Genomic DNA, 72,089 nt, shown 5'->3' with positions numbered 1-72,089 from the left:
TCAAAAGAAATTGCGCTAACTTATGTGAAACACCAATCTAGCATTTTGCGTTATAGTTTAGCAAAACATGTGCTCTTGAATGAATTATTGGTCCCACAACACATTTTGCAGAAAAAAACACAGCAAAATCCCACATGACAAGAAAAACATCCCTTCATGTTCTGTTAGTTGGCATTTTTCCTGTGTTCCTGCTGTGGGATTTTTACCTGAATCTAAGATACGTTAGGCAACATGAAATAATTTCGGGTGTAACGTGGCATAATGGCATAATTTCGGGTGTAATGTGAAATACTGAAAACTTGTTTACTCCTGTTTGTGCCTGAAAAGTACTGGTACTCTCCATTAGATGTACTGCAATGGTCTGAGAAGTGCAGGTACTCTCCCTTTCGAATTAAAGGAGTGCAGGTACTCAGTACCTGATGGTACCTGCCGATTTAAAGCACCGAGCATAACCAAAATGTAATGCAGACCTACCCTCTTCTCAGTTTCCCCCTTATTTTTGTAGAATATTTCCTCTGAGTCTCATGTTCTAAACTTCTTTGCCACCTGATATTACAACTGCACTAAAATGTGATTCTTCTAAACATTATCATCTACATGATGGTCTGACTGGTACATTATCCTGGGTTTTGTAGGGTTGTTGGTGTACCAGTAGGAAGGAGAATGCTACCTTCTGAGAAGTGAGAGATCTTTTGTGTGTTCAAACTAAGATGAGTATTAATATTAGGTGCTCTTGCTCTATACTTTTGTCTATTCGTGTATACTGACATAGTTATCATGATTGAAATAAAACCATTAAGAACTGTTTAGGTGAAGCTGTTGCTACATTTTTAAAGGTTCTTCCTGCTTGCACATTGTATTGCATTAATTCATAATGGTTCTCTGTTGTTTTTGCAAATAGTTTTTTTCTAACATCTCTGGATGACATTAGGTCAAAAGGGGGCATCAATATTCATGTAATGGATTAATGCTAAGGTGATAGGGCTATGTGACATTTTAAAATGAGAAAATTTGATCTGATTTTGCAGTTCACTAATTTCTCTTCAAGGAAACTGGATCTAAGCCCTTGAATTTAGCAGTGAACCGTGATTCTTTTGACCTTTTAATAGGAAAGTTGCCCGATTTCTTACTGAATTTGATGAGCATCTGGGACTTCAACTATTTGCTGATTTTGTCTTTATGTCTGTATTATTTTGTGTTTGAAAGCCTTCACAACAAATATCTTCTATGCATTTCAATGAGATTACCCCTGCATCTGCAATTTACCAATTCTGTACTGTACCTTGAACTTTGTAATAAACATACATTTTCTTTTAATTCTTACTTCAAACGTTCCTTTTGAGCTTGTCTTTTCATGTTGCCTGTAGGTTGAAATGCTGTTTTGAATGTTATCTCTGAGGACTGTTTGCCTCCTAGACTTTGAGGTTAACACCAACTCTGATCCACCCTGTGTTTTGGTCTTGCCACTGTATGCAGATGCATAGGGCCATGCACGGCCACAAAAGTAAACAGAATTTCTGCTAATATTAACTTCTAGAGACACAAGTCACAGCAAAGATAAAAGTGTATACTTTAAAACAGAACAATACATCGGTGGGCAGATTACACAGTTATTACTTTATGACTCAAATAAATTAAGTAGATTTATAAGGGTATTTTACCCTCTACCATGCACTCATATGCAAGTATTGAAATATTATTAAAACTGTTGTGTGCTCCGCATCAGGTATTGCTGTCTAACTGAAGAGACATCAAGGGGCAGATTTAAGAGTCCCTAGTGCCTCCTTGCACCACATTAGTGTCATTTTTTTAATGCTAATGTGGCCCAACGAGGCCAAAATCGCAGTGCCAAATTTTAAAAAGTGGCGCAATGCATGCATTACACCACTTTGTAACTGTTTGCGCTACATTATGCCTGCGCCAGACATTGGGGGTCATTCCGACCCCGGCAGGCGGCGGGCGGCGCCCGCCGGGCGGAAACCGCCCAAACACCGCCCGCGGTCAGATGACCGCGGGGCCCATTCTAACTTTCCCGCTGGGCCGGCGGGCGATCTTCAAAAGATCGCCCGCCGGCCCAGCGGGAAAGCCCCAGCAAAGATGAAGCCGGCTCCGAATGGAGCCGGCGGATTTGCTGGGGTGCGACGGGTGCAGTTGCACCCGTCGCGATTTTCAGTGTCTGCCAAGCAGACACTGAAAATCTTAATGGGGCCCTGTTAGGGGGCCCCTGCACTGCCCATGCCAGTGGCATGGGCAGTGCAGGGGCCCCCAGGGGCCCCACAACACCCGTTCCCGCCAGCCTCTTCCTGGCCGCCATGGAGGATTCCCCCAGCCGGGGGAAATCCGGCGGGAAACCATAATGTATGCAAAGGGGGTGTTCCTCCATTGGGGGGGTGAAAGGGACAACTAATTCGAAAAGATTTCTTTGCATCATTTTTTCAGCACTTTTAACATCTGCTCAGAGCAGGCATTGAAAGGAGGCACACCATTGTTTACAAAGGACCTTAATGAGTTTTGCAGGATTAGCGTCAATATTTTTTACGCTAATCCTGCAAAGCACCAAACCGGTTTTACAGCCACTTGCTGAATATGTTGATTTTTTCATCAAACCGTTCGTACCTCTAACTAAGTCATACACAAGAGATAGTCTGTCAGTGATCACTCAAATAGAAGGGGGTCCCTTTAATCCTGAGGTTGACATCTAGGTTATGATGGATATTGAAAACTTGTACACCAATAATCCACAGGGTGAGGCACTTGAGGCAATTACCTCCATTCTTGACTCTAGACCAAGACCTCATAGGGTCCCCACTGATTACGTCACCAGTTTTGCTCAGATTGCACTGGAGCGCTATGTACTTCTTATTCAATGATGAGTTCTTTGCACAAATAATGGGAGTAGTGATGGGAGCTATTTTTGCTCCTGATATTGCGAATCTATATGTGGCCACTTTTGAAAAGTATACCAACTACAAGGAGGGCAATCTTTATGGCAGTTACACCACGGTCCAATAAGTGACTTACTACAGGTTCACAAATGGATTAATAATCAAAATACAAACTTAAAATGTAGCCTGGAGTATGATACCATTACATTATTTTTTTAGATTTAAAAAATTAAGTTGATGAGGATGAACTTTACATAGGCCTATATACTAAACCCACTGTCAGAAATACTCTACTGAGATATAATAGCCATCATCCCAGGATTTTAAGGGACAATTTACAGTTTGGGCAATTCTTAAGGATTTAACGTAATTGCACCAAGAAAGACGACTATTTTATGGAAACCAAGACTCTAATGTTCAAATTGATTAAAAGAGGCTATCTATATAGACTGGTTAAAAGATCCCTGAAATGAGCCTGGTATTGCGATTGACAAGCCTTACTCCAGATCAAAGAGAAAGCTGTTCACTCTTGTATGACTTGTGTTACAACTTTTGGTTCAGAGTCAAATGGAACTAAAAAGATTATTTAAAAAAAAAATGCATTTATTAGCCTCTCTTGATATTCCACTGGAGAAAACATTATTTGCCTACAAAAGGGGAAACAATCAGAGAGACAGTATAGTGAGGGCCTACATTGAACCAGAACCTCACACACAGAGTAACATCTGGGGGCTAACACCAAGGATTGGACATTACCTGTGTGGGAACTGCAGTGCATGTGCTTCCACTAGAACTGTAAAACATGTTGTCTAAATGAGAGAACTTGGCAGCTGAAACATTTTTCTAATTGTGGTTCTAAAAATGTTATTTATTGTATTCAATGCCCATGTTCTTTGTTTTACATTGGAAACACAACTCAGGTGGTCAGAAAACTGATTTTTCAACATCAATCATGAATACGGTGTAATGTTGTGAATGCTCCTATGGTTGAACATTACAATCTTATGAAACATGCCCCCAACGATATGCACTGGTTTGTATCGAAAAAATGTGTAAATGTGGACTGCCTGTTGGCCATTAAAGAGAACCAATGGATTTGGCTTGCAGATACCGTTAAAAAGGGTCTGAATCAACAGGTGGAATACTGGCAACGTCGTAGATGGACTATCTTCAATGGAACAGTTAATGTGATGTATCCACATGGAGTGTTATGGATCTTAGCTTCCTTTCATGGTTCTGTGCCTGTAATTGCGGACATTGAATCAATTTCTAGCAGTTCTACTAGAGAGGGTATGGTCCCTTTCAGTGTTTTCTATTTTGTCCTTTTATTTCTTATGGTTGGTATGAGGGCCTTGAGTTCCTTTATCTGTACTTCATTTCTGACAGTTAGTTGTATCGGTTGTTGTGGTTGCTGGCTAATAATGCTCTGAGAATAACTGGGTGGGTCAACCTTTTCTTTCTGTTCTATGGATAAGCTACACTCTGGAGCTACCTACAGCAGGGTTGTGAAAGTAGATTTAGTGTCGGAGAACATTTAGATAGGCCATTATTACATTTAAAGACAGCTGCCACAGTTATTGCATTGGTCATGTGACATGTTACTACCTGCATGCTGAATAATAGGGAGACAGACAGCTTGTGTGTTAGAAATGGGGTTTCTGGTTGGCTAGGGTATGCACCTAAGCCAGGCAGAACCCACCCACTCTAGTCAAGGCAAGGGAGTTACACGTCCAAGATAACCCCTGCTCACCCCCCTTGGTAGCTTGGCACAAGCAGTCAGGCCCATCCCAGAGGCAATGTGTAAAGCGTTTGCATAACACACACAACACATATAACACACTATCCCCACCACAAAGGAAACACAACATCAAGTTATATGAAAATATACTGTATTGTACACAACGCGATTATTAGACCAAACATCACATATAAGAAGTATCCTGCTACCTTAGCAGTTGTCAGAACATTACACATTAGTTACTCTGCAGAACTATCAGGAGTCACATATAACACACAGGTTACTTAGTATTTTGCAACATAAGCAGTAGCCAGGAAACACGTTATTACACCAAGCACTTGTCATAAGAATATCATAAACACCCATATTAGGAACATTATAAAACGTGTGGCAAGTCAGAAAAACATATTAGCATGTTATGCCCATAAAAGGAACATTTGCATACACATATGAAACATCATAAAACAGGTAGGCAACATATAAATCATTGAAGTCTCTAAAAATAAATTATGCCATATGTAGATCCTGCAGAAAGTACCTGTTTAAGATGAAGTCACTTCCAGTGCCTATAGAACGAAAAATGCCCCCCCCGGAGCCCCTCTGAGCCAAATGGGGGCCTCTCAGTAGTTCTGGGGTTGAGGGGGGTGGCACGCACCCCCTCTGTATTAATGATGGCCCCTCCTTGGGCTCACCCCAGGCCTCACCTGGCCCTCATGAGGGAGGGCCAACACCCAGTAAGCAATTAGGGAGAAGGGGGCGTCACGCACCCCCTCCGATTTGTAACGTGCCCCTCCTGGGGCCTGCGATCGCTAGGGCCCCCCCCCGGGCCTCCACTGGCCCTTCCACATGGGGGGGGCACCACAAAGTACCCAGAGCACCAATAAGAGGCCCGGCGGTGCGGGGGCCTCCAATGAGGCTTCCGCCCCGCCCACCCTTCCAATTATCCCGACATGGCCCCTCCTGGGGCTCACGATCATTCTGGGGCTGACACAATGGCTCGGGTGGGGTGGGGGCCTCAGACGCAGCTTCTCTCCCCTCCCAATGTCTCTTTTACTTGGCTCGGTCTGCCCGGGCTGCGGCAGTGTGCAGGCACCTTAGAGCATACCTTGCCCCAGGGGCACACTAGGAGAGTGCTCGCTCTGATCCTCCTCTTGAAGGTGCCCTGGGTGCACAGGTAGCAGCGTGTCTCCGACACGCTCGGAATTTTAGTGAAGCCCGGGTTGCGGTGGTGAATCCTCACATGACAATGCGCCAGGCCACACACAGACCCCGGGTCGCGGCAGTGATGTTCCTACAGCTGTAGAGTGCCTTTCATAGCACAGGGCACACAAGGGAAAGCATTTCAAGGCGCTTACAGTTAGGACAGCAAGGCGCTCTCTAGGCGCTCTGACGATTGTTGCAGGCGCCTAGGGCCACAGCACCCAGCCCCTGGGGGACAAGGAATAATGGAGCACAGGGGGGCAGAGCCCACCAGCACAAGGTGGATGCAGGCCAGTGGCAGTTCCTCTTAGGTGCCCACAGCAGCAGCAGTAGATGGCGATTCCTGGTGAGTTCCTCCTGCACTCTGTGTCCATGATCAAGTAAGTTCCAAAATGTCTCCAAATTGTGGGATGAAAATTCCCCTGTACTTATACTCAGTCATTACAGTGTTTTACAATGATGAGGAAGAGGAGGTTCCAACCAGTTACAACTGGTTCTGGGAGTGCCCCCTCTCTCCTCCAGTACAGGCTCCAAACATCAGTTGGGGGTAAACGACACGATTATGTGAGGCCAGGGCACAGCCTTTACAAATGTAGGTGTGCCCCGCCTCTCCCTTCTCTCAGCCCAGGAAGTCTATTCAGTATGCAGTTGCACCTCTGTGACACCTTCACCCTCCCTGTGTACAGGCTGTCTGAAAAGTATGCACAAAGCTCCAACTGTCACTCTGCCCAAACGTAGATTGGAGTCAAGCTACAAAACACAAGAGTCATAATCACAGAGAAACGCGCACTTTCTAGAAGTGGCATTTCTGTAATAGTAATAAAAAATACACCTACACCAGTAAGCAGCATTTATTATCACCATCACAACCATACCAAACATGCCTACGCTACCCCTCATAAATCAGACAATACCCCTTACACATAAGGCACGGCATTTCTAATGCAATCCTATGAGAAGGCAGCACTCACAGCAGTGAGACACCAAGTTAGGCTGTTTGTCACTTCCAGGACAGGCATCGCAACCTGGCACATGTCCTGCCTTCTACATACATGGCATCCTGCCTGTAGGGCTAGCTAGGGCATACCTTAGAAGTGACTTACGTGGAGTAAAGGGGGAGTTTTGGGCCTGCAAGTCAATTTAGATGCCAGGTCCCTGTGGCAGAAAACTGTGCACACAGGCCCTGTGCTAGCAGGCTTGAGACAGGTTTGAAAGTCTACCTCAGTGGGTGGCGCAAGCAGGGCTGCAGGCCCACTAGTAGCATTTAATTTACAGGCCCTGGGTATAGAGATACCACTGTACAAGGGACTTACAGGTAAGTTAAATATTCCAATTAGGTATAAGCCAATCATACCAGCTTTAGATGGGAGAGCACCTGCACTTTAGCACTGGTCAGTAATAAAGTGCTCAGAGTTTTAGAGCCAACAGCGACAGGTCAGAAACAATAGGAGGCAGGAGACAAAAAGACTGGGGATGACCCTGCACAAGGAAAAAAGTCCAACAGTGAGTATCTTACTAACACTGACTGAGCTGCTGGCCTAGATGGATATTTTATTTATTAAGTTACTGAGGTCCACAACAGTATACTTATGGTAATTACATCTGTCTCTAAACTCAGGGTATTAGTTAGGCATTTTTACCAGTTTAAGATGGCCGCCATAGTAATTGGAATGGTCACATGACCTATCACTTCCTTATTTAAACTCGCCGGAAAGGCCAGAAATGTTTGATTCTGACTCGCATGGGTTGAGCGGATGGGGAGGGAGACAGACAATAGCGGTCCCATATTTTGAAGGTTTGAGTACGCTGCAATGGAGGCAGCATTTTTCTACAGTCTATGTTGTATGAGGGTTAAGCAATTTTACTGTTTTAATATTTGTGGATTTGTTTAATTGGGCTTGTAGGGTGAAGTCCCCTTGTGTGTTGCTACATAGTCTATTTTTGCCACCTGTTGTAAGTAGCAGAATGTAGCTATTCTGGTTGGGATCCTGCCACAGTGTAGTTTATGGTGCATGTTTGCTATGTTTTTAAAATATTTTTACAACTTTTTTTGTCCTGTAGGTGGTGGCTTATACTAGTATCCACACCTGTGCGTTGTGGTGTTTTCTTTGGTTTAACAGGCTGTACACGTGGTGTGATTTGGCAGATTGCACATACTGTTTTATAATTAATTTTCCTTATGTGTAGGTATTATTTTACAACACTGAGTCCTGATCATGGTCTGATGGACCTCTGACTGCCACCACAGGCCGAAACCTCAACATTACCTTCTCATTTGACAAGCTGAATTGAAAGTCCATGGTATTGCTTGAATTGGGGCTGAAAACCAGGCAATTATTGTGCAGGACTGAGTCAAGAGGAGGGTTAGAACCCCTTCCTGGATCTTCTGTTGGGATTAAATCTTGTGATCTAGAGGGGTTATATACAATGTCGGTGTTTATGAGAAGGACATTCGTTGGATTTGTTGTTCATTTTTTGAACTTCCTGAATCCTATTAAGTAATATATTGGATTTTAAAAGTACGGAGTTGTCTTATTCATTAATTGAAGGCTGTATCATATGTACACAAACTATATCCAAATAATTCCTCTGGGAGCATTTTTAAGTGAGACAGTATCTTAGATACGGCGCACACATCATGGCATTAGGGGGGCACTAAGAGGTGTAAGAAAAGTGGCCCTGCGCTGGGTGCAGTGTAATTTTTCTTAAATCTGGCCCTAACAGCCAACCAGTTAAAATGACCAAACGGGTGCTAATATAGCGATGTTGAGTTATTCACATGGCACTCACAAAGGTGCACCTTTTAATTGACCTATGCCATTTCAGCGACTGGGATATGTACTGTGCTCTTATTATGTACTGCCGTATAGGCCTGTACACTTCATTAGTAACAATTCTAAGGTATTTAAAGGGCTGTTATAGTGCATTTATATTATGACCTGTAGCAGGTTCAGCTATCCTATTTTTGAGGTGGCCCAACAATATCCTGATAACCAAATTACTCCTGTAAATCAGTGCACATAATGGGGACAATTGAGCCATTTATAAGCGAGATGTCTTTGTGTAAACAGATTGTTGAAACGTTTTATCCTAGTTGGAGTTTCCAATGGTATGGCTTGCTTCGCGTATAATTTGACTGCCTGCAGAATTGATTTCTCTTTTCTTTCCTTTTTGAGTAAACAAATAATACATTTATTCATGGCATTGATAACTTTTTGTTGATTTGGACGGTAGGGCTGAAAGACCTTACACATTTAAAATGTTAAATGAAACTGCCTCATAGCCCTCCAGGCTCCAAAAATAGGAAATGGTTCCTTTCAGCCTTCAGCTTTTGCCTGTCATGTTGGAGCCACAGTCCAAAGTTGTCAACAGGAACACTTGAAAATTTCAGGAGGAGATGCCAGAGTGCAGCGACTACCAAACACAGGTACTGCCACACCAGTCCCTGGATTAAACCACTTTTTTAACTGTATTTCTTTGATGTAAATTGTGTACCCACGCAGCAAGACTTTAGGTCAACACAACATATCTTCAATCTTAAATGTAATCGTTCCCTCAAAAAGTGAATGGAATTTCTTTCCTTATGCATCAATCAGTGCCTCAGCAAAGCTATCACCATCGACCAACCTCTCCCCTCATAAACCATCCTCCCCGCTTCCATACACATATCCCTGCCTGGTAGCGATTTCTGTTAAGTTTGGGTTGTTGTTTGCCCCAGTCTTTAGCAATGTCTCTCCTCGTGACTATGAACCCCATCATGCAGATCATCAGATGTGCTCTTGGCAAGTCGACATCACTAGAGACTCCCAGAAGGATAAAATAGCAGGTACCTGGTGTATCCTGACCCAGGATAGCAGCCAGCTCTGATATTTGTTCATCTTAGCATGCCTTTATTTTAGGACAACCTCAAAGCATGTGCAAGAACGTGCCTTCTTCTTAGTTGCATTTTATACATGTAGTAGTTTGGGTTCTTCCCATTTTGTAGAGTGTACATCTGTTGTAGCATATAATATGCAGAATTCCAATCTTGATAAAACATAGGGGGTCATTCTGACCCTGGCGGTCAGTGTTAAAGCGGCGGCCAACCCGCCAACAGGCTGGCGGCCTAAAAATATGAATTCTGACCCTGGCGGGAACCGCCAACACAGGCCGCCGCTTTAACACTCCGACCGCCACGGCGGTACAAACAAACAGCGCGGCGGTCACCGCCAACAGGCAGGCGGCAGACAATGTACCGCCCACCCTATCACGACCCACCAATCCGCCACCTTTTCCGGGGCGGGAGCCCCGCCGATAAAAACACGGCGGAAACAGACATCTCCAATGGAAAACGCTTACCTCGACACACTCCACGCGGAATCGGAACAGCATGGAACCCGAACTCCACATCCTCCCAGCCATTGCCTTCCTGCTCTTCTTCCAGGATCACGAACCTCGCCGCAGACGACAACGGTGAGTACTGCACCTACGACACAGAGGAGGGGGGAGGAGGAAAGGTTACGGGCACACACATACGCCACACACCCACCCTCACCCCCACCGAAATACCTACACACCTATGCAGATAAAAAAGTCAGAGTGACACCCCCAACCCCCCCCACCCCCCCAAAAAACAAAGACAAAAGCCAATGAATGTAAAAGTGGAACCATATAATTGCAACAATAAAGTATAGCGACCTTAGCAATATATGAAGAATGAATACACATCTAGAACTCTATCCATACAAGCAGCAAAAGTCCGGCCCAGTCAATCAAAGTCCAAAGGTCCGTGGGCCAATGTGCAGCAACACATGGGCAAAGCCCACACACGAGATCCAGTCCATTGGAGAGAACACTGCTGGGGCATCACTAAAATAAAAAGACAGGCACCTCAGGGGGAAGGGAAGGGGGGGCACCTCAGCCACATGAGTCCACGACGCCAGATCCACGAAGGGCCTCCATGCCCACTGTGCCATCCTGGGGAGTGCAAAGCCACAGTCTCACAAGTCTCTACAGTGGGTGGATTGCCCACTGTGCCATCCTGGGGAGTGCAAAGCCACAGTCTCACAAGTCACTACAGTGGGTGGATTGCCCACTGTGCCATCCTGGGGAGTGCAAAGCCACAGTCTCACAAGTCTCTACAGTGGGTGGGTTGCACACTGTGCCATCCTGGGGAGTGCAAAGCCACAGTCCATCAGGTGGATTACAGAGACCACTGGTCATGGAGGAGGCATGGTGGGCAGAGTGCGTCGTGAAGGCCTGCCCGACACAGAACCGGGACTGCCAATGGGCCAGCGGTGCTTGAGATGAAGGGCCCAGCGGAGCGGTGCTTGACAGGAAGGGCCCAGCGGAGCGGTGCTTGAGATGAAGGGCCCAGCGGAGCGGTGCTTGAGATGAAGGGCTCAGCGGAGCGGTGCTTGACAGGAAGGGCCCAGCGGAGCGGTGCTTGAGATGAAGGGCCCAGCGGAGCGGTGCTTGACAGGAAGGGCCCAGCGGAGTGTTGCTTGAGATGAAGGGCCCAGCGGAGCGGTGCTTGAGATGAAGGGCCCAGCGGAGCGGTGCTTGACAGGAAGGGCCCAGCGGAGCGGTGCTTGAGATGAAGGGCCCAGCGGAGCGGTGCTTGACAGGAAGGGCCCAGCGGAGCGGTGCTTGAGATGAAGGGCCCAGCGGAGCGGTGCTTGAGATGAAGGGCCCAGCGGAGCGGTGCTTGACAGGAAGGGCCCAGCGGAGCGGTGCTTGAGATGAAGGGCCCAGCGGAGCGGTGCTTGACAGGAAGGGCCCTGTTCAGCGGTTCTGGTCACGGCGGGGCCCTGTTCAGCAGTGCTTCTCACGGCGGGGCCCTGTTCAGCGGTTCTGATCACGGCGGGGCCCTGTTCAGCGGTTCTGGTCACGGCGGGGCCCTGTTCAGCGGTGCTTCTCACGGCAGGGCCCTGTTCAGCGGTTCTGGTCACGGCGGGGCCCTGTTCAGCGGTTCTGGTCACGGCGGGGCCCTGTTAAGCGGTGCTTCTCACGGCGGGGCCCTGTTCAGCGGTGCTCCTCACGGCGGGGCCCTGTTCAGCGGTGCCTGTCTTGTGTTTCCAGTGAACCACACCAGGCCAATACTTGCCGCTCACTCTGCATCGGACCTTTCCGTTGCGGGGCCCTCCTGTGATGGAGTCCTGGGGCCCTGGCTCTCCTTCGATACCCCCGGAATGGGGCTGGTGGGGCCCTCATGGCCAGGTCGGCTGCTCCCTGCCTTTTGCTCCTTGCTGCCCTTGCCCTCCTTGGCAGACTGTCCGTGGCCCTTGGCTCCCTTACCCGATGTGGCAGGTGACGGTGCAAGGCTACCCTCCTTGGGGGCAGGCGTATCAGGCCTGTCGCGCCTGCCCTTCAGTTTTTTGGTCCTCTTCCCAGGGGGGGGCTGGCTGTGCCTTTGCTGCTGGACGATGTCCCAGCCCAAGGAAAGGGCGGACTCCAAAAACCAGGCACGACGTTCTTTGGAGTTGCTGGGCTGGTGGTGGCTGAGGTGTTTGTGGAACTCTTACGGGATGGAGGGGGTGGGTCAGGTGGGGAAAAGAGGTCCACTTTAGAGAGGAAAATTTTCTTTGGAGCCATGGGAAGGGTGGCTGGAGTGGGTATGGGAGTGGAGGAAGAGGATGTGGTTGTAGGAGAGTCAAGTGTGCTGTCTTTGGGTGCAGGTGCTTGGGCAGGAGGCTGACGTGAGGTGGATGGCTCTTGTTTGGGTGCCTGCCTGCGCTTGTGTGGTTGGGAAGTGGGGGTGACAGACACACTGGGAGAGGACACAGGGGACGTGTACATGGCAGTGGGGGTGGTAACTGCACGTGTGCGGACTGGTGTGGAGGGTGTGCTGGTGATGGGTGCAATGGCTGATGGTGGTGTGCTTGCAGGTGTGTGTGGAGACGTCACAGGGAGGGAGGAGGGAGACGAGGAGGTGGGGGACACAGAGGAGGTAGTGGCTGTTGGCATGTCTGCATCTGGATGTTGCTTGGGTGAATGCTTGTGTGTCCTGTGGTGCTTATGTCTGGATGACCTGCCCTTGGGTGTTGAGGTGTGTGCAGGCTGGTCTGTAGGTGTGGATGGGATAGGCAGAGGAACAGGGGAGTGGGACTGGGTGGAGGGAGTCAGAAGAGGGAGGCTGGAGACAGGGACAATCGCTGCCGTCAGTGCTGAGGCCAGAGCGTTGAACGATCGTTGATGGGCAGCCTGACCCGAATGAAGGCCCTCCAGGTATGCATTGCTTTGATGCACCTCCCTCTCCACACCCTGGATGGCATTCAAAAGGGTAGACTGCCCAACAATGATGGTCCTCAGGAGGTCAATGCCCTCCTCACTGAGGGCAGCAGGGGTGACTGGGGCAGGGCCTGAGGTGCCTGGGGTGAAGGAGATGGCCGCCTTCCTGGCCTTGCGGGCACGGGCCGAAGGCCGAGGGGCTGCTGGGAGGGCGGAGCTGGTGCGCTGGGTGGCGGCTGTACCTGTAGGATTGGTGGGCACGGATGTTGCCGCCACCGCAAGGGAGCTCCCTTCCGAGGACGTGTCGGTGTCGCTGCCGTCTCCACGGGTCCCCGTGGTGGAGCCCCCCTCGCCCTCCGTCTCACTGGTCATGTCGGAGTCCGTTGCATGGCCCTCCGGGACCATGTGAGATGCAGCTCCCTCTTGCGCCGATGCCACTTCTCCTCCGCCTGATGATGCTAATGCACACATTCACAGAAAAACAAAGAAAATGGGGGGGTGGTGGAAAACATAAAGACAAGTTGAGTGCATGCATTGGGGACACCGTTGGCGGAGAGGACAGACACAGAAGCCCCCTGCACTACGCTGCGCACTTGGGGTACACTACTCATTCAATGGGACGTGCCCTACAAGCCTATGGGCGACAACTGCCCACACAGTATACACTGGTACATGAATCGCGTTACTAGGCACCCTACAGAGGTGGGGGCGGGGGCACAGGACCATACTTCACGGACAGGCCTATCCTACAGAAATCGCCTTGGCCTAGGGATACCCACAGCCCTCCTCCCCCACCCAGGCACCTCCACTACGCGCAAAATAGCTGAATGTGCTGGTACTCACCCACTTGTGTCTGCTGTGATGTCCTCAAGCGCCCATCTAAATCGGGGTAGGCCACCGCCAGGATCCGGGACATCAGGGGGGTCAAGGTACGACTGGCACCCCTCCTAGGTTGGGAGGCCATCCCCAGCAGAGCCTCCGCGGTCTTCCTGCTCCCGCGGCGGATGTCCTCCCACCTCTTGCGGCAGTGGGTGCCCCTTCTGGTGTGGACTCCCAGGGCCCGGACGTCCTTGGCGATGGCACGCCACATGTCAATCTTCTGATGGGCGCTAACCTATGTGACATGTACAGGGGGGGAAGAGAAACATCATCACTTTTCTGCATGCTCGATGTGAGTGGCCCCCCCTCCCCAACCTTGCCATGTGGCACATGCTCTCATCTGTCGTGCCATGCATTCATCATTCGCTGCCCTCCCCTCCATCGTACATCCTCCCCACTCAGCCCAGGCATTGGGCACTATGCATTGCCCCCGTGTACTCACCTGTTGGTCTGGAGGCCCGTAGAGTAGCGCATACTGGGGGAGGACCCCGTCCACGAGCTTCTCCAACTCCTCGGAACTGAAGGCGGGGGCCCTTTCCCCAGTCGCAGCAGCCATTGTCACTTCCAGACCGAGGTCACAGCAGCACTTGCAGTATAGGTCCTCTCCTGTGGATGCTCAGGTCTCGTGTGATCAAGCAGAGAGAAAATGGCAGTTACGGCCGCGGCGGTGCGTGCCGCGGTGGTGCGTACCGCGACCGCCGGCGCTCACCGCCATTGGCTCCTGAAACCCATAGGGTTCAATGTTGTCCAATGCGGCTTTGCGCCGCGGACTGCGACCGCCTACCGCCACGGTGTGCCACGCTTGCGCAATGACCTCACTTCACATTGACATACTTCACAGGTCAGGCAGCCGCCATTTCAAGGGCCCACATGGCTTCATTCCTACTGCGTCACACATGGCTAGGCCTTACACCGACAATCATACTAGCCATTCAATCCCGAGAGATTCGTGTACTGGGCATGCTGTGGGCACTTACCTGTGGGTTGCTTGACTCTGTGCTCCATGTTGTCCTTCCTAGGCATCGTCCGCTGGGACTTGCGAGGAGACGGAGGAATCTTCCCGTGTACAGACCGCTTGTGGACCTGTTGACAATGGAAGAAAGACACGTCATACTCACCTACAGACTCAACCTTGCCACTATACAGGAACTGTGTGCCCAGCTGGAGCCAGACCTGATGTCACCCATCCGGCAACCCACAGGGATTCCGCCTCTAGTGCAGGTGCTGTCAGTACTGCATTTTTTGGCAAGTGGATAATTTCAAACTACCGTGGCCATTTCATCTGGGATGTCTCAGCCTATGTTTTCAAAGGTGTTGTCCAGAGTGTTGTCTGCCCTGATGAAATACATGCGGAGCTACATCATTTTCCCTGAGGTGGGTGACTTGCCTACAGTGAAGGGTGATTTCTATGCCCTTGGACACATTCCCAATATCATTGGTGCCATTGATGGTACCCATGTGGCTTTGGTTCCCCCAAAAGACGATGAGCAGGTGTACAGGAACCGTAAAAATTATCATTCGATGAATGTCCAGATGGTCTGTTTGGCTGACCAGTACATCTCCCATTTAAATGCCAAGTTCCCAGGGTCAGTGCATGACGCGTACATCATGCGAAATAGCAGCATCCCTTATGTGATGGAACAGCTACAGAGACACCGTGTGTGGCTAATTGGTGACTCTGGCTACCCAAACCTGCCTTGGCTATTGACACCAGTGAGGAATCCCAGGACCAGGGCAGAGGAACGATACAATGAGGCCCATGGGCGGACTAGGAGGGTCATTGAGCGGACCTTCAGCCTCCTGAAGGCCAGGTTTAGGTGCCTGCATATGACTGGTGGATCCCTAATGTACTCACCAAGGAAGGTGTGTCATATCATCGTGGCCTGCTGCATGCTTCAAAACCTGGCTTTGCGACGCCAGGTACCTTTCCTGCAGGAGGATGGTCCAGATGGTGGTGTTGTGGCCGCTGTGGAGCCTGCGGAGAGTGAAGAGGAGGACGACGAAGAGGACGACACAGACAACAGGGACAGAGTGATACTGCAGTATTTCCAGTAACACACAGGTAATAATCTACTCCAGCATTGTATTATATCTGTAACTGTAGTGGCTCTCTACTGTCTGACCTTTCACCCCAATGTATGGTAACTTAGTTGTGTATATCACTTCCTATTTCAGTGATCTGATCCCCACGGAGTGCCCTCTGGTTTTTTTCCCCATGGACTACCGCTGTGTGACACTGGTATGTTGTCATCACAATGTAACTAGAAATGTTTTGTTGGTTATATCGAATACATTTGGTATAAATAAATAGATAGCAGAATCCAGTTGGTTAATGTGCAATAATTGTGTTTATTGAAGTGTTAAAATAGGTGTATAGTTCAAACAGGGTGATGGTGGAGGCATGTCCATGGCAGTGTCCAGACTGTCGTTCCTACAGGTCCATTGTCCATATGCCTGTGGAAGGTGGAGCAGGGGCAGTTTAAAGTTGGACAGGGCAAACAAGTGGGACAGTGGGATGACATCCGGGGGTTTCCGTGCATGGCGGGGGTCTTGACATCCTACTCTGTCTTCTTCCTCAATCTCAGGCCTTTCTTGCGGGGTGGTTCTTGTTCTGCAGGGGGTGGGGTCTGGGAGGGCCGTTGCTGTTGTGTCGGGGCCTCCTGACCACTAGCGCCGGCGGAGGTGGTGGGCTGTTCTTCCTCCAGGCTAGTGGCAGGGGCCCTTTGGGGGGCCACATGGTCCCGCAATCTGGTGACAATCTGGTTGAGTGCCACCACGATTGTACCCATTGCGGAACTGATGCTGCGCAGTTCTTCCCGGAACCCCATGTACTGGCCCTCCTGCATGGCCTGGATCTCCTGGAACCTGGCCAGGACCGTCGCCATCGTCTCTTGGGAGTGGTGGTACGCTCCCATGATGGTGGTGAGGGCCTCTTGGACAGTGGGTTCCCTAGGCCTGTCCTCCCTCTGTCGCACAGCAGCCCTCCCAGTGCCTCTTTGTTCCTGGGCCTCTGTCCCCTGGACGGTGTGCCCACTACCAGTGCCCCCAGGTCCCTGTTGTTGTTGGGGTTGTGGGTTACCCTGGGTGCCCTGTACTGGTAGACACACCGCTGCTTGACCTATCCTGGAGACAGAAGCATGGGCCCGCTGGGTGGGTGCTGTGCTGGTGTTTCCTGAGGGGGGTAGGTCTGCTGTGGCCTGGGGCTGACTGAGGGTAACCGACTGTCCAGAGGTCCCCGATGGTCCGGGCTGGTCATCAGGTTCTAGGTCGACAGAGCTGCTGTCATCACTGGGGTTCTGGGGGTGGGATGGACAAATCTGGACCCTCCTGGCCGGTGTGTTGGCGTTCGGGCCCTGCAGGGGTAAAAGAATATGGTTATTGATTTTGTGAGTGCCGTGGCGTGCGATTTGTGGGTGCCCTTGTCCCCCAGTGCTGGCAGTCCCATGTGGGAGGAGTTGTGAGGGTGGTTTGGGGGGGGATGGGTATGTGCAGTGGTCATGCTTAGGTGATGGGTGTCCATGGTTTGTGTTGGCATTCAGGGGTTTGGGTTGGGTTGGGTGGGTTGTGCTGGTGAGACATTAACAGGGAGTATGTGTGCTGGGGGGTTAGGGGTGAGGGTGGGGGTGTGGGTTGGCATGCTGGTGGTTGGGGGGGGTGAAGTAGTTGAGATTAGACTTACCAGAGTCCATTCCTCCGCCTACTCCAGCGAGGCCCTCAGGATGCAGGATGTTCAAGACCTCTTGCTCCCATGCTGTGAATTCGGGTGGAGTGGGTGGGGGTCCGCCGCCAGTCTTCTGCACAGCGATGTTGTATCTTGACACCATCGACCGCACCTTCCCCCGTAGGTCGTTCCAGCGCTTTCGGATGTCTTCCCGATTTCTGGGATGCTGTCCCACAGCGTTGACCCTGTCGACGATCCTTTGCCATAGCTCCGCCTTCCTGGCTATTGTGGTGTGTTGCACCTGTGTGCCGAAGAGCTGGGGCTCTACCCTTATGATTTCCTCCACCATGACCCGGAGTTCTTGGTCCGAAAACCTGGGGTGTCTTTGGGGTGCCATGGGGTGGTGTGGATGAGGTGTGGGGTTGTGTTTGCAGTGATGTGAGTGGTGGTGTGTGGTGATGTGTGCGTAGATGTGGTGTGGTTGATGATGTTGGGTTCCTGTGTGTGTTGGGGTTTTCGATTGCTGTGCTCGCTCGCTCGCTCTCTCTCGCCTTCTCTCCGATTTCCAACTAGTGGGGGTTTGTGGGTGATGTGGGTGTGTGTTTTATAGTTGCTTGGATGTGTGGGGGTGGTGTTTGTATGTGTATCAGGTGTGTGTATTTCAAATTGTCCAATGTGGCTGGGTTTTGGAGCCTGTGTGTGTATTTTGACCGCGGCGGTGTGTACCGCCAATGGAATACCGCGGTTGAAAGACCGCCGCGTGGATTCGTGGGTCGTAATGGCATGGGCGTGTTTGTGTTGGCGTGGCGGTGGAGGTTTGGTCATCTCCAGTTTATCGCTGCCCGCTGATGAGGCGGCCTTCCGTGGATGTCGGGTTTTTGGCGGCTTGGCAGTTGTTGGTCAGAATGACCGTGGCGTGCCAAAGAGCTGGGGCTCTACCCTGATTATTTCCTCCACCATGACCCTGAGTTCTTGGTCCGTGAACCTGGGGTGTCTTTGGGGTGCCATGGGGTGGTGTGGATGAGGTGTGGGGTGGTGTTTGTGGTGATGAGTGTAGTGGTGTGTGGTGTTTTGTGCATAGATGTGGTGTGGGTGATGATGTTGGGTTCCTGTGTGTGTTGTGGTTTGCGTTCCCTGTGCTCTCTCTCTGTGTATTGCGCCTTGTCTCTGAATTTCGCTTTGTGGGGGTTTGTGGGTGATGTGGGTGTGTGTTTTATATGGTGATGGGTGTGTGGGAGTGGTGTTTGTATGTGTATCAGGTGTGTGTATTTTGAATTGTCAAATGTGGCTGTGTTTTGTAAAGGTGTGTCTATTTTGAGCGCGGCGGTGTGTACCGCCAATGGAATACCGCGGTTGAAAGACCGCGTGGATTCGTGGGTCGTAATGGCATGGGCGTGTTTGTGTTGGCGTGACGGTGGAGGTTTGGTCATCTCCAGTTTATCGCTGACCGCTGATGAGGCGGGCTTCAGTGGATGTCGGGTTTTTGGTGGTTTGGCAGTTGTGGGTCAGAATGACCGTGGCGGTTTACCGCGGCCGCGGCGGTATGATGGCGGTCTTCTGACCGGCGGTAAGTGCCTTTTACCGCCAGGGTCAGAATGACCCCCATAATCTTTACCTTATTACATTGCCCCTCGGGTGATTAAGTACTGCCTCCCAATCAAGGTCTTCCATTGCGCCATCATCTCTCTTCCAGGTCGCTCGTGTTTTTTTAGTTTACATGGTTTATTATTTATAAGTGTTTGGTAGATCAGCGATTCTGCTTTTTAATCTCTCTTCCCCATAAGAATTCTACATACCAAGGGGGCATTCTCAGGCAGCTCCTGCCAATCCACCCATTCTGCCTCAAGGACGTGTCTAATCAGGGTCAAGTTGTAAACCTGAATGTTTGACAATTCGTATTCTTCCTGCAATTCGCAAAATGTCTTCTCTTCGCAAGCATTCACTTTTATCATTTCTCACCTTGGGTATTCCTATTAGCTCCTACTGCCTGAAGCCTGTCAGCTTATTAACCTTTCCTGCACCATACTATGAGACAAATAATGTACGCCGGTGTATCTAGGAGGCGTGTGAGCCACATATTTCTAACAAAAATAGTATTGGAGTGCCAACTGAGCCCATAAGAATGTGCCAGCGGTGGAAGCCACGTTGCTGTTTAAATCGCCTTAGAATCCTATCCCAATCAACAGTCTTGTGTTTTTGCCCACCATATCGGAAACAGAGTATATTCGTTATCCTTACTTATGCAAGTTATGCATGTGGTCTGCTTTTAACTGTGCAATCCATTGGGGGCATAAATCAGTGCTGAAATCTCTCCTCTGAAACAGGGGGGTGCAGCAATTAAATGTGCGAGCACAGAATGCCGAGGCAGCATTTACAGCCACTGCCTGCCCCTTCAGCTCACTGTTGCAGTTTACAGATTTGTCCTTAGGTGACGCTTTTTCGTTTGTCCTCCGTCTTTCCCACTTGTGTCTTTTGCTCGCAGTAAATGATTGAGGCAGAAAAATAAGTGTCGGTCCTCAAAAATAATTGCCGGTGCCCCGTACCGGAAACAACAAACACATATTAAGCACTGGTTTTACTTATTTTAAAGGCCACATCGTGCAGATTTCTGCTAGCTTGAGCCTGTTACAGTACGCACAAATGTGAACAGAAGCTTCCTAGCAAGCTACCTCTAAATCGAGTGCCGTTTTAGTCCAACAAACAAATTCACCATTGGCAACAACATTTCCCCACGCTCCCTTCTTTATAAATTCTATTAAACTATGATCTATGTCACCGGCCCAGTGCACTTTAAATGCAACAACTTCCCACAGATTGCTCTCAATTTACCTTAAAATCAGGGCCAATGGAATGTGCAATTTTGCGACCTCTGCAATTTGCCACGTGCCGCTGCATAATCTGCAGATGTTAACAAAAAATTTGCTTCTAGCCAGACGTCTCAAAAGGTACTAAACACGTGGAAGCACGTGTTGCTGCACAGTGGAAGGGCCTTCACAAAGATTGACTGGTCACATTTCTGCTGCTTATTGTGTACTTAGAAGTCAAACCGGTACCAATGAGGTGAAACCTTTGCCCAGACAGTCTTAACTTGTAAAAATTACAAAATAATGAGTTAATCCTATTACATAATATGCTGCTTTAAACTGCTGAATTTGTCTTTCCTTGCTGCACAATTTAGTCAATCCTGCTAAAAAACTTGACCCCTCTGTGCTGCATAACACAGCTTAAAGCACAGCAGTACATTGAAACAAATAAAGCAACCACCATACAGAAATTAAAACACCACTCATCGAGAGACTGGGGGCAGTGGGTTGGGGGGCCACCCTTCAAGGGTGTCATGACAACCTTGCTATGGGGGTCATGACAACCTTGCTATGTCACACTCGTCCACCCTTGTAAATTAACTTGCAGACACGCTGCTACTCTCACACTGCTCCCGAGCTCTCACACACTAATTAAATGACCCCCAAGTGCCATGAGTAATTTACAAATTATCAAAGGCTCAACCACTTACATGCAGACATTTAAATGCCCACTAAGAGACTTGCCAACTTGACTAACTTATCTAGAGGTCTTTAGTTAATAGGATCTGCTTTATTTGACCCCTTAATGATTGCTTACAGACACTGAACAACTTACGCATGGCTGACCCTTCTAATATTCAGGAAAACATCATCACTCACTACTTCAAATTCCCACAACCACTCACCTCAATCGAGCCACTTAATGCTTCAATAAATCTATATCAATGACGTACAAATAATAAACCACCAAGTGCCTTCCACTGCCAATGGTTCACCAACAATCTTGCATCCATGAACAGCAGAGCTCAACCTTACTCACCTACAGCTACTCCTTTTCAATCACTCAATTTCTTCCCTAGAGACATAGGCCCTCATTATGAACACGGCGGTAAACACCGTCGACTGCTGTGGCGTCGGCGAACAGAAGACCACAATTGGCGGTGAACAGAAACCCGCCATGCAATGATGCACAAACCAGAAATCGACAAAAATCTCCCTGCCACCAGTCACCGCCAGGACCTTGTCGGTGGAAATGCTGGACCTCCCACCCCACCATCGCCGAGCACACAAACTCCCCGCCGTCCAAATAATGAAGCACAGATCACCGCGGCGGTCCGTGGAAACCGAACAACCATTGGAGGTACAGACCGCCACAGACGGCAAGTGGACCCAACAATAAGGAATGCATACATTTGCAAGTTTAAAACCCACACACCTGACACACATCCACAACGCTATAAAACACCCACAGACACACCCCATAATACTTTGCTCCGAAATGAGACCAACTAATACAGAGAACTCCAGAAGCAGACACCGAACGCCACAATACACGATACATACACCCAACCACACAAGAGCACCCTCACCAAGATCCACACAAGACACCATTCACAACACACACCATGGCACCCTCCAAACACCCAAGCTTCACAGAAAGGGAGCTAAGGACGAGATATTGAAGGTGGAGCCACAATTATTCAGGGGACAGGTCCAGCACACACCCATCGCCAGGAAGATGGAGCTATGGCAGACAATAGTTAAGAAGGTCAATGCAGTAGGACACCATCCACGCTCCAGGGATGACATCCGCAAGAGATGGAACGACCTGCGTGGTAAGGTCAGGTCCATGGCATCCAGGCACCACATTGCAGTCCAAAAGACTGGGGGAGGACCTCCACCCATACCACCTGACTACTCTGACTGGGAGGAAAAGGTACTGGCCATCCTGCACCCTGAGGGACTCACTGGACTTTCTGGAGGAATGGTCTTGGGTAAGTCATCTACATTTACCCCATATCCATCACACCTGTAATGCATGAACCACCCCACCCCTACAATACCCACCAGGACCACTACCCCACCCAGACCACAATCACTACATCCAGTTCCCCTGCATGCCCGCAAACCCACTAACAGGCCCACATCCCTCCCCCTGTGCACAGCCACCCACCCCTGCAAGGAATCACAATGGCATACAGCACCCACAATGCACCTCCACATCCAAAGCAAAATGCAATGCTAACCGCACAAAAGCACCCTGCATGGCACCAAAGTGTGAAAACCTGCATAAAACTGCCCAGTCCTGTGCACCCCATCCGATCATACAACTGTAACAGACATGTCCATTCCACCCAACAGGCACCACCACCAATGCCACCCTGATGGACAGGACAAGGATTGGCAGTGCCCCAGAGGGAGACAGAGGCACCTCCCAGGACACTGGGGATGGAACCCTTGACATTGACGATCACCCTGGCCCCTCACACAGTCTTGGACTGTCATCATGAAGCAGCCCCACCCAGGACACCACTGACACCCCTACCACCCAGCCAACAACATCAGCCCTGGCCAACCATCCCGCACCTGTGTATCCAGGCCACAGATTGGTGGAATACATGGACAGAGGCCACAGTCACCCCCTACCAACAGTCAGGAAGACGATGGCCCCAGTACAAGTGGTACTACCAGACCTGTGCAGGGGACACAGGCACAGGGGGCTAGGCCCAGTGGGAGGGCATCAGTGGCCCAGGGTGGAGGCCACAGGATTGATGCAGCAGCCCAGGACGTGATCTCTGAGGTTCTGGGAGCATATCACCATACCCAGGACAGATTGGCCCAGATAGTATTCACCCTGGAGCAGACTCAAAGGATGCACCAAGAACACCACCAAGAGGCCATTGAGCAGTGGAAACTGCACAATGCCACAATGGCCAGCATAGCATGTGCGCTGCTGCACATTGTCCCAACACAGCCTGAGGCCCACACAGACCAGGAAGGCCCTTCTACAGGCCAGGCTACAGAACGGACAACAACAGCATCAGCAGCAACTGAACATGTTCCACCATCTCAGGACACACAGGGGACATCCATCTCAACCCGTACAGGCCAACACCAGGCATTCAAACGGACCCTCAGGCCCAGATATGGCACTGGAATGCCTGCCAAGACCAAGGCCCCCTCAAAGAAATTACTCTGGGAAGAACTGTCCTCCAAGTGTCCCACTGAATCAACAACCAAACTGTGTGAAAACAACAACAAACTCTGGGAAGCATAGATGGACCTACCACTACTGCCAAAAAATGCTGCAACCATGTTGCCATATTGTACAACCACCAATAGCCCACTCCCATCACTGCAATCTGCACGATTTAATCCCTGCACCAGATAAAACACCAGTTCACCTATTACAATGTCCCCTGTCATTATGTTTAAACAAAGTGAAGTATGGATGCAACGGTATCATAACTCATTTATTATTATCTGAGTAGCAGGAAATGCACCACATGCATAACTTGTTGTTGTGCCTACAGATATGTTGAACTATTATAATATAATGTTACCTGTCCTATGCAGACCTGGTCACAGTGGCAATGACTATTGACCCAAAAGCCCCTTAGATGAAAAGGAACACTGACAGTATGCTGCACAGACAGCAATCTCATCCAATAGTCCCACATAGTTACTGGAAGTAGAATTGTATCAGTTGGGTCCTGGAATTTACATCTTCCCCCTCCTCATCATCACCATCACTCTCATCTGCTCTCTGAGGAAGCTGGTCTGGATATACAGCACCCTCCTCCTCCAAGAGGGGGATAGAATTCCTCACAGCCACGTTGTGCAGCATGCAGCAGGCCACCACTATTCTACACACCTTTTCAGGCCCATAGGCCAGGGAACCGCCAGAGATATGTAGGCAACAAAATCTTGCCTTCAGGAGACCTATTGTGTGCTCTGTCACCCTCCTAGTTTGTCCATTGGGCCTCATTGTAATTCCTCTCTGCATCTGTTCCAGGATTCCTCACTGGTGTCAGGAGCCAACGCAAGTTGGGGTAGCCAGAATCACCTAGAAAATGGTGAAGAACAGGACTGTCAATGACAACCCTCAGAGGCAGACAGCCTGGCTGTCTGCTAAGTGGCAGTAAGTGGCAGAAACACCTACCTATGATCCATCCTCTGTCCTCTTGTAGTTGTTCCATCTTGTGTGGCACACTACTGTTCCTAAGCACAAAGGAATCATGGACTGATCCAGGGAACATGGCATTCACATGTGAGATGTACTGGTTTGCAGTACATACCAATTGAATGTTCATGGAATGAAAGTTCTTCCTGTTTCTGTACACCTGTTCACTGACTCTTGGGGGGGGGTGAAAGCTATGTGGGTGCCATTGATGGCACCTATCACATGGGGCATGTTGGCAAAGGCATAGAAGTCCGACTTGATGGCAGGGAGGTCAGCACTTTAGGGAAACTTCACATAGGACTGCAGGAGTCGTACAAATGCATTCAGGAATCTGGACATTATAATGCTAAACATTGGCTGTGAAAAACCTGCACCCATGCCCGCTGTCACTTGAAATGAGCCCGTGGCCAGGAAATGGAGTGCAGAGAGCACCTGCACTTCAGTAGGGTTGGCATGCTGATTACGATTAGCCAGTCTCAGTGCTGGATCCAGTAATGCACAAACTTCATGGATAGTAGCACGAGTGAGTCTGTAATTGATAATGATGTGACGCTCCTCCATGGTCCACAAATCCACAAGTGGTCTGTACACCGATGGGGCCCTCCCTCGCTACAAGGGTCTGTACCTAAGAGGAGTTGAAAACACGAGTGAGGAACAGACATTCATCTGCACACATCGTTTCTCATTCAGCACTGCTGGCATTATTGTCGATGACACAAATTCTTAGTGAGTGTGACATAACGGCAACATGACCACAATGATATATCAGGACTATTCAGGTGAGGTAAGGTATATTGTTTCATTCCTATGGGTGTTTCGGGGACAAATAGGGCCTGCATTGTGCTAATGAGGGTTTTACTACTGCGTAGTTAAGGCCAAAATGTCTGGCCCCTGTAATCCAGAAGTGTTGTGGTGGAAGTGACCTCATACCGCTAGCGGTTGACGTAATAGCGTAAAGCGGTGTTTACCGCTGTGCGCAAATTCATTGGTTAACAGGTTGTCAATGGGCATTCTTAGCGTATCATGATCGCCGCCGGCGGTGACGGTGCACACCGCCGCGGTTGGTACACAAACTCGTCACCTCAACTTCACTTGACTCCCTGATCTTGTGCATGCAGGTACTCCACTGAGTGTACTGCTGTGTCCTGCCTCTGGTCATGGAAATGGCACATGTTGCAGGGGAAAGGGCCCTGGTCTTCACCAACGAGGAATAGGAGAAGCTCGTGGACGGGGTCCTGCCCCTGTACGTCAAGCTCTACGGTTGGCCAGAGGAACAAGTGAGAAGGACGATTGGGGGGCATGGATGTGTGTAATGGTGGTTGATGGCTGCATACATGTGTTCACGTGTGACACTGTATAATCTAGGGTTCCCGACATGCTGCATGTGTGTGTGCTGTTAGGCTGTTTCAAATGTCCGTCCCATAGTGGATGTATAACCAGCTGTATATTGTTGGCCATTGTCTGACCTCAGTGTTACTTTTTCTGTGTGTCCCTAAGAGGTAAGCGCCCACCAGAAGAGGGGACTTTGCCATGCCATCGCCAAGGAGATGCGGACCCTGGGGGGTACAACCAGAGGAGCACCCACTGTAGGAAGAAGTGGGAGGACCTGCAGCGCTGGGCGAGGAAGATCTGTGAGGCCCAGCTGGGGAAGTCCTCCCAACGAGGAAGGGGTGCCCGTGGGGCACTGAGCCCCCTTATGCAAGGCATCCTGGCAGTGGCGTACCTGGACCTGGATGGGCGCTTGAAGGCTGCACAGCAGTCACAAAGGAGTGAGTACATATACCATATTTTGGCTTCTTGATGGATGTGTGTGTGTGCATTCGTATTTATGCTGTCTAGTGGCAGGGACTCTGACTGATGTCCATCTACATAATGCCCCCCATGGGGAGTAGGGGTGTAAGGGTCAAGTCTGCAGTATGTCAGGTCCTTAAGTTCTGTGGGGAATGGCTGCAGAGTAGGGTTCTGGCTACTAGTCAGGGGCATAGCCATGTGCATAGCGGTAGGTGCTGCCTGGTGGAATATTTTCTGGGTGGGTGTATGTGTGAACCACTTATGTACCTCCATTCAGCTATTTACACGTGTCTCTCCTGTTTTGTCTCCCCATCCCTGTTCTCTTGTGTTGTCTGTGTACATCAGCATCATCTAGCAAGGGAGCTGAGGCATCGGCGAGTGGGAAGGCAGCGGCCCACAGATCCTCGGAGGCAGATTCGTCTGACGCCAAGGGGACCAGTGGGTTGGAGGGCGAGGGGAGTACCAAGGGGGAGGCAACTACCACTGGAGGTACTGACTCCGATACCTCCTCCGATGGGAGATTCCTGGCGGTGGCGGACCATAGTGGGCCCACCCCTACTGTGTCATCTTCCCCCACCCCCATACTATCACCACCCTCCCAGTTGTGCCCCACCGAGTTGCCCGTGCCGCATCTCCTTCGCCCCAGGCACCTCCTTCCCTGCCCCAGTCAGCCCTGCTGCCCTCATAGAGGAGGCTATTGACCTCCTCAGAACCATCTCTGTAGGGCAGACAACCATCATCAATGCCATCCAGGGTCTAGCATCAGAGGTGCAGCAGACCAATGCCTATATGGATGGCATTCACGGTAAGGTGTCTGGCCTACAGAGATCTTTACAGGCTCTGGCCTCCTCTTTGATGGCAGCCATTGTCCCTGGTCATTCCGTCCCCCCTCCAACCACATCTACCTCTTCCAGCGCCCCACTCCCTGCACCCGTCAAAGCACACATTCTGACACGCAGGCACACACACTCAACCCACAAGAAGCACACTTCAAAACACAAGCACCACACCTCCCACCACAAACATACACACAGCCAAAATACACATGCACACACACCAACATCCACTTCCCCCAGTGTGTCCACCTCTTCCGCATCCTTATCTGTTCCCTGTACATGTACTGTACATGTACTGCACTGTACTTCACCCTCATTCAATGCTGCTGACCCTATTCCTGCAGTCACCACAACAGCACACATCCATTCGTGCACCCCATATACCACACCTGCACTCGCCACAATGACTTTAGTTGACACATGCAGCACACTCACCAGACTTGCAGACACCCAGGCAACATCCATTTACACTGGCAGCCTGTCTTGTCCCACTGTGTCCACCCCCACTCCTCCCAAGACACTTAAATTGCACCAAGACAACCACCCATCACACATCTACCACAACTGAGCATACTGTCCAGTCACCTGCACCCACGACACGCACACCTACACCACTTACGACCACACCCTCTACCTCCACTCCCACGCCTTCCTCCAGGGCCACCCCAATTGCATCTAATAAACTTTTCCTATCCTGTGTTGACCTATTTGAACCTGCACTCCCACCCTGTCTCGTCCCTTAACGTGCTCACCTCCTTGCCCAGTCCCCTCCTCCCACGTCACATCCCATCCCTGTGTGCCTTTCCCATTCCTGTACTACCTCCCCTGTGAAGAAGAGACCCCTTGTTGGCCCAGGAACATCTGCTGCACCCCAGGCCAAGTCTGCTCCACCAGCTACTGTGACAAAGCCTAAGCCCCCTCCACCTTCCAAATGGAAATCTAAGCCCCCCATCCCATTCATAAGTTCCCCCCCACCACCCCTGACCCTGTTTCCTGAGGTGCCTGGATGCACCATTGTTGCCCCTATGAGGTGGAGTACCACTTGTGGGAGACAAGTTGGGGCCATTGTGGCCCATCGGACTTATTCACCTATGAACTGGCCATTGGCCTTACATGCACTTCTGTTGCTCAGTAAGCAGAATAAAGGTTGATGTGTGGCCTGTGTTGTTTAAGGCACACTCTGGATCCTTGGTTTCTCGTTTCATTGTTTGAGGGTGTTGGACCCATGTATGTACTTTGGGCAGATTGGATTTGCCTTGTGTCTGGTAAGTACCTCTTGCTGTGGGGTGTATGGCTTGTGCTGATGTGAAGGGTTGTGGGAGTGTTGCAGGGTGGGTGGAGCGGGTGGGTATGTAACTGTACCCTTTCTTCCCTTTTTTAGTAGGTTGCGGTACTTACCATCGTCGTCTGCGTCGGCGGTCTCGGTTGTGGATGTATATGGCAAGGAGCAGGGCTGGCATGATCTGCAACTCTCTCTCCATGTCTGCTCCGGCGTGTTGTGTGAGCCTCTGGTGAGTGTTTCCTTATATTTGGTTCGTTTCTGCCTGGCTTTGCATGGCGGTGGTTCCTGCTCTGGAACTGACGGCGGTCTAGTGCTTCATTATTTGATGGGGGGGTAGGGCCTTTCTGTCGGCCTGTAGGCGGGCTCTGCCGTCATTGTCAGCACTCCTCTGCTGGCGGTGAGTGGTTTTCAGGATGCCTGTGTTTCAGTTGGTTCATTATTTGGTGGTTCGGACTGCACATCTGTTGGTGGTTATTACCGCCACCGCCGGAAGTGTGGTGTTTACCGCTGTGTTCATAATGAGAGCCATAGTCACTCGTGGACTCTCCTACCCTAAAACAGACATCCCACACACACATTGTTACTCAATCACAGCTTATGTCCCCTCATTTTCTCCTTCACTGACATTTAATGACAAATGTCCTTACTCTGATTCCCTCACCTACAAGTCAACCAAGTCAAAAACTGACAGATTGAAGGAAATAGTCAGAAAAATCATGCAACTAATAGTCATCATTAAATCACAAAAGAATCAAACATAGCTGCACATACCTGATCAAAATACATATATAATATTTGAGGGTTCTATTTATTTATGTATTTATGCATGTATGTATGTATTTTGAGGCAAGCCCTTTCAAATAACTCATTTTCATACACAGATCATTCAATACATAAAATTGTAAAAATATTCGCAATATTAATGTTGATCCATGTACATCATATAGAATCAAGTTACAACCTCAAATGGTCTTCTCGATTTGGAGGTGGCATGAAGGCCCACAAGTCCTGCTGCTAGTGCACTTTCCGACCCAGGATCCTCCCCTGGAAGTGTTTGCTCAGTAGGTGGACACCGAGCACCGAGCAGGTTGACGGAGCCATGGCACCGAGGCACTAAGGATGCTTGCTGGGAACTTCTTTCTTTATGGAGGCAAGCGCAGACGCCGGACGTCGGACGGATGGGGAAGGAAAGCTGACCTGTGCCGTGGGATCAGGAGGATGAGGAGTACTAAGTGTTCCATGAAGAGGAAGCTTGCCCCACTGGGTGACAGGTGAGAAAGGTGCTGCTCTAAACAGTTGGTGTTGTGTTTTGCATGCGCTTGTTTCCATGGCTTCATGACTTCATGGCAATGCATGCATTGTTCTAATTTGTATTCGAGAATGGTTCTACTCTTGGATCGGCAGTTTGTTTCTAGTTGATCCAAGAGTTGGACGCTTAATCGGAGTGGGGCCAAATAAACTTCTTTCTTATTCTTTGTCTTAGTTAACAAGTGGGGACGAGTGGCACCACTCCTCGGACCCACATTCGTCTCGCCTCTTCATTCCTGGTTTCTGGCTCTTTGGACGACTTTTGCTACCTACCTTGGTGTTCCCGATGGCTGCTGTGTCAGACACGTTTTTGCGCACAGCTCCTTTTGTGCTCTCTTCGGACGATGTGCCACACATGCAAATCTCTTCAGATTGTCTCCTCTTCTCCGGGATTGCAGCATTTATCCTCTGTATAGTTATTAGAATCTTGATGTAACACAATCTGGTGGTAAGTGGCGGAAAGATCTATGATGGAGAAAAACTTAGCACCTTTAATGGTAGATAGCATTTCCGAAATGGCTGAGAGCCCGCAGACGTCGTTACGCTGGCACTGCTTAGTATTGAGAGAGCTTGTTGTGTTGTTGAACCTACTCCTACAGTTCTGGTGTGATGTTTTTATCGTCATCACGTTCTTCTCCCTCATTGGTGGATTCTACCAGGAAGTACTGTTCTTCATTGCTACCTTTCCTCTTCGTTGTAAAACCTTTGGTCTGTTCTCATCTTTTCGACCATTATGTGTGCTCAGAGTTTTTCTCTTCCTCCTCCACAAGTATTCTGGCCAGCAGGAGTTGTTTTTTCTAAATTACATTTACACTATTGATACCCAAGGTGAAATGCCTCCTCAACAGAAAAAAAGGATTTTCTTACATTGCGTTGGACCTGAGGGTTTGAAAGCATGCAATCAAATGACTAAAGGTGGGGGCAGAGAAGGGGATCAAAATGTGTTTGATATTGTTATCAGTGCGTTTGACCAATATTTTTCCCCGAATGTGTGTATTGGTATTTTAAGATACAAATTTTTCCACAGGAAACAGGAATCAGGTGAAAATATTGATGACTATGTTGCTGCTCTTAGAACATTATCGTTAGACTGCAATTTTGGACAGTTACAAGAAGAATTAATTAGAGATCAAATTGTTATGCATGTAAATGATTCTTCTATTCAGGAGAGGTTATGGGTGAATGGGGATTCTAGTCTATAGCAAATCCTTGATATCGTCAGGAAAGCTGAAATGTCCTTTAGAAAGAGTCCAAACTAGATGAGTGTGTAAGTAAAGTTAATTCTAAGAATTGAGGGCAGAAAACAGGTAGGAAACCAGAGGTGAATAAGGACATTTCAAAAGAACACCTTAAATGTTTACGTTGTGGTAGCAGTTCACATTTGGCGAATAACAAATCATGCCCTGCATTAAAACAGAAATGTTCTTCATGTGGGGTATTTGGACATTTCTCTAAAGTTTGTAGAAAAAAAACCCCACAATGATGTGAAATTTGTAGAAGAAGAGTGTGATAGAGATGATGTTTCTTCGTGGGACAAAAGAGACAATGATAAGTTTGTTTTAAACATCAGAGGTAATGAAAACTAAATTTTGAATGTTGACACAGGGAAGGTCAAGAAGAAATCAATTTGTACGGTGGCTATTGGAGGAGTTGAGGTTCAGATGTATGCTCACCTTACACTATTATTGATGAACAATTGTGATTTCATAAATAAAAAAAAAAAAAAAGGGAATATTTTGGTCATTCCTGATATTTCTCCAGAAGGTTTTTCTGGTGAGAAAATTGATTTAGTAGGCTTTACCACATTTTTATTTGAATTCAAGGATAGATCTAGCTTACGTAAATTGTATACTGTGAACAAAGGTCCTGCAATTTTAGGTTTGCAAGATCAAGGTAGTTTGGGCATTATTTTAGAGCCCAATAGTCCTGAACCTGTGATGGTAGTTGACGTGCGCGAATCAATAAGTAGCTTGGTTCAGAAAAAGTTTCCTAAGGTTTTTAATGACTGCATTTGTAAGTTAACTGATTTCGAGCATAGAATTGTGGTCAAAGACATTGCCATACTTAAGATCTTCAAAGTGAGCAATATACCCTTAACAGTTAGGAGTGAAGTTGAGAAGGAATTAAATGCATTGGTGAATGCAGATATAATAGAAAAAATTGAATCATCTGAGTGGATTTCTCCAATTGTAGTTACTAGATGTTCAGATGGCAAGTTTAGATTATGTATTGACTTGCGGTATCTTAGTGGCAATATTCTCATTGACCAGTTTCTACCATTAAAGGTGCTAAGTTTTTCTCCACCATAGATCTTTCAGCCACTTACCACCAGATTGTGTTACATCAAGATTCTAATAACTATACAGCATTCATTGCTCCTTTTGGATGTTACCAATACAAGAGGATGCCCTTCGGGTTGGCTTCTGCTGCCGTTGTATTTCACAGAATTATGCATTCTTTATTTGGTAGCATGCCCAATGTACACTGTTTTGAAGACGATATTTTAATTCATGGCAAGGATAAAATTGAACATGATCAACTTTTAGATCGTGTTTTAAGTACCCTAGATGAAAGAGGTCTAACAGTCAAGTTTTCAAAGTGCAAATGTGCAGTTAAAAGTGTTGTGTATTTGGGCCATGTGTTGAGTGAGGAAGGAATTTTGCCCAAACTGGACTTGATTGATGCAATGTGTTTGGCCCTGGAACCTAGTTGTAAAGATGATGTGAGATCTTTCCTCAGTCTCACAGAGTTTTATTCTAAATATATAATGATTTTTTTGTGCAAAACTTTCCACATAAGACAGTTACTAAAGAACAGTAACAAATGTAATTGGTGTAAGGAGTGTGATAGTGAGTTTAGAAACATAAAATCAGCTATTGCAAATGCCACTCCTTTGTCGGGTTTTGATCCTAATTTACCCAGCATTGTCACTACTGATGCCAGCTCAAAAGGGTTAGGTGCAATGTTATCTCAGAGGAAGAGTGATGGCAGTGAATCTTTAATTGCTTATGCATCCAGATCTCTCACTGACACAGAGGTGAAATATTCTGTTATAGAAAGAGAGACGTTAGCGTGTGTCTGGACTTTGGAGCACTCTAGAGCTTTTGTCTGGGGCAGACCTTGTGAGGTTCGTAGTGATCACAAACCCTTGGTAAAATTACTTACTACAAAAGGTATGGCCAAAGCTTCTGCACACATGGCAGGTTATCTATGAGACTCCAAGATTTTTTCTTTACAACGTAACTTATGTTCCTGGTAAAGATAATGTGTCTGCTGATTTTCTTTCCAGGATGCCGTTACGAGGGAAGGATGAAACTAAGTCTGAGTGGGATAATTATCATATTGCCTGGCTACATGATGAATATATTTTTTTTAATGACAAGACATCATGGGATGAGGGGTTTTCCAAAGATGTTATTGTTCAGGAAGTTTTATATTACATTGTTATGGGATGGCCAGAGAAGAACGTTTTGGGTCCTAACTTGAAGACTTTTTATTAGGTTAGAAACTAATTGTCCCATTTCAAAGGTGTATTATGGAGGGGTGATAGAGCTATTCCACCATCTAATCTAAGGAAATCTATCACATTGCAATGTCATGAGGGTCATTTGGGAATTGTTAGGACCAAACAATCTGTTAAAAAAAGTTTTGGTGGCCTGGTTATGATATTTTCATAGAACGGTGTGTAAGTGACTACATAAAGTGTGCAATGCTAACAAATCCTTAAGAACTTTAAAACCCAACACATACTTATCTTGTAACCACATGAGTCCTTGGGAAGTCATTGCTTTGGATTTTATGGACCCCATTGGTGTTAAAAGCAAATACATTATTTCTGCCATAGATATTTTTTCAAAGTGGCCAGTCATTGAAATTGTGGATAAGGTGGATTCTGACGTTGTTCTTAAATTTTTAGACAACTTTTTTACTGATGAAGGTATTCCCTCCAAGGTTGTCACTGACAATGGTGTACAAGTTATGTCAAAAAAAGCTAAGAATTATTTCAGTAGAGTGGGTGTTAGACATTGTACTACCTCTTTGTACAGTCCCAGTGGTAATGGTTTTATTGAATGCTTTTACAGAGTGCTTAAGGGAGCAATTCAATCTGAAGGTATTGCCACTGATTATTGGGAATTACAGGTCCATAAAACTGTATAGATGATTCGTACAACGATGAATGAGATGACAGGATGTACCCCTTTTGAGATTATGAGAGGGAGAGTTGTAAGAACTAAAAGCAATCCCACATGGTTATTTGAGAATCCTGTAATTACCATGGATTTAGATGCTGTAAGGCGTAAACTAAGTAACGCTCATGAGCGTTATCAAACAAAATTCAAGCAATGCAGAGGTACCAAGACGGTATTAATGTCAAGGTTGGAATGTTAGTCAAGGTTAAGAAACCTTGGAAAGTTAAGAAACGTGAAAGCCAGTTTTCCAAACCTTTCAAAGTAATTGAAGTGTTGAAGAATGCTGTCAGATTATCAGATGAAATTTCAAACGCATTGCCATACTAAAGAGAAATGGATGGGAGTATCTTAATGATCACAGTATACCTTGCGAGCGTAGGATTCATCAGGATTTTGATTTTGTAATTGAATTTGGAATGTCGAAGGGCAATGAGTAGAATAGCCAAGAAGTTCATGAGGTACAGGATTTAGTAGTGGAACAAGATGGACTGGATTTTGAGTCACAAGGATCGTATGATGAAGACAATCCTATGAACAAGGGCCAGGAATTCATGGAGTCTTGTGCATGTGGAGCTAAGCCTTCAGTGTGAGAGGTTCCAGAAAATAACTCTGTTACTAAGTGTAAAAGAAATAGAAGTAAACCAAAATGGCTTGCTGACTATGTTGTTTAGATATGTATTATCATTGTTTTTGTTTTGTTTTTTGTAGTGTTTGGGTGTTTTGTTTATGAAGAAAGGAGGATGTGTTGTGTTTTGTGCATGCTTGTTTCCATGGCTTCATGAGAACGCGTGCTTTGTTCTAATTTGTATTCGAGAATGGTTCTAATCTTGGATCGGCAGTTTGTTTCCAGTTGGTCCAAGAGTTGGACGCTTCATCGGAGTGGTGCAAATACACTTCTTTCTTATTCTTCATGCACTTGTCTTATTTAACAGTTGGGCAGGTTGTGTCTCACACCCCTGGGAGGGAGTGGGGCAGGGGGAGACTCAGTAGAGTGGTGCTCGGGAAATAGTGCTGTTCTTCCTCTTTAAGGATTTTAAACCTCTGCTTTGCACTACATAAAAACAGTTGCTCTTTCATTCTGGGTTTTGCAGTCCCCCAACTGGCACAAATGTATGCCCCGGAATGCACCCTTTTCAATGAAAAAACAGCAATGCAGCCACATCGAGCCAGCTGACTGCAGTTGCCAATTTTAAATGCAAGGGTGGTCAGGGGAGGGTTTCAGTTGTTCATAAAGCATCTCGTACCGCTTTACAAAAAATGAAAATTTAAGCACTTGCAAGCTTGGAAGGAGAAATGCTAGATGAGATCAACAGTCTGACTATCCAAATGGGCAATGACGGGGTTGAAATCAATAGGGACCTTAAGCAATAACCCCTATTCATGGAACAATTGGTAAGACCTGCACACAGGCGAGACCTAGGTGATGTTAGAAAATGTCAAGCTGGCAGGGCGAGAAGGCGGGGGGACAGAAGATGAAGGGGAGCCCACACAAACTTTCGCTGCACTAGGGACACCAGTAAGAGACATGGCTGGAGAATGTCCTTCACAGAGAGTTCAACAAAGTTCGAAGGAAAGAGAACACAAAGAAAGGTTTGCCTCACTAGTGAAACGTACATTGGACACTATAGGGGCTGCAATTGGGGACTCAAGAAGTGCCCAGGCACATGAGATTGCTTTGATTCATGAGAGATTGTCCAAAATAGAAGCTACTCTGTTAGAAATGGGGTTTCTAGTTGGCAGAGGTAATCACTGTTGCCCAAATAGGGACCACAATCCTAGTCACGGTTAGTCACACACAATCCAAATTATCCTGTTCCCACCCTCTGGTCGCTTAGCACTGCGCAGTCAGGCTTAACTTTAATAGGCAATGTGTAAAGTATTTCTGCAATAAATCATGCAATTACTCAGTGAAAACACCACAAAAATACACCACACAGGTTTAGAAAAATATAAGATATTTATATCTGAGTAAATTAAAGTAAAAACAATCAAGATTTGATAAGCAATTTGGAATATCACTTTTACAATGATAAGAAGAGTCTTAAGTCTTTAGAAATCAACAAATGCCTCTTGTTTACACAAAGTACCTGGTATGTGTCAAAATTACACGCACGAAGACCGCAGAGGAGGATATGAGTGGAAAAAGGAAGGTGTTCATCGGATTTTCAGACGTGGCACAAACAATGCATCGATTCTTCCCATGCTGCAAGGGCTTTGCATCGATTTCCAGCATGCAGTCTTACATCCTCACTGTGATGCGGGGTCATTTGACACCCAAGGACGATGCATGGAAATCCTGTGTGTGTGTGATGAAGGCACCAGTGCTGCATTGATCCGGTATGGCGATGCAACAGAGTATCTGTCGCACAGCAGCCGTTGCTTCGATTCCTCACACAGGAAGACGGGCTATGTCATTCCGGCTCAGAAAGGCATCGATCTGGTGTGGCTGTGTGTTGAAGTTCTGGTCGCAATGCTGGCACTGCATTGATCTCCTCTCAGAAAGCCGGGCTGCTTTGTTCTGATTCAGAGATGCAGCAATTCTTTCACCACAGGGTAGGCTGTGCGTCATTTTTGGCATGCTGTACATCGATTATAACCACACAATGAGTTTCCTTGAACAGGAGAAGTCTTTTTATCCCTGAGACTTTAGGAACAGAAGGCAAGCTCAATCTTAGCCCTTGGAGAACAAGTCTCAGCACAGCCAGAGGCCAGCAAGGCAGCAGGACAACAGCAAGGCAGCAGTCCTTCACCGCAAAGCAGTCAAGGTGAGTCATTTTGGCAGCCAGGCATCTCCTCTTGACAGGTTGTAGGATCTGGTTCAGTGTCTGTTCTAGGAAGTGTCTGAGTTGGTGAGATCAGGGACCCAGTTTATTTACCCAAAAGTGCCTTTGAAGTGTGGGAGACTTCAAAGGATGGTTTTGAAGTGTGCAAGGTCCCCTTTCAGTACAGGTCTGTCTGCCAGGGTCCCAGAAGGGGGTTTAGCTGACCATTGGGTGAGGGCAGGCCACTAGCCTTTGAAGTGTAAGTGTCAGGCCCTCCACCCTTTCAGCCCAGGAAGACCCATTCAGTATGCATATGAGTGCAGGTGTGACGGAGTGTCCTGTGTTTGTAGTCATCTGGGTGAAATGAACAAGGGAGCTGTCAACCAGCCCAGCCGAGACATGCATTGGAGACAGGCTGTAAGGCACAGATGGATTTTAAGTGCAGAAAAAAGCTCACTTTCTAAAAGTGGCATTTCTAAAATAGTAATATAAAATCCAAACTCATCAATAAGAAGGATTTTGTATTACTATTCTGGCCATACTAAACGTGATCTGTTTATCCCTTTCTGATCAGAATCTACCACTTAAACAGTATATGAGGAAAACCCTAATGTTAGCCTATGAAAGGAGCAGGTCTCACAGTAGTGGAAAACGAATTTAGGAGTTTCCCACTACCAGGACAAATAAAACACATAGGCATATGCCCTGCCTTTCGCCTACACAGCACCCTGCCGTATGGGTTAACTAGATCATACCTAGGGGTGACTTATATGTAGGAAAAGGGGAGTTAAAGGCTTGGCAAGCACTTTTAAATGCCAATTCAAAGTTGCAGTAAAACTGCACACCCAGGCCTTGTAATGGCAGGCATGAGACATGGTTAAAGGGCTACTTATGTGGGTGGCACAACCAGTGCTACAAGCCCACTAGTTGCATTCAATCTAAAGGCCCTGGGCACATGTAGTGCACTTTACAAGGGACTTACAAGCAGATCAAATAAGCCACCTGGGTATGAACCAATGTTATCATGTTTTAAGGGAGAGAGAATATGCACTGTAGCACTGATTAGCAGTGGTAACGTTCGCAGGGTCCTAAAACCAGCAGAAACAGTGTCAGAAAAGAGGGAGCAGGCAACAAGTTGAGGGATGACCACCTAAGGCTGTCAGGTCTAACATTCTTTAACTCTGATCCCAAGGAGACTGAAGGCGGCTAAAAATCGCATTTCAATATTAGAAAATGAAGTCCGGAGTGCACAACAGGGACTATTGAAACTAGAAAAAAGCAAGAACGACCCACAGAATAAACTACAGGATTTGGAGAACTATAATAGACGTTCAAACCTTTGAATAGTGGGAATTGCAGGGAAGTGAAGGTCCACAAGTAAGGGAATGGCCAGAATCTCTTCTGAAACCAGCAATTCCAGAACTAGCCGGTGACTACTATTACAAGGGCGCACAGAGTCCCTGCTTATCAAGTTTCAGGGGCAAAATACCCACGCACGGTTCTGCTAAACTTTGTCAACTACCAAGTAAAGGAACTCATTCTGTCCAAAGCTATTGTGAGGATGACTTTTTCAACTCCTGTAGTGCCCCATTTCAGTTTTTTGGAGGTATGTCAGCTGCCACAGCACAAAACGCAGAGACTTTGTTCAAATGATTGATTCTTTCAAAGCCAACAAAGCACAAGCAACTATAGTACAACAAGCAAAACTCAGGGTCCTAGCCAAAAGTCAATTCTTTCTATTCAATGATATGTGTGGCACAGGTGCTCCTGCAGGAGTTGGCAAATACGGCTTAATGACGGACTAAAGCACTAATGCACTAATGTGTTCATAAAAGAGTAATGTGATGAGAGCACTAGGAGGGGCTCTAAGTGGGGGGGCAGGGTCGAGAACTCCCCAGGCCTAGGCCCTGATAGGTTATAAGAGCACATGAGTGCAATAGAATGGCACTCAAGGGACTATTGGGTGTAAGTAAGAAAGTGTAGGAAACTCTTTCTTTAGGGTGTTATGAGCTCTGTGAGAAAGTAGGTGGGGTTGGAGGGTGAAAAATGGGAGAGTTCTTACCATTATTCAACGGTTGGAAGTATTCAAAGGATTTAGCAATCTATAGCTTGAAGCAGCACAGGCGCCATAGAAGGGAGAAAGGGTTTGGCTCAGGTATCATAAATAATCAGAATGTAGAATGGAGACATATAAAAATAACATAGGGATAGTCACACTGAATGCAAACAGCCTTAATAACAAACGCAAGGCTCGGGCCTTTGACACCTGGATCAGTGGCCATTCCCCTGATGTTGAGTTTCTTCAAGAAACACATTTTAGGCATAAGAACAACAGTGTATATAAGATGTTTGGGAAGTGGGCAGTAGCATGTCAAGCTTGAGTACAGCACACAGGGGGATGGCACTTTATTTTTAGAAGCATTTTCCTCTACAGGTGACATTTTCTCAAACCAACGCTGAAGGCAAATGGCTGTTAGTGAGTGGATTGCTTAATGAAATCAGGCTCACCTTTGCCACACTATATGCACCAGTTTTGGATGACCCCGTACCCTTGACAGAATTATGTCAGACATTGCTTGATGTACTGGGCTCTGTTCTTTTGGGGGGAGATGGGGGGGCAATTTTAATTTTCTCTGAAACTCTGAGCTAGACTTTTTGTCTGGGATACATAAGCAAAATAAGCTGCGTACAGCTGGCTGCCTAGCCCAGTATACCAGAGCACTTAATCTCACTGATCTATGGTGAGATAAATATCCAGATGCCTGTGAATTGTAATGCTACTCCGCTAAATACAGCACTGCATCTAAAATGGATTATTTTCTTTGCGAGACTATTACTACACCCAGGGCTGCATTGCTAATACCGCGTGCCTGCAGGAAATAAACAAAGAAAGTGACTATGTGGACAGATTTCTTGCACAGCAGGCGCAAGATCACCTTCTCAATAATAAGGTCACTTTTCTTTTCGATACTGAAATGCATGGCTCCATAACTGAACCAGTAGAGATGCAAACAACGTTTTTTAAGCATGACACTGAGGTATACAGCAAGCAGCAGCAGGTAGATGCTGCGCAATTTTTGAGCAAACTTCCAATCCCTAAGCTACAATCTGGCCAAGATCAGAAAATGGTGGCTACATTTTCATTAGAAGAGGTAGAACTAGTTATGAAGTCAATGGCCAATGAGAAAACACCCAGGGAAGGCAGCCTTTTGGCTGAATTTTATAAGAAATTTGCATCAGTACTAAACTTATTAAAATTGCCTAATCATATTCTGGAGGAGGGGAAAGTTCCACCATCTTTTCATATGGAAGGGGTAGTCAGTTTCTTAAAAAAGGGTAAGGACAAGTAATACATCTATTCCTACAGACCCATAAGTCTGTAAAATGTAGATCATAAAATCTTTGCTAACTTAGGCCCTCATTACAACCCTGGCGGTAAATCCCTCTTACCGCCGTGCTGACGGCCGTCAAGATACCATGGCCAATACAAAACACAACCACATTAGACAATTCAAAATACACACACCTGATACACATATACACATCACACCCACACACTCACAACACTATAAAACACACACCCACATTGCCCACAAACCCTTACAACAAATGTTTTGGAAGAAGCACAGAGAAAGAGAATAGGAAACACAACACCAGCATCCACAGGCACACAACACCATCACACATACAACATCCACGCACCTCAAACAACACACACCAACACAACACATCACGCGTCACAACAAACAGCACCTCACACATCACCCACACCACATTATGGCACCTCAAAGACACCCCAGGTTTTCTGAGGAGGAGCTCAGGGTCATGGTGGAGAAAATCATACGGGTAGAGCCACAGCTTTTCGGATCACAGGTGCAGCAGACCTCCATTGCAAGGAAGATGGAGCTACGGTGGAGAATTGTCAACAGGGTCAATGCAGTGGAACAGCACCCCAGAACACGGGATGACATCAGGAAAAGGTGGAACGACCTATGGGGAGGGGTGGGTTCCGTGGTATCAAAACACCAGGTAGCAGTGCAGAGGACTGGCGGTGGACCCCCAGCTTCTCCCCAACAACCAACAACATGGGAGGAGCAAATCTTGGCAATAATGCATCCTGAGGGCCTCGCAGGAGTAGCAGGAGGACTGGACTCTGGTAAGTCATATCTTTACTACTATATCCCCCCACCCTACCTGCATGCTATCACAAACTACTAGCCCAACCCTTACACCCATCACCCCAACACCCCACGGATACCCAAGGCCCCAAAATCACCAATCACACAAGGGCAAAGACAATAAGCCAAGCACAGGAGTAGAGGGTAACTCACACGCTGTACAAGATGGCACACACAGATGCAACAGGACCCATACCCAACGTCACCGGACAGGAGGTGCCAGACATATCCAGTCCCCCCACAGAAGAGGCCCACAGTGATGACAGAAGCTCTGCATGCCTGGATCAAGAGGACCAGCCCAGCTCGGCCCATCAGGACCTCTGGACAGTCGGTTCCCCTGCCACAGTCACAAACCACCACTGAACCTCCCCCTCAGGAAACACCACCACAGCACCCACCCAGCGGGCCCATCCCTCTGTCCCCAGGACACGTCAATCAGCAGTGTGTCCACCAATACAGGGACCCCAGGCAAACCCACCAACCCAAGACAATCAGGGACCTGGGGTCAGTGGCAGTGGGCACACGGTTCAGGGGACAAAGGCACAGGACAACAGGGAAACTGGGAGAACTACTGTGCGACTGGGGGAGGACAGGCCTAGGGAACCCACTCTCCAACATCATGGGAGCATACCATCATTCCCAGGAGACCATGGGCATGGTACTGGCCATGTTTCAGGAGACCCAGCGGCTGCAGGAGGAACAGTACCTGGGGATCAGGGAGGACTTGAAGTCCATTAACACCACCCTGGTAACCATTGCAGGGGTGCTGGCAGACATGGCCAACACCTTGAGGGACACAGTGGCACACCAGCGGGCTCCTGACACTAGCCTGAACGATGAACAACCCTCCACCTCTGCCGGCGCTAGTGGACAGGAGGTCCTGCCACAGGAACAACAGGCAACCAGCACCCTACCCCCTGCAGAAGGAGAACCAGCCCACAAACGGTCCCTGAGATCCAGGAACAAGACAGAGAACATTGCCAAGACCCCAGCAAGGAAATAAGACTCTCCTGATTTTCACCCTTCTGTCCCACTATGTCACCCTGACAACCTTGACCTGCCATTACTCCACTTCCTATGCCCCCTTGGACAATGCACCTGTGATACCAAGAGACTGGACTCTACCATGGACATTCCTCCACCATCACCCCAGCCCATTGCACAGCCCCCTTCACTTATCAACACAGAAATAAACACCCTTGAATCACAAAACAATCTGGAGTCAGTCTGTACTTTCACAAATGAGTAATTGCAACCTCTCAGAAAAATAGCAATGTCAATGTTCATTTTCACATACCAATGTTCGACATTTGTTGGGCATCAGTAAACATAGCAGAAGGCAGAAAGTGGTACCCAGATCTGTGAAATGGAAAGCCAAAGTGAAATATCAGGGTCCATACACAGAGGTAAAAAGGCATAATCATGCAATGTCCTACAGTAGTATGATATGAGAGGAGCAGTGCCAGTCTCTTACCTGTGTCTCACTGGAAGTATTGCATGATGATGTTTCGGTTGTCTTTATCTTCTTCTTCTGCCTCCTCTTCTTCACTGTCCACAGGCTCCACAGCTGCCACAAGACCAACATCAGGCCCATCCTCCTGCAGAAAAGGCACCTGGCGTCGCAAAGCCAGGCTGTGCAACATACAGCATGCCACGATGATCTGGCACACCTTCTTCAGTGAGTAGTATAGGGAGCCACCTGTCAGATGGAGGCACCGGAAACTGGCCTTCAGAGGGCCGAAAGTGCACTCAATTATCCTCCTAGATCGTCCATGTGCCTCATTGTAGCGTTCCTCTGCACTTGTCCCGGGATTCCTCACTGAGGTCAGTAGCCACAACACCTTGGGGTAACCAGGGTCATCTGCAAATGTCGAGGGACAACTGTTAGACACACACTAACCCATAGGGACAACCTCATACCCAGACACCTATGTCAACTGTGTTGGGACCTTGGGCTCACCTATTAGCCACACACGGTGCCTCTGGAGTTGCCCCATCACATAAGGGATGCTGCTATTTCTCAAAATGTAAGCGTCATGCACTGAGCCAGGATACTTGGCATTCACATGGGAGATGTACCGATCTACCAAACACACCATCTGCACATTCATGGAATGGTAGCTTTTGCGGTTTCTGTACACCTGTTCATTCCTGCGGGGGGGGGGCAAATGCCACATGTGTACCATCAATGGCACCAATGATGTTGGGGATATGTCCAAGGGCATAGAAGTCTCCTTTCACTGTGGGCAAATCCTCCACCTGAGGGAAAACGATGTAGTTGCGCATGTGTTTCAGCAGGGCAGACAACACTCTGGACAACAAGTTAGAGAACATCGGCTGTGACAACCCTGATGCCATGGCCACTGTTGTCTGAAGAGACCCTCTGGCCAGGAAATGGAGTACTGACAGGACCTGCACTAGATAGAGGATTTCTGTGGGATGGCGGATAGCTGACATCATGTCTGGCTCCAACTGGGCACACAGTCATTGGATTTTGGCCCTATCAAGTCTGTAGGTGATAATGATGTGTCTGTCTTCCATTGTCAACAGGTCCACCAGGGGTCTGTATACCAGAGGATGACGCCGTCTCATCATCTGCCCCAGCGGATGTGCCCTTTGGAGGAGAAGGCTAAGCATAGGGTCATACACCACATAGCTTGCACAAGGGTGTTTAGAACAATCGTGATGTAACAGTTGTATTGTGCTGTCTGTCCATATTCCTGCCCAAAAGTGCTGTGGCGCAGTTAGTTGCCCTGTCATGTGCCCCCCTGAAATGGCGGCTGCCTGACCTGTAAGGAGGGACAAGAGGAAATGAGGTAACTGCGCTGGTGTTGTGCAGCATTGCGGTAGGCGGCCGAAGACCGCAGCGCAAATCAGCATTGGTTATCATTGGGCCCTATGGGTTCCATGAGCCAATGACGATGTACCCCGGCGGTGACGGTACGCACCGCCGCGGACATGACCGCCATTTTCTATCTGTTCACTCACTTGATACCTGACCTTCAACAGGAGAGGACCTACAATGCAAGTGCTGCTGTGACCTGAGTCTGGAAGTGACAATGGCTACAGTGTCTGGGGAAAGGGCACCTGCCTTCACGGCGGAGGAGTTGGACAACCTGGTGGCTGGGGTCCTCCCCAGTACACGCTACTCTACGGTCCTCCAGACAAACAGGTGAGTACACTGTGAGCATGATGGATGGGACATAAATATATTGAGTGGCGTGGATAGAAGATACGGGGGGCATAGGCCAGCATATGATGATGGTCAGTGTATGTGTTTCTGGGCCAGGGTGGGAGGTTTGGGGCCAATGAGTAAGAAGAAACGGACGGGGGAGTAAAATCCATTCTTACTTAACTTTTCCTCTAGGTCAGCACCCACCAGAAGAAGAGTATTTGGCGTGTCATCGCCAAGGAAGTGCGGACGTTGGGGGTCTATCATAGACGGAGCACCCACTGCTGCAAAAGATGGGAGGACCTGCGCCGCTGGAGCAAGAAGACGGCGGACGCCCAGCTGGGGATGGCCTCCCAACGTGGAAGGGGTGCCAGTCGCACCATGACCCCCCTGATGTACTGGATCCTGGCGGTGGCATATCCTGAGTTGGATGGGCGCTTGAGGGCATCACAGCAGCCACAAGGAGGTGAGTACAATCTCATTCAGCTGACTCTGCACGCTTTATGAGGTTTCTGTGTGGGGAAAGTGGGCTATGGGTTCCCCTAGGCCAGGGCAGACGTGCCAGGGTAGATCCATTGTTAGGCAGGCTCAGTGGCACTCCAACCCCAAAAGTGGTAGTGCCCCCTACTACACCTAGTCAGGTTCCTGTGGGTTCCAGGTGTGCATCAAATGGGTCTAGGCACCGTCCTCCATGGGCATGTGATTTTCCCATGAACTGTTAGTGCATGGCCTAGTGCATAGGGCTGCTCCCTGTGTGTTGTGTCCACCAACGGTGGTGTTGTTGCAGGCATTGACCATGTGTCTCTTCTGTCTTTCCTCCCCTTTTTGTTTTGTCACCCTGTCCTTGTGTGCATTAGCATCATCTGGCGGAGGTGCATTGGCACCAGAGCAAGAGGGAGCTGCAACCCACATGTCCCAGAAGGGTGAATGTACGGAGTCTGAAGACACCAGTGGGATGGAGGGCGAAGGGAGCTCCACGACGGGGACAGGAGGAGACACTAGTGACAGCAACTCCTCCTCTGATGGGAGCTCCCTTGCGGCGGCGGGCAAATGTTTGCCCACCACATCAACAGGTACAGCCGCCACCCCCTACCAGCACCGCCCTCCCAGCAGCCCCTCAGCATGTTTCCCGTGCCCGCTCTCACCCAGGAGGGTGGGCATCTCCTTCGCCCCAGGCACCTCAGGCCCTGCCCCAGCCAGCTCTGCTGCCCTCAGTGAGGAGGCTATTGACCTCCTGAGATCCCTCACTGTTGGGCAGTCAACCATTCTGAATGCCATCCAGGGTGTCGAGAGTCATTTGCAACAAACAAATGCATACCTGGAGGGCATTCATTCTGGCGTGGCAGCCCAACAGAGAGCATTTCAGGCTCTGGCCTCAGCACTGATGGCAGCCATTGTCCCTGTGTCCAGCCTACCCCCTCCAACTTCCACTACCCAGACCCAATCCCCTGTACCTCAGCCTATCCCAAGCACACCATCAGACCAGCATGCACACTCATCAACATACAAGAGTGGACATGGCAAACATAAGCACCACACATCCCACAAGAACTCACACAAGCACGTCCCCATGCAGACACACCAACATCCACTGCCTCCACTGTGACCCCTTCCTCCACGTCCTCCTCCTCCCTCCCAGTCTCATCTCCACTCACACCTGCGTGCACTACATCCTCAGCCACTACATCCATTATCAGCACGCCCATCACCACACACTGCTCACGTGCAATCATCACCCCCACTACCATGCACACGTACCCTGTGTCCTCTCCCAGTCTGTCTGTGAGGCCTCCTCCCATAGTACACAAACGCCGGCACACACCCACTCAACAGCCATCCAGCTCATAACAGCCTCCAGCTCATGCACCCTCACCCAAACTCAGCAGACGTACACCTCCTACAACCACTACCTCTTCCTCCACTCCCAAACCCCCTCCATCCTCCCGTCCCAGTGTGTCTAAAAAACCTTTCCTGGCTAACATTGACCTCTTCCCTACATCCCTCGTCCTTCTCCTAGGGCCAGGATGTCCAGATCCCAGCCCAGCACCTCAGCCACGAAATCCTCAAGCACTGTGGTCCCTGCAAGTCCAGTAACATCGAAGGCGGCACCCATCAGGGCTTCCAGTGTGCCACCTAGTGAGGCCAAGGATCAGCCCTATTCCGGCACCTGCCAAGGTGAAGAAGGGTCCCACATGCCGTACGTAAAAGCCGCACCAACCACCCAGCAAGCCATCAGAGGACAGTGCCAAGGTCCCAGCAGCGACTTCCAAGGTAGGGAAGGGACAGAAGGCTAAAGGCAACTCAGTTCAGGGCACGGAGCCTCCGGGTGAGGGACTGGTGTCACCCCTTCTGCAAGACAGAACAGCAACCTGTACGGCGGTGGCCAACGCTGCAAACACCTCCACCTGCACTGCCACCTGCACGTCTGTTGCCTCTGCAACAGTCCCCAGCATCATCCCCAGTGGGCAGCCATCCGAGTCCGCATGAGACATCCTGCTGTCTCCCTCCACAGGTGCTGACACATGCACCACCGCCAGCATCTCCGCCACAGACACCACCGCAACCACCGCCACCTGCCCCGGGACGTGCTCAGACAATGCCACCACAGCCGACATGAACATCATTCCCAGTGGGCAGCCGTCCAAGGCAGCAGGAGACGTCCTGGACCCTGCACAGACTACATGAGTCACCACAACCAGCACTGTCAGTACCAGCAGTTGGCAGGCAAAGTTGCCGCAGGGTGGAGTGTGTCTCTGCCTCCATGGAGTATCATGCTACTTGTTCCCAGAAAATCTCGTGGCTCACACACCCAGGTGAGGGAATGGGAACTGCCACACACCATGTGCAGCACTCCGGGCACCAAGCCCCCTCCAGAATCAGTGAAGAAAAGCATCCACTACCCCAGTCCTTGGCAGAATGAAGCACTCTGGGCACCAAGCCCCCTCCAGAACCAGTGGAGAAAAGGATCCACTAGAGAGACTGTGGCTTTGCACTCCCCAGGACCAATCAGTGGGCAACTCACCCACTTGAGAGACTTGTGAGACTGTGGCTTTGCACTCCCCAGGACCAAACAGTGGGCAACCCACCCACTTGAGAGACGTGTGAGACTGTGGCTTTGCACTCCCCAGGACCAAACAGTGGGCAACCCACCCACTTGAGAGACTTGTGAGACTGTGGCTTTGCACTCCCCAGGACTAATCAGTGGGCAACCCACCCACTTGAGAGACTTGTGAGACTGTGGCTTTGCACTCCCCAGGACCAGGCAGTGGGCATGGAGCCCCCTCGTGGCGCAGCAGTGTCGTCCCATCATCTGGCTGAGGTGCCCCCCCCTCCCTTTCCCCCTGAGGTGCCTGTTTATTTTCGACCTGACGCCCCTGCTGTGTTCTCTCCGTTTTGAGGCAGGTATCATGTGTGGGCTTTGCCCATGCATTTTGGGACCACTGGTCCACGGACAATGAATGGAACACTATCCGGACTGGTGTAGTTGCTGTACATTTTGTATATATTACTCTTCTACAGACCTGTTTCCCTATCTGATTTTCCATGATTATATCCGTTACAATCATTTAATTTGGTCCTTGTGTTCTTCCAGGGGGTTACAGGGTGGAACTGTAATGTTGCTGCATGTATTTGTGTGTATGGTGTTGTGGGTGAGTGTGGGGGTGGGGGTGTTGCGTGTTGTGTGGTCACTCTCTTTTTCCTCCCCCCTCCCCTGTGTGCTGGGTGCAGTACTCACCGTGGTCGTCGCCGCCATCTTTGATGTTCCTGGTAGAAGAGGGGGTAAACCAACATTGGTAACACCTGTAGTTCCGGCTCCATGGCGTCCTGGTTCCTCGTTGGGTGTCGAGAGGAGAGTGGTTTCCCTTCTGTGTACTGTTTCCGCCGTGCTTTTGATGGCGTTGGTACCACCCTGGAAAAGCTGGAGGATTTTTGCCTTGTAATACAGTGGGCAGAACATTGTCTTCCGCCTGTCTGTTGGCGGTTACCGCTGCGGTGTTTGTTGCTACCGCCGTGGCGGTCGGAGTGTTAAAGTGGCCATCTATGTTGGCGGTTTCTGCCATGGTCATGATCCCATGTTTTTTACCGCCGGCCTGTTAGCGGTATTACTGCCGCTTTAACACTGACAGCCAGGGTTGTAATGAGGGCCTTAGTAGCTAATCGCATTCATGAGGTGATGGGCTCTATTCTTCATCATGACCAGAGCGACTTTGTGTCAGATTAGCTCTTAATTGAAGCCTTAGATTATTTCACACAAAACAAAATACCAGCCCAGATTATGCTCTTAGATGCCGGGAATGCTTCTGATTTGGTTTGCTGGTAAAGGTTGTTTACTATTCTCATGGTGTTTAACTTCCCCTGGTTCATACAGATAATTATGCGGCTCTATGAGGGTGCAATGGCATAAATAATTATCAATTCTCCTAATAAAATTTGGAGTATGCAAGGTGGGCAGGGGCACACAACAGGGTTGTCCTTTGTCGCCTATATTGTTCGACCTGTTCATTGAGCCGCTAGCAATAGCCATTCATACTATTACAGCAGTGGGATCACCAATAAAGGGTATGACTACTATTAAATTATATGCAGATGATATTGCCTTGTTCGTAAAGCCTGGGATAGAGGTTCAGAAGAAGGCCTTTGGGATCTTTCAGAAATACCATGAGCTCGGAGGATATAAAATGATTAAGTCCAAAACAGAGATATTACTGTGTAACTGTGTGTGGGACTACATTACTCACTGAGTTCCACCCGTTAATCAATGCAGGACCTAAACGCCACCGTGGGGTTTCGTCTCTGAAAATATTAATGATTTCTACATGTTAAACTATGCACCCTTAATAGTTAAAATTCAGACCTTGTTTGCTACATGGACCAACTTGCCCTTGTCAGTCATAGGCCGCTCTGCTCTGATCCATGTGACTGTCCTTAATTTATGTATTTTTTGTTTGCGGCCCTTTCATGGACTTTACAGATTACATTTTTTAAGGAACTTGAGGAAATGTTTTCATCCTTGTTATGGGCAAATTAAATGTCTACATTGTCTAGGGATACATTACGTTGACAAGTAAAAGAAGGAGGCCTAGGTCTCTCAGATTTAAGGGAATATTATTTTGCACACATTACACACAGATTGTATGGCTTCTCGGCTACAAAGTTAAATGATAACTTCTTTCTTGATTAGATTCTTCGAGAATATGAGATGTTTAACTTCTTCAGGCTCAAGAAAACTCCTCAAGAAAGATATGAGACCCTGTAATGGCTGTTAAATGCAGATGTTTACTCATTATTCTATACCTGTCATTAATGGCTCTACCAACTTGGCAAATATATTTATTGGGAATAGACCTCCCTTGGTAAAAAACAATCTTTCTAAATGGGCGAGCAACGGCTACAGTACCATTAATGCAATCAGAGTCCTGGAAGGTTTGGGAGGATGTGGAGGTCAGAATTACATACTTCAAAGATATATTGCAGTGGTCATTTATTCAAATGTAACACTTTTTAAATGACATCAACCCTAATCAAATAACATCTAGTTTAGATTTGGTAGAAGATTTGGTAGAGACTAGGACCTGCAGATCCATTAGTTGCTGGGCAGTTCATTAAAGACAAAAGAAGACAAATGTATTATTATATGTAAAAGCTCGGGACAAATGGCAGGCAAAAGAAGATCTTTTATTCACACCTGCAGCCTGGAATAAGGTAAATGTGTTCAATGTTTCTTTCCTGAAGGGTGCTAGTCTCAGATGCATGTAATTTTATATCAAATGGCTACTGTATAGGACACCAGCTTTTCTGCATAAAATCTATCCCCATGTTCCCAATAGATGTTTAAGTTGTCTAATGGATGGGGTGGGGAGCCGGTCTCACATTATATGGTGTTGCCCTCTAATGAGGGTATTTTGGGAAGAAATTGCAAATTTTTGATCTTGTGTGATGGGACTGTCGCAACCATTTGATGTCCATATAGCTGCGCTCAGATATTCAGCCAAAAGTAACTATAGTACTTTGCAAGACAAACACATCTTTATTATTGCTTTGATTGCCAGGTCGTTAGTCCTTCAGAACTGTCGCTTGGAAGTAGCTCCGACATTTCAACAATGGTTGTTTAAAATGGGGAAAATTAAGGAGCTTGAAAGGAGATATGCTTTACGTTCAGGATCGTATGGTAAGTTTTTGAAACTGTGGGAGGGGTTTGGCTGAGGAAGTCAAATGCCTCACTAGGGGAGATTGTTTTTTCTGTGCGAGAAACAGAGGTCCATATCTATACTCTGTTAGCGCTGAATTAGCGTCATTTTTATTTATGCTAATTCAGCGCAAACTCCATATTTATATTTTGGCACTAGACCAGTCTACAGTCAAAATATTGGAGTTAACGTCATTTTTTGAATGTGTAAAACCTCCTTGCGTCAATGAGATGCAAGGTAGGCGTTCCCATCCAAAAACTGACTCTAAGCCCCTAGCGCCATATTTATCCACCTGGGTAAAAATTACCCACGGGTGGGAGGCAGACCCATAAAATACTGTTAACTCCGATTTGCATAAAATTTTAACACCTGGGTCAGACCAGGCGTTAAAATGAGGCCCACACACCACTACTTAAGGAAAATACACAGAAGCAACTTTACAAACCCACAGGAGAAGATGGAAGTGCTACTGCTCTAACTTGCGAGACAACAAAGAGGACAGCAACAACAACAGCAACCACCACCACCACAACATGGCCCACAAAGGCAACGCAGAAGGCAGGAGCGGATATTCAGAAACAGGACAGCCCTCCGTGGCCTCAGGGAACAAGACATTATAAGGACATACAGACTAAACCTGCAAGCCATACTACACCTGTTACACCACATTGAGCCACAAATCACAGCCAGCCTGCAGAACCCACACAATATACCACCTGTGATAAAGCTGCTAGCTGTCCTGCACGTGCTGGCAAGTGGCTCATATCAAATAACGGGTGCCCTGGTTGTTGGTGTATCACAGCTGTCATTCTCTGTGTTCCTGCCAAAGGTGTTAGATGCAATAATCTCCATGACACCCTGCCACATCAGCTTCCCCAACACCCAGCAAAAGCAGCAGGAGATAAAACAGGGGTTGTACCAATTTCATGGCTTCCTGCATGTGCTTGGTGCAATTGACTGCACCCATGTCTGACTTGTGCCACCTACAGCAACAGATTTTGCTGCACCCAAGTCCGACTTCTTCCACCTGCAGCAACAGAGCACTTATACCAACATCGCAAGCACACGCATTCCATTAATGTGCAGGCCATAGTGGGCCACCGGGGACTATTCACAAACATTTTGGGCAAGTATCCTGGGAATGTCCATGACACCTTCATATTCTAGTGCAGCAGGATCAACAAACACTTCCAGGATGGCTACTCTAGAAATGGCCTTCTTGTGGATAAGTCAACAAACCTAGCAATATACGCACAACACACCAACCCTGTAGGACACACATGACATACGCCACTCCAAAAACACATGGCCAGGGTAATACAGATGTGAAGGTACACACACAGTACACCAAACAAAGAATAGCACAGCACTGTCAATGGTATACACCATGCTCATGTTACATAAGTCTCACAGAGGCACAGATCCCTCAAATCATGCCATGCAAGTAACTGCCAGAACAAACATCAAATGCCAGACAACTGGTGCCAATACCAACTACATCTCATCAACACATACCTGACTTACCTGTAGTGTGCATATACATCTGTCTGACGCATTGGGTCACACACATAGGAATACAAAGTTAATGCCCACCACATACCATGTGCCAGATTTGTGAGAAGTGGCACCACACCTGCTGTAATGCCACCTCTCATGCACCACTTACTGACCCATTACACCATCATGTCAGTACCATAAACAATAAATATCCCACCAGGGGGCAGAGTCGCTGTTAGATAGTTCAGATCATGGATGCCATAGTGGCACACATGACATACACCACTCCAAAAACACATGGCCAGGGTAACACAGATGTGAAGGTAACAATACATATGCATCATGCTGCAGTACAGCACAATCAGTGCACACCACAAATACATACACCCACATGTACGTAATACACCCACTACTTGACAGGCACACCACATGAAGGACAGGTGCAGATATGTATGTGCCCTTTGCCAACAGAAGAACTACACAAACCACTACAAGTGCCCACAGGTTGTCTACTATGTACGCTTCACACACAGCACACCAAACAAAGAATAGCACAGCACTGTCAATGGTATACACCATGCTCATGTTACATAAGTCTCACATAGGCACAGATCCCTCAAATCATGCCATGCAAGTCACTGCCAGAACAAACATCAAATGCAAGACAACTGGTGCCAATACCAACTACAGCTCATCAACACATACCTGGCTTACCTGTAGTGTGTATATACATCCCTCTGACGCATTGGGTCACACACATAGGAATTCAAAGTTAATGCCCACCACATACCATGCGCCAGATTTGTGAGAAGTGGCACCACACCTACTGTAGTGCCACCTCACATGCACCACTTACTGACCCATAACACCATCATGTCAGTACCATAAACAGTAAATATCCCACCAGGGGGCAGAGTCGCTGTTAGATAGTTCAGATCATGGATGCCATAGTGGGACCCTGTAGGAGTATTTAGGACATCACTGACCTTGCATGCACTGTGCCAAGGGACACATTCGCTAAGTAGCTGAGCTCCATCCTATAGCCTGCACTGTGCATATGTTGACAGTATACATGCTGAATCATGTTTTGGAAGATAGGAGAGACATTGGTAGTAATGTTGATCATCCTGAAACAATGGGACATACAACCTTGGACACCTGATGGCTGGCACAAACCTCAGCTGCCACTCGGAATCACTAAGGGACCTATGTAAGAGCCCCCAGTGCTATTGTCATGGCTTGCACTGTACGTACAAGTTTGCATATGGCCACTCTTTTGTGACTTGAAGCCACATTGGAAATCTGCCACCCTCCCACACAGCACTTAGAATGGAAGGGGCGTGCAATGTGTGTTGCTGCAAGTCTGCCACGACAAGATACATAGCATGATGATGCTGACTCAGATGTAGATGTCACCTGAGGCAATGCCAGCATCAAACGCCACCCCAGGAGTGCCGTTTGCAGGTTGCAGTAAGAAAATAGACTGTGATTTGAACTCATATGAATGTGCCATCCAATGCATGCTGCGTACGGCTGCACTCACAGAAAAAGAGAATTGTCCTTCAAAACAGCATATGTATAGGGAGGTGTCCCTTCCTACACAGATACATCCACCTCCACAGGGCAAATAACCAAGCACCCTGGAGCAAGGTTGGTAGTTTCGGTGCATGGCTGCATATAAGCCACTGGTGCAGGGGACAACAAAGGGTTGCCTAGTAACATGACACACATGGTGCATTCCTGCATAGTAAAAATATTGCAGCACAATGCTGCCAATGTTGGAACGGTGTTGTGCATTGTCACTTAATCATTTAAATGGGCCTAAGTGTTGCACTTCATCTGTAATGACACATGTCAAAATGGCTAAGATGTCCAGGCTCTGTAGTGCTACCATGTTGCCACCACATCAAACCTCATTGTATTGTGAGGATGTGTCACGTCCCCTCTAGTGATAGCACACTGATATAAAGGTGCACTACACAACTCATGGTACATACATACTGACCATCAGTTAGGATTCCAAATCGTATGTCCCAGGTCCTTGAGCCAATACTGAAGATTGTCATGTCCAACAACACAGTGCTAAGAAAACTTTCCACAAGACCTTTAACTCACATCATACCACAAACACATATGAGTCACAACCAACTCAAAATAACAACTGACATGCTACATGACAAACCTGTTGCAAGCCTTAACAACAACTTACTCCTTTTATCTTTCACAGCGCATCAGAGTTATGGCATACAGCCATGGATTATGATCCCATTTGCAAACCCAAGCACAGCAGCAGAGCGTGCATACAATGAGGGACATTGTAAGACATGTAATATCGTGGATAGGACATTTGGCATACTGAAGTCAAGATTCACGTACCTGGACCTCACAGGAGGCAGCCTCCTATATGCCCCACACGTTGTCTGCAAAATCATCATGACTTGCTATCCTGCTCAAAATATGTGTGCGGATGAACGTCACCATGTATGACCAGGTTAATGACCTGCCTGAGGTGGAGGAGGAGGACGGTGGTGAAGAAATGGAGGTGGAACAGCACAACACAGCTGCTGGGATACGTCACAGACAGCACATAGTTGAGAACATTTTCACTTAAGAGCCACTTAAATCACCTTGTCAATTTTGTAAATATACACTTCACTTACACAACCAATCCTGCTTTGGTCTCTTCAGTCTCCACTACATATACCATAGGATTGTGAGCCTGACCTCAGGGAGCATGTTACAAATACAAATCTGACAAGTACTGTTGCAACATCATATGTGATATGTAAGATTGTACTCCCACCATCACATACATCACTAGTAGTCTCATCAATGGTATGTGACAACTGAAGGACACAATCCATGGACCACAACATATATTGTACAACCATGTTGCCATCTTGTTTATCAACAGCACATCACACACAACAACATCATGTCCAAATAGGAAGTATGCAAGGGGTCCACACATGAGGTAGTGGATGTCCAAAAAAATTCAGTTAGTCATGCTGGAACAGAACACTGTCACAACTCAGTGTGAGAGCTGCAATGGCTGCATGGAACATGTATGACAAGGGGAGACATAATTGGTAACAATGGTCATCATGATTTGCCCAGGTATAACAAGCAATGGAAGATGCTGGGCCTGCGCAGTACATCCATGGTATCCCGTCCTGCCACTTCCATGAGGCCTAATCGTGACACAGGGTACACATGACTTCACACATTGCACGGACACGCCTGAGGAATGCACTTCAATATGGATGAGAACATATACATCTAGGGCTGCAGGTCCACCACACAAAACCAACAACCATTGGTAAATGCAATAAATGTAATCAATCCTTTGTGGTCAAAACAAATCTGGGTGGAATGTAGGCAGAGTGTATCATACACAGTATGTACCAAAGATGTACACATGTCAGACATATATGTAGGCCACACACAAGTCTCCATAAACTCCAAATCTACCTACTGGTACAGTTGTTGGGTAACATTTCCTAGATAGCATTGGTTCACCCATCATCAACAATGCTTGAATTGTGAATGTAGTTTTAAATATTATGCTCTGTATGACAACATCACAAAATCACATACGAAAATAACAATACACAATCACAAACCAGAACTATTGCTTTGTAGTGGCTGCCAAACATATTTGGATACACTGTTGTCACACATGCATATAAATGCATGACTTGCAACTATTTGCATGCTGTTGACTCTGTAACACACACATTGGTGGAACAGACCAATCACACCCTCATCACATTATTGCCTGGACTACCACATGTGGCCATACCCAATATGCCACACTGCAGCACAGCCCATGTCATATGTATGTTAATTCAGGGTGCATCTAAGGACAACAGAAAAAAAAACACACATTCAGAAATTGACTAAACAAATTATGCAAATTAATCTAAAACATCCGCAAACACAAAGAAAATGACACATGGGCCCTTAGCGTGAATTCCACTTTCGCACTCCTGTCAATGCTGATTTTCAGTGAAATTGACACATAACGGTCATGCGTCAATATAAATGAGGCACGTGCGTTATGCATCTAAAACCCCATGCAAATGTCAAATGCATCATATAAATACACGTATAACTAAAAATGTGACACACGGGGACAGGAAGTGATGTAATAGGAAATCCTGTCTACAAGCATGGTACAATGGGTGTAGCTTCACTTTCTCTTTACAGTCTGTGCCTTTTTGACTGTGTGGTTGTGATTTGGAGCTGTTGGTTGTGTCTTGGTTGTGTATTGTATCTTATGGTATCCCTCCTGTCCTGTTGTGTTAAATATTGTCTGCATTTTGCCCCAGTTGTAATTTTTGTGTTTTTGTGTGTATATTTGTATTTGTACTGTCCGGGCTAGTTAATCATTTGGGATAATTGGGATTAGTTAGTGCACTTAAGTTTCCGTTATTACTTTTTTTCTGCCTGTTTGGGGTCAACATTTACCATTAATAGCATGTCTGGTAGGGGGAGGTTGACCAGGATGGGAGAGGATGAGTTGAGTGGATTTGAGTGGCTGGTAGCCCACTGCCTGCCGATGATGCTGAAGATGGGGGGCTGGGTCATCCAGGGCTAACGGACCGAGGTTAGGGGGCTGCAGTGGAGTAAGCTCCTCCACTACCTGAAGAGGGTCTACAAGATCAGCAGGAATGAGCATCAGCTCAAGCATCGCTGGGCAGATCTGGTGGCCAATGAGCAGGATCTGCTCAATCAACTTGGTGTCGAGATCGGCCGCATGCCTATCACAAACTGTCTCTGGATGCCTTGCAGGACAAGCTTGAGCACCTGAGTCGAATGTCTTGCAAAGCACCAGGGTAGTGTCCTGTATTTATTACACAACTCCCCCTTATACCATGGAGTTCAATCTTCTATAGATTGCCCACATATGGTTGTTGCAGGGTGTAACACTACATAAGTCTCTGGCCCAGTGTAAGTGTACAGATGTGTGTCTGTCACTCACCTGAGTGTCTGTGTCATAGTGTGATCGTAGTGGTGTGTTTGTTGCCCTGTTTTACACTAGGATAACTACCTCACTCCTCTAAAGTAGTACACACTGACATTTGTTGTCCACTAGTAGTGACTGTGGTATGACACTAAGCATGGTTTTCCATTCATATCTTACAGGTGGGCCTTCCCCCTACATGATCGGCAAAGTGGCATGATTTGAGGACCCAGATGTATCCAGTAAGTGTGATAATGTGTGTCCTGTAAAGTAATCCAGGGTTGGTGTGAGTGAGCCATGTGAGTTTCATACAATGCTAGGTGTGATAAGCTGTCCAATGATCAGATCTCAAAGTAGGCTGGATGGTGACATTATGTCCCATTGAAAGGATCCCCATGCACCTCCAGAGGGTCACATCTTGTGAGGCTTGTGGTGCTCAATGGCCAGCATCATGTAAACAAGATGATGACAAGCCACATGTAGGACCCTATGTGACTAAGAATGACAGAGTGCAACCCTGTGAGAATACGGGCACTCCATAATTCTCACAACACAGGGATGCACCATTTTGAACCCAATTTGCTGCATCCCTGTATTGTCATGCAGATGGAGCACTGGGCTGGCTATTGTCCCCCAGCACAGCGCTCCGTTTATTTCACTCCATGTATGTAACACTTATGTGGAATGTAATTGGCATGCATGCAGGTCAAAGCCAAACATGTGCTGGCATGGAAATGGGTGTGTAAAGAATGGTATTGGCAGATCAGGCAATGATGGGTGTCTGCATCTGAACACATGAATGTAGATCTGAAAAAACTATGGATACCAGCTTCCTAGTAGTCAGCCCTCCGAACATATGGTCCACTCCCTGACTCCATTTATGAGTGGGCATGCGTTGGTGGATGACCAGGACAGTTGAGATGATGGATTGCATGGCCCTAATGCCTTAGGCACAATGAGAGAGGAATATCAAATTTGTAGGTAGATGTGATGCTCACAGTGTAGGTGACAGTCATATTGATCAGTACCTATCCTATCAGCACTGACGCCTTATGGTTACCAACAGCATCCCATCCTGCCAATAACATGTTCAAGTTACTGGTGATGTGTGTTTAAAAATTGACACATATGATGATGATGTTTGGTTCTGATCTATGTGAAATTTATACTGCCTTTGCTTTACTACATATTACGCAAAAGCAATGCACACCTCCATGTGTTTGGTTAATTTTCTTGTTTTGCAGCGCTTTGGTGTCAATTAAATGGTGCTAAGGCAGAGTGTTGTTACATTTATCAGGGCCATTGTCTTTTCTGGAATGAGAGTTGGAGTTCATGTGTAATTAGATCTAGAAGTGTAAGTTAATAATCTGTACATAGTCCACACAATGCTGACACTGATGGTTGCATTCAACAGCTGCCAACATGACCAATGAGGAACTGCGTGCATTCCAAAAGAGGGCAGTCTGGTACTACCATATCCTGGCAGTGGAATCTGGGTTCCGGAGAATGGCTTGCCGCTATCATGCTGAGAGGTCAACGGGGGACTGGCGGGCATTCACACAAGTTGGCCCCACACTGGCATTGTCCACACAGAAAAGACCCAGCTCCACATCAGTGCAGGGGGGCAAACCTGCCTTCACGTCAACACCCACAAGTGCCACAGCTTCGATCTCTGTGCAACAGCCCACACCACCTACAGCCATTGACCCTAACATGCTGCAGGATCTGCAGAGGCACGTTTCCTAGGTGTTGCAATGGTTGGACAGTTTGGAGAAGGAGGTGGATTCCAACACAAATAGACTATATTAAAAAAATCCTAAAGAATGCCAAAGTTGTGTGTCATCAGAACTGTCACCCCCAAGTTCTGTCCCCTCCCTCCTCATTTTTATTCATGTTTTATAGTGGGTTTTAGGTGGTTAGTGTAGGTATGTTGTTTAGATAGGATAAGTGGATTTGGGGGGTGTTTTTTTACTTTTTACGTGTTAATTGGTGGGTGGGTTTGTGGGGGGCTCATGTGGGGTATATATGTGTGTAAAAAATGCAAATAAATATATATTTGTTTAGATTTAGTTAGTATATGAGTAGTACAGGTATATGTTCTCCTACGTGTGTCTCGAGCCTTAGTGGGGATGGGGGCCAATGTTTAGAGTGTGGTGTTAAATGTGTTAGGGAAGTTTAGCATAGGGTAGTTAACTTTAGTTGTTGGTTAAGTATAGTTAGAATAGGTTAGTTTAGATTAGGATCGGTTTTCTTTATTTTTTTTAGTTTACTTTCATATGTAATTAACATTTTTGGGTACTCCTTTACTTTTTGTATCATATGCTTGTGTCTCAGGGTCTTCCCATGAGTGCACAGTGAAAAATGTGTGTTGGCCTAGGGATTCCGTCCTGCCTCCAAATCCCTCTCTTGACATGTTCATTACTTGTTTACAACTGAGCTGTCACATTGGCAGCAACAACACATTTACTGGTCCATGCATCTGCCATCCAGTGTACCTACCACTCAAGGTGACTATGTTTCCTGTGTATAGGACAGGTTAGGAGTGGTAATTCAGTTGTCAGTGTTAGTGTCCTGTGTAGGAATGTTGGGCACTGTGGCACATCTCACAACAGACTACATTTGAAATCTAACCTGCAATCTGATCAGTGGCAATTACAGATGAGGTTAAGTACCTCTGTTTCACACAAATGTGTTCTATTGGTACTCCAAGCTGACGATATTGCCTGAGAACAGTTTCACAGCCATTCCTGCCATATGGTGTGAGTAAAGCATACATGTGTTCTACATTTTTGACATACTCAGTGAATTGCTTGTAGGGGATAAGACCAGCATTTACATTTATTATGTAGGAACCTTGTGTGTAGATATGTGCCCCCATATTCCTGCACTCTTCTACTGAAACTCTGTGATTAATGACATGGTTACACACATCACAATGCTTAAGCATAGTAGATGTGTCACAATATACAAAGACATGCTGATTGTGTAGGAGGTGTTTATTTACAAGTGTTGTAGTGTAATATTTACAATGTCTAGGTCAGTGAGCCCATTAGTGAAATCCATATGATTGTGACACAACATACGTCCAGGGTTGAGGGACAAGTCATGGGACATGCTTGGATGAAGTGTTGTTAAGCGTAGATGAACATGATTTGGCAATTTGTAGGTGAGGGACAATGACAGTCCATAGCAGACAGGTAAAAGTGTGTCTTTGAAGAGTGCACATATCCAACTGTGCTAACATTGGCATGATTTCAAGCACAGGACAAAGGAAAACACTTCCCATGTGGCATGGGCTGGTGCTACCGGAAACTCTTATGGGTGAAGATGATCTGTTCCACATCTTCATCCTCTAATTTGTGTAGCGTCTCCTCTGCCATTGATGGTGGTGGTGGGGAGGTAGAGGGGGCCACAGACTTCAGTGATTGGAGATGTGGAGTCCCAATTCCCGGCAGCTGCCATCTGTGGCATTTCATACAGCATCACTGTAGCAAGGAGGAACTGTTGATTTTTTAGGGTAGCAGCAACATCCTGGTGGTAGGCAGCCATGTCTGCCCTGAGGGAAACCAATTCCCGGTGCATGGAGTCCATCATGTTTTCAAGCACACTGCTGCCAGTTTGGGAGGGCAGTTGTTGTGGCCCCTCCTTCATAGCAGCAGCTATGTCCCTCAGACACTGCTGGACTCCATGCATTGGGGAGTGTGTGCCTTGGTTGGCTGCAGTCTGTTCAGTAGCCTTAACTATACACGTGAGCATGCCCTCTAGGCTGGCTGCCATAGTTTGTATCCCCACCCGCACCTCCTTGGTCAGCTCCTGCTCCTACCACTGTCCTCTCAAAGCTGGTCCTTGGGTCCTCGGTCTCCTCAGCTGTGTTGGTGCTGGCAGGTCGTACTATTGGGGTGTTGGGTGGGGCATCTGGGATGGCTGCTACATCATTGCAACTGGATGTGGTGTCTGGAGGGATGCAAGGATTTCTTGTAGGGTCTTTTGGCTGATGGTTGCTAGCTGGTCATCCAGGACATCCAGGATCTCCAGGACAGGCAGATCAGGAGAGCCATCATCCTCTGCAATGAGATGGTGTAAAATCATTCTTTCTGTGTTGTGGCTGTTGACATGCCACGTCACTGACTTGCTATTGGAGGCTCATTGTCATCTTGCTTCCCAGACACTGTTCATGTACATCATGGTTACAGTCTATAAGCCCTTTGCCCCACCTGAGTGTCACATGAGGGGCAGCTCAGGTGGCACAATTGGCTGTGTCATATCTACTAGGCGTTATGTATATCCTTTTTGTGGCTTGACACTATCTTGTTATTGTCAACCCTCCCTATGCATCCATTTGCATGGTAGGGCCTTGAAAAGGGTGTTGCACTGGACAAGCCACAACAACACACATTGCAATATGCCCCTGTTCCAGTCTTACATATTTTATATACACCTGTGCGTTACTGAAACCTTGCACCACCCCAGGGATGGCATTGCCAGGACACTATGCTGTTGTATCCTTTGGTAGCTCCTCATGTTGATGTATATGTATGTGTGGTACATTGCACAGCACACATAGACCAAGCAGATTTCTATTTCATCTTCTGTCTGTGCTGGAAGGTGCACCTTCCTACACAACTTACACAACTATGATCTCCCCCTCAATGCATCCATCCTTCCACTGTGATGCAAGAGGTGCAGCATAGTGGCAGTGCAACTAAATTGAGCCAGGCACAGGGGTAGAGCCAGGGATGGCCAGCATGGGTATCACGTTTTGCTGTGTAGATCATTTTATATATGACAGTGCCTGATGGTAACTTAGTTTCATGGACATAGCCAGTTAACTGGAGTTGAACTTAGGTCAGGGCCTCAAGCTTGTTTGATGGTGATTTTGCAAATAGTCATACTGTCACTCATTACAAGTGCGGCAGTCCTATGACCACCTGACTGTCGTTGTCTAAATGACCACCCCCAACAGCGTAGATGGTAGTGGAACATGTTCTCAATGGGGAATGCCCCATGGGCCAAAGGCCTGGTAGGTTTCCAGCAGCTTATAGACTGGCAATGCCACCTGTGTTGTGACATCAGACCAGTATTATGATCAACGCTCCCCTCTAGGTCTGTTCCCGCTTTTCCACTAGCCTTTGCATGGTCGTGAAACCCCCATGCAAAGGTTGGTGGTGATGTGGTGTGGTGTGCCCCTGGGTGCCCCTGCACAGCCCATGCACCTGGCATGGGCAGTGCAGGGGGTCCCATGACCTGCCCCTTTGTCCTTTCCACTGCCTGATTTGCAGGGCTAAGTGCAGCGTGTCCTGTCACACCCAATGCACCCCATGACTGGCACTGATTATATTTGATCCATCAATAATGTGGCGCTAAGGGGCCCCAGAGAGCTACCATGTGCAGACAGCCACCACCCGCCATCCCAACGTGTGACTCATGCTGCCAACCGCAAGCGGTACACTGCACTGGCAGTCTTACTAACACCAGACTTGTCCATGCACCATCCCCCACCTCTCAATGTGGAATTATACACCATTATGTTCACAGTCATACCCCATGTGTAGTATGTGTGTGTTTATTTCCCCATTCCAATGTGTCTCACTTGGTTGTGAGTAGTTGTGGGCTCAGCCTGTAACTGTTGTGACCATCAGTTTGCTAGTGTGGTACATATTTTCTGTAGTGGAACATTTCTATTCAGCATCAAGATGTGTGGTTACACACTACAACAGTTTAGTTGGTCTGGGTAGTGGCATGTTTTCAGTGATACAGGACCAGCCTGCTATTCCCCCAGCACCTGCTCAGATTATTTGTCCCTGCCTTATGTGGATGAGTTGTCAATGTGCTACCAGCACATGACTGGGTACTGTTGGGACAGTTGAAATTAATGGTGTGCTGTGAGGTGCAGCACACGTGTTTGGGCAATGATGCAAGGCAGTTGCAAGATGTTACTGCAAGGGACTCCACCATGACGTAACCCCAGGAATGATATTGACTGACTACCTAGCCTCTGAAGTTTTGTTGGTGTTGGTAGGGTTAATATGACTATATGCAAAGGATGTTGTGATAACACAACCGGAGGCACAGTCATTATACATGTCATCCATACCTTGTGCTGCATATGTACATTTAGGTATTTAGGCCTGGTGATTGACATATGTCCAGGTTGTGTGTGTGTTGAGGTGCATGGCACTACCAAGGCGTAGGAACATGTTCAGCTTACGTCAGCATAGTGCAACTTGCTTCATGTGCAATGTGTCCCTCTGCTCTCCTTTGACATGCATTGTGTGTGTCCTATGTGCCTCCCCCTTCTTGCACTTGACAATTTAGCATTAAGTTATCCCATGCAACTACCCTGCATTTGTGGTGTTTCCTGGTAGTCTGCACTTTCCTGTGATTCCAGTGACCAGTTCCTCCAGCATGACCACTGAAACCATCTCCTCCAACTCATCCAGGTCCTTTTGTGGTGCTGGATTACCACCTCCAGTTTGCAGTGCTGCCTTCCTGTTCCTTGCCATTTTTTCCTTTGTCCTTCACTTACAATCATGCCAGTGTTTTTTGCACTCAGTTACCATTCTCTTAACCTCTGCCACACTGTTAATCTTGCTACCATCTGCTGCCAGATTGCCTCTCTCCTGATAATTGGCAATTTTAAGGTGACGAAGAGTTGATGTTGATGCTATGTCACCTCTCTCACCAGTCATGCTCCTCCACACTGAAACAACACTTTCGCTTTTTCTTCTCCCTCCTGTGGGTCTTGTCTGTGTCCTCCTGGCTGGTTCCTGGTTGATTGGGTCACCCTGGGGTCTCTCCTGGCTTTCTGGCTCCATTTTACCTCTCCTTTGCACTGTTTTCTCCATTAGCGTCTGTATTTGATGCTAATAAGGGTAAAAATTGTGCATTTCTGTTTTGTGACATGTTGACGTGTCGTAAAACAGGTTAGAGCCATTTTTCCAGCATGAACGTCATTTTGCCTTATGACAAGGCGCAATGGTTAATGTAAAAAATGTTGCCTCTAACCTGTTTTTAGTGCCACCCAGCGTCATAGTATAAATATGACGCCCAGGTGGCGTTAAAAAGTGGCACTAGTCAGCGTTAAACGTCTTGACGCAAAACTGCGTTTGCACAGTTTTGCGTCAAAAAGTATAAATCTGGCGCAGAGTGGTTTAGGTAATGTGTAATAACAGGTTTCCTTTTGCTATGATGTGTTCTTTCGAACAAATCCAGACTGTTTTTTTCTACAAGTGAAAAAGTGTTTTTTTTGTGCTAAAGTTCATAATGTATTTATGATGAATTCTCTCAATAAAAAATATTTAAAAAGTAGCAATCTAGATATAAATATAAACATCTGGCTTAAACATGCCTGGTCAAGTCAAGGGACATAGGCCCTCACTATGACATTGGATGTAAATTCCCAACAACGCTGCAGTGACTGCCACCAACATACCGCCACGGAGGCGAACATTGCCGCTAGATTATGTAACATACACACAAAACCGATAGAAAACAGCCACAACCACAAATCCGCCAACCCACTGTACGTGATAAACTGTCGGAACTACCACCAACACTATTACGCCACCAAATAATGACCCAAGAATCACCACAGCAGACATTCAATGGCGGTGAACATCGCTGCGGCGGATATGGCCACTCAAATCCAAAACAAGACAACATTGGCCAGAACAAAAAAAAACACACCTGACATAAATACACACACCCCACACAACCACCAACAGCACTATAAAACACACACCCACATCACCCACAATCCTTTGCTAACACGACAAGACAGCTACACTTTGCAATGCTAATCCAAAAGAGAACTGAAGACATACATCACAACTACCAATTCATCCGACATGCATGACACACCACACACCCCACCATATCACACATTACCTTCTGCACAACCTACACACACCACCCAACACCCATGTCCCCACAAAGGCACCCCCGTTTTACCAATGAGGAGTTGCGGGTCATGGTTGAGGAAATAGTCAGGGTAAAGTCACAGCTGTTTGGAGCACAGGTCCAGCAGATATCCATTGCCAGGAAGATGGAGCTATGGCGGAGGATCATGGAAAGGGTTAACGCCATGGGACTACACCCACGCACAAGGGATGACATAAGGCAGAGGTGGAACAACTTATGGGGGAATGTGCGTTCCATTGCAGCAAGGCACCGACTCGCCATCCGGGGGACTGGCGGTGGACCCCCACCTCCTCCTCCACAGCTGACAGCATGGGAGGAGCAAGTCTTGGCAATTCTGCATCCTGAGGGACTCAGTGGAGTAGCCAGAGGACTGGACACTGGTGAGTCAACATTTACTACCTATCACCCCCCATGGCTGCATGCCATCTTGACCCCTCACCCTGACTCCCATCACCCCATTTTATCCCACACAGTGCACCACCCCAACCAACAAACCTAAATGCCAAGCCCTGCATGCCATCCCCACTGCATGCACATCTCTTCCAGCCCAGCATGTAGGCCCACCACTAATGCATGCACAGCATGGAGAACTAACAATCCCACAATCCATCACCATACACAAACAAAGGTGGCAGGACAACAGCAATAATATAGGGGAAGCTAGTGATGCAGAATATGTCACAGACATGTAGCATAATACACTACTTACATCCCCACAGGTGCCTCAGCCAATCACAGGGGCGAGGAGGTGCCAGGGCTACCCAGTCCCCTACTGGAAGATGCCCCCAGTGATGACAGCAACTCTGGAGCTCTGGATCTGGATGAACTCCCTGGCCCATCAAGGACCACTGGTCAGTCTGCTACCCCAGACCACACACTGTCCACTACAGAGCCTCCCCCCTCAGAATCCAACACCACAGCAGCCACCAAACGCCCCTAGACTTCTGTCCCCAGGACAGGCCAATCAGTAGTGTGCCCACCTGCACAGAGACCCCAGTCCACACCTCACAGGCAAGAGAATGTGGGTCCTGGGGTCAGTGGGAGTGGGCACACCATTCAGGGGACACAGGCACAGGGGGCCTGGGTCGGTTTGAGGACAGCTGTGTACCAGTGGGAGGACAGGCTCAGGGAACCGACTGCCCAAGAGGCACTCACTAATTTCCTGGGGGCCTACCAACAATCCCAGGACAAGATGGGGCAGGTGATAAACATCATGCAGGAGAACCAGCGGCTGCAGGGGGAACACCACCAGGAGCTCAAGCAAGAATTGCAGGCCCTGAATTCCATGGTCTCCATTGCAGGGGTGCTGAGTGATATGGCCAACATCATGAGGGACTACCCAGCACACCAGGGGGCCCCTTCCACTAGCCAGTGTACTGACCAGCCCTCCACATCTGCTGCAGCTAGTGGACAGGAGGCACTGCCATAGGACCCACAGGCCACTGGCCCCCTCCCCCCACAGAAGGTGAACCACCCCGCAAACTGTCCCTATGACCCAGAGAGACGCCAGATACAGTTGCCAAGACCAAGACCACTGCCACGAAATGAGCCCCCACTGAATGTCCCCCTTATGTTCCACTGTGTCACCTTGTCCATTTTGAACTGTTATTGCTCCTCTTCCTATGGCCCCTTGAAAATTGGACAGGTGCTACAAACAGACTGGCCCACTACACTGGACTATTCCCATCCATCACCCCACTCTATTGCACTTTGCATTGTATACACATTTTTAATAAACATCCTTGGACACAACTTGAGTAATAGTGCTTAATCTGAAGGTAATGTACACTGTATTGAGCTATAATGAACTGCATGATAATGTGTAAATGTCCAGTAATATGCCGATCTATCCTACAAATATGTCTCAGCAGTCTATACACATCACAGCATTACACTGTTGTAACCACAGAAACATCTGCAATAAGGGAAGGCATAGGTGACAGTCCGATGGGATGCAAAGGTAATGACTGGCATTATGCTACAGCCACACAGCAGTACAATGAAATGGAGAAATGTTTAGTTCAACAGTCTTACCTGAGTGTCACTGGAAGTACTGCTGGATCATATGTGCCCTGTTGTCCACACCCTCCTCCTCACTGTCCTCAGTGTACACTGCTGCCACAGCTGCATTGTCACCCCCCTCCTCCCTCAGATATGGCACATGGCGTCTAATGGCCAAATTGTACAACATGCAGCCCACAATAACTATCCTGCAGACCTTCTTAGGGGAGTAGCATAGGGATCCACCTGTCAGATAGAGGCACCTGAACCTAGCCTTCAGGAGCACGAAGGTCCTTTCAACAATCCTCCTGGTGCACCCATGAGCATCACTATACCTATTCTCAGACCCTGTTCTCAGATTTCTAACTGGGGTCAGGAGCCAGGAGAGGTTTGGGTAGCCGGAATCACCTGCAAGAAGTGAGGGACACACATTAGCCATGCACAATAGCATGCGGTATGACTCCTGAAGGCTTACACTGACATACATTGGGTGGGGACTCAGGCTCACCTATAAGCCACACTCTGTGCCTCTGTAGTTGTGCCATCAGCTATGGGACACTGTGGGACACTGCTATTCCTCAGGACAAAGGCATCATGCACCTACCCAGGATACTTGGCAGAGACCACTTCCTCTACCTCCGCTCCCTTCCCTGCACCCACATCCCACCCCATTGGCCCTATGGAGCTTTCCTTTCCCGCCTTGACCTCTTCTTCCCACTGCCCCTCCCCCTATCCTATCCATAAGAGGAAGGTCCCACTCCCCCAACCCAGTACGTCAAGCACCCAGTCTGACACTGTTCCACCCCCAAAGTCTCCAGCTGCCACTAAGGGGCCCATGAGTGCGATGCCGGACCCCTGCCCCAAGGACACTCCTCTGCTCCCAAAACAGAGGGCTAAAGTGCCTGCCCCTCCCAAACAGACAACCAAGACCAAGGAGCCACCTCCAAATCCTAGGGCCAAGGATACCCCTCCCAAGAAAAAAGGCGAAGGAGGCCCCTCCCAAAACTAAGGAAAAGGAGGTCCCTCCCAAAACTAAGTCCAAGGAGGCCCCTCACAAAACTGAGGCCAAGGAGACCCATCCTGAACCACAGGCCAAGTAGCCCCAGAACCAGTGGGCAAGGAGCCCCCGCCATCACCAGAGGGCAAGGAACCCTCTCAGAAGCTTAGGGCAAGGAGCGCGCTCCAGAACCAGTGGGAAAGGTGTCCCCTCAATAACCAGTGGGCACGGACCCCCCTCAATCACCAGAGGGCGAGGTGCCCCCTCCAGAACCAGTGTGCAAGGTGCCTCCTCCAGAACCAGTGGGCAAGGTGCCCCCTCCAGAACCAGTGGCCAATGAGCCCCCTCCAGAACCAGTGGGCAAGGAGCCACCTCCAAATAAAAAGCCATCTCCCACCCACTCTATCCCCCTACCCCCTGAGGTGCCTGCCCATTTCCAACATAATGACCGTGAACAGATGTTGTCAGAAATCGAGTTGGGGCTTGGACTTTGCCCTCTGGGCATTAGAGACTTTGAACTGGCCTTTGGGACTGCATGAAAATATGCAGTTGTGTATGTTTTTGGATTTGTGATTTTCATCCAACATGATTACAGGGGTTGGAACAGAGGTGTGTGTCCTGACTTTCTTTGCTTATGGGTACTTTACCGTTGATTTACTCTGCAGCTGGTTCTGGGTGTGTGGTGTGTTTGTATGGTGTGCGTTGTGCTTTGTGCGTGTGTCACCCTCCCCTCCCTTCCTCCCTCCTTTGTGTGTTAGGTGGCTGTACTCACCGTTGTCACCTTTGTCCGCATTGGAGCTCCAGCACGGCCATGGCATGTAACAGCATCAGGAAGACTTGCAATTCAAGTTCCATGGTGGCCGCGGACTCCTCTGTGTCCCTGGATGTGAGTGTCTCCTTTTATATGATGTGCTTCCGCCAGGCTTTTGGTGTTGGTGCTCCTGCCCCGGAAATACTGGCAGTGTGCTATGTCATAATATGGTGGGTGGATCATTATCTTTCCTCTGCCTGTAGGTGGCTACCGCTGTGTTTAGTGGTCATACTGCACTGGCGGTTGGGGTGGTACATTGGCTATCTATAGGAGGGATCACCGCCATGGTCATTATTTGGCGGTCATTACTGTGATCGCCAAGGTCATAATGACCACCAGAAAACTTCCTTCTTAAACACCAATCATGAAACAGATAGATTATTACACTAAAACAAAAGGCCCACTGATATCTGATTTAGAAATTCTCAAAGCAACAACATAGTGGTCCAAACACAACATAGACAAATAGCAACAATCCATGTTATATAAGTACACGTGTTGGAGTGTGTCTTTTAAAAGCAATATTAATACGAAAAGCTTGCAATATATTGTGTGATGAAGCTGCATAGAAAAATGTGTTAACATAGAAAATAATGCACACGTTTGAAATGTGCCCACGGGGAGTGGCTACCAATGTATACGAAGACTAATGAAAAGGCTTATTAATTCTGAATTATTTTTCAATAATTTAGAATTTGTATTAGTATATCATAATAATTAGGGTTATGTGTTAAGAGTTTTGCTTTATTAAACCAGAGTGCCTTAGCTTAGCGAGGGTTTGGGCCTAGCTGCCTGGCCTCATATTGATTTGTATTTTCTAACGTGTAATGTGCTGTATTCCTGAAGGACACAAAGCTGTATTTTATTTTTCCAGGAGTAATGTGTGTGTAGCCGTAGTAAATTATTTCTCATGAGAACTGGCTTGCTCAAGGTGACGTTCTTGCTAGATGTAACAGTGTAATTTGTAACAGGTGCAAGGTTAACCGTACTAGGAGAAGACAATGAAGACACTGACTGGAGCGCAAAGTGTAACATTCTCTACCTGACATTGCAACCGTTGAAGACGTCAAAAACATGGACTAATCCGCGACATGGAAACTGTAAATTGTGGAAAATTCTAGTAAGGTGCTTACCGAATTATTGGATAGAGATAATAATGCACCAAACTTCATCCAATGAGGAAACAGACACTTCTTCTTCCACTTTAACGGGGACTCTTACCCTTACTATTTGCCATTCTCTTTGCTATGAGACTTTTGCTAGAGGACTTTTGGTAGTTGCCATATATTAGTTAAATTGTCCTGTCACTTTAACCTATTGGGTGCCTTGGACAAGGTGATCTCGTCCAAGGCACCAGTTCCCGGGTGCCTTAGACGAGATCACCTTGTCCTGCGCCCGGGAACCGGGGGTAGCGCTAGCGCTCCCCTCATGGGCCCCCCATCCACACCCCCAAGGCGTGGATGGAAGGGGAATCCCTTCCACCCCGACCCCCTCTCGGCAATCCGATGACGTCAGCGCACTTACATCGCGCCAACGTCATCAAATATTGACGAGGGACGCGCTGGAAGCCATTTGCTTCCAGCGCGTCGGGGAGAAAGGACCTAAAAGGTAAGTCCTTTCCTCTTTGGGGGTTGGGGGGGGGGGGAACAGACACAGGGGGAAAGGACAGGGTTTTTCCTTTCCCCCTGTGCCTGTTTTCAGTGGATTCCTGCTCCACGATCGCGGACGGGGCCCGCAATCGTGGAGCAGGAATCCCCACTAGGCACCAGGGAGTTATTTTTGCTGTTAGTTTTGGGAGCGACCCCTTGAGCAAGGGTTGCTCCCATAGGGGGCTATTTTTTCCGTATTTCGGCCCCCCCTGGGGGCAGATCGGCCGATTTTTCAGCCGATCTGCCCCCAGGGGGGCCGAAATCCACTAGACACCAGGGACGTTATTTTTGGACTGTATGTTAGGGAGCGACCACTTGGGCAAGGGTCGCTCCCATTGGGGGGCTAATTTGTTCCATATTTCGGCCCCCCCTGGAGGCAGATCGGCCGATTTTTCACCCGATCTGCCCCCGGGGGGCCGAAATCCACTAGACACCAGGGAAATTGTTTTTGGCATGTATTTTAGGGAGCGACCCCTTGGGCAAGGGTCGCTCCCAATGGGGGCTATTTTTTTCCATATTTTTGCCCCCGGGGGGGCAAAATCCACTAGACACCAGGGAAATTATGTTGGGCATGTATTTTAGGGAGCGACCCCTTGGACAAGGGTCGCTCACATTGGGGGCTATTTTTTTTCCTTATTTCGGGCCCCCCTGGGGGCAGATCGGCCAATTTTTCGCCCGATCTGCCCCCCGGGGGGGGGCTGAAAACCACTAGACACCAGGGAAATTATTTTTTTTGTTTTAGGGCAGCAACTCCTTAGTCAAGGGTCGCTGCCCCGGGGCAATAATTTTTGTATATGTTTCAGTCCCCCCATGGGGCTAGATAGGCCATGTTTTTGGCCGATGTGGCCCCCGGGGGGGGGGGGTCGAAACCCACTAGGCACCAGGGATTGTGAGGTGTGTGTGTGTTTTGTGTGTTTGGGGGCACCCCTTGGGCAAGGGTCGCCCCCCAAAGGAGGGAAATTTCGTATTGGCCATCTCTGCCCCCCTTGGGGGCAGATGGGCCTATTTTTGTAGGCCCATCTGCCCCCAAGGAGGGCAGAAACCACCAATATGGCAGGGATTTTTATTTTTTGGGATCCCTTTTTTTTGTTTAGTGCTAGGGGTGGCCCCCCCCCCGTTTGCCCCATTTGGTAAGGGTCACTCCCTAAAGGGGGCACAGAGCTGTTGGCCATTTCTGCCCTCCTTGGGGGCAGATCGGCCAATTTCTTTAAGCCCATCTGCCCCCAAGGCGGGCAGAATCCACTTAGGCACCAGGGATCATTTGTAAGTGTGTGTTTTGTGTGGAAGGGGTGGCACCTTTGGTAAGGATCGCCACTCAAAGGGGGCACGTTAGTAATGGCCATTTCTGCCCACCTTGGAGGCAGATCAGCCTATTTTGGTTAGGCCCATCTGCCTCCTAGTGGGGCAGAAGCAACTTAGGCCCCAGAGACAATTTCTAAGTTCTTGGTGGCGGGGTGTTTGTCAACTGGCAAAGTATTTGTATTTGTAATTATAACAGTTTATTTCTTCTTTTTGTTCTAGTTCAAAGCTTTTGCTTCTTTTGCTGTGGATCCTTGCGGTTTTGGCAGTAGTTGTCCTGCGGTTTGCATAGTTGCATGTTTTAGGTAAGTGAAAGCAATTTACTCCACAGGAGTATTGTTGACATGCATAAATGACATGATTGTAGGTGGTGTACTAAATGCAGTATTGTGTGTGAAATTGTCCTTAGATTTGAGCACAATCATATTTGTGTTGTCATATCTCTAATTTTCTTTTTTCTTTTTTCTTTTTAGTGGGATATCATTGGTGATTGCTGTGTCTGTGCAGAGTAGTTGCTGGTGAGTAGCTTGTTCAGGCAAGTGAGTGGTATAGTTTTTTAGTACATAACTCTTTGTGATAAAGCTACACTTTGTTCATTACTTATTTTAGTGCTAGTTGTTGTTGGCAATCCATTTGTTGTTAGTGAGGATCATGGCTAGCTGCAGAGTGACCGCTCAGCAGGT

This window comes from Pleurodeles waltl, chromosome 4_2 (assembly GCF_031143425.1).
Source record: "Pleurodeles waltl isolate 20211129_DDA chromosome 4_2, aPleWal1.hap1.20221129, whole genome shotgun sequence".
Lineage (NCBI taxonomy): Eukaryota > Metazoa > Chordata > Amphibia > Caudata > Salamandridae > Pleurodeles > Pleurodeles waltl.
Note: the sequence above shows the minus strand (reverse complement) of the source record.